Source organism: Xenopus laevis, chromosome 5L, assembly GCF_017654675.1.
Source record: "Xenopus laevis strain J_2021 chromosome 5L, Xenopus_laevis_v10.1, whole genome shotgun sequence".
Lineage (NCBI taxonomy): Eukaryota > Metazoa > Chordata > Amphibia > Anura > Pipidae > Xenopus > Xenopus laevis.
This window is the reverse complement of record NC_054379.1, coordinates 128,150,439-128,222,527: the sequence shown is the minus strand read 5'-3', so window position 1 is coordinate 128,222,527 and position 72,089 is coordinate 128,150,439. Positions and strand designations below refer to the sequence as shown.

General features: G+C 39.4%; 1 protein-coding gene across 5 annotated transcripts; it reads right to left on the bottom strand.

The window, feature by feature from the left end:
• Nucleotides 1–29,321: 29,321 nt before the first annotated feature.
• On the bottom strand, nucleotides 29,322–68,521 carry u2surp.L (U2 snRNP associated SURP domain containing L homeolog). Of its 5 annotated transcripts, none has more exons than XM_041563387.1 (26): nucleotides 68,386–68,521; nucleotides 63,053–63,157; nucleotides 62,643–62,757; nucleotides 62,405–62,538; nucleotides 60,608–60,678; nucleotides 59,723–59,817; nucleotides 58,976–59,014; nucleotides 58,807–58,889; nucleotides 57,086–57,251; nucleotides 55,454–55,665; nucleotides 54,186–54,229; nucleotides 52,408–52,512; nucleotides 51,997–52,063; nucleotides 50,119–50,282; nucleotides 49,522–49,684; nucleotides 48,749–48,828; nucleotides 43,669–43,756; nucleotides 42,757–42,876; nucleotides 42,146–42,302; nucleotides 41,770–41,865; nucleotides 40,942–41,002; nucleotides 39,993–40,152; nucleotides 39,646–39,756; nucleotides 38,288–38,400; nucleotides 36,213–36,389; nucleotides 29,322–29,988 (listed from the first exon to the last, which is right to left on the bottom strand). In XM_041563387.1, the coding sequence occupies exons 1-26, from the start codon at nucleotides 68,464–68,466 to the stop codon at nucleotides 29,850–29,852; spliced, it is 2,946 nt and encodes a 981-aa protein (XP_041419321.1). In that variant the 5' UTR covers nucleotides 68,467–68,521; the 3' UTR covers nucleotides 29,322–29,849. The 5 variants fall into 5 exon arrangements, with proteins under 5 accessions (XP_041419321.1, XP_018119311.1, XP_041419322.1 ...); XM_018263822.2 differs by having other exon boundaries at nucleotides 40,942–41,005; nucleotides 68,386–68,520; XM_041563388.1 differs by lacking the exon at nucleotides 68,386–68,521 and adding an exon at nucleotides 68,155–68,310 and having other exon boundaries at nucleotides 40,942–41,005.
• Nucleotides 68,522–72,089: the final 3,568 nt, after the last annotated feature.

Genomic DNA, 72,089 nt, shown 5'->3' with positions numbered 1-72,089 from the left:
CATAATCTGTTATCCACTATTTAACCTGTGCTATAGAGCCTTTGTTCAATTTCTGCCATTGCTACACAGCAGCTTGTTAATATGAACTATAGTAGTGTTTCTGAAGCAAACAGATCCGTTTTACCAGTGCAGGGCAACAGTACGTGATATTTTCATTACTTTAAAACACTTTTTGGTGTTATTGTTCCTTTAATGTTTACACGATTTAGTCGATTTAAGGAAGGAAGATCCAAATTACAGTAAGATCTGTTATTTGGAAAACCCCAGGTCCTGACCATTCTGGATAACAAGTCCCATACCTGTGCTGTCTTTTTTAAACTTAAGTCTCACATTATAGTGCCCCCATAGTGCCCCCCACTGTGACTGTCGCGCTCCTACTTAGAAAACATATTTTTTTCCCCAGTCAGATACATCATGAAATTTCTAAGTAAAAAAAACAAAAAACATGGAGGCTCATTTATAAACACTTGGCAAATTTGCACCTGGGCAGTTACCCATAGCAACCAATCAGATGATTGCTTTTAGTGTTCACCCTACAGCTGACTGTAAAAAGCTAATCACTGATTGGTTGCTATGGGTAACTGCCCAGGTGCAAATTTGCCCAGTGTTTATAAATGAGCCCCATTGAGTTTTGATATTGAGGACCAAGTTAATCGTTGAACTCACATTCGCTATAAAAAACCAATGAAGAGCTTCGATTAGGCAGGAGATATGGGGGGGGGTAATAAAAGTGATATTGTGAAAAAAACAAAAACTGTATTTCGCAATTAAATATTCTTCATTAGGCAGGAGAATGAAGTAAGGATGGTCTGTAGAGCAATTACATCATTAGGTTGGGTAAACCTTTGTCCCTTTGAGTTTTCCAGGTTATAGGCCTAAGGGAACCACTTCAGCGGTCCTTCATAAATTCTCTCAAAGAGGCAGTTTGCTGCCAAGAGTGAACTGGCAGCTGTGAGAATGTGAGTGGATAGTTTGCTGATTTTTGGGCCCTAAATTTACTTAAACTTTACAGGTGTATAGTACCAGCGAAATATAATGTGTGTGTTCTGTAGCTAGAGTTTTTTCCATGGCCAGAAATTTTAAATAAAGATAGTTGGCAGAGTATAGCGTGCCACGTGATGGGGTGAAATGAATGCCTAGTTATGCTAAAGAGTTCATACATTTTAGCAGGGAGGACCCTTTAAAGCCTATTTAAAGGCAGCGTACTCTTTTTTTTGTGCAAAACTGATTATTTTAGTAAATCTATTATATACACAGTGCACAAACTAGAAAATTACTTCTACAAAAGTTTCTTCCACTGACAGATACAGTCAATAAACAGTTTCCACATCCCCAGCAGCTTTATTAAATGCAAAGGAAAAATTGTTCATGCAAAGGAATACGTTTCACATTTTTCCATTAAATTGTATTACATTCCCTCCATAAAGTATTGTGGTTAGCATTACCCTTCTAAACCTGGCACATTCTCTGCACAGTCAAGAGGCACATATCTGGAGCATTATTGAATTTCTGACATTTATCCAAACTTAACTACCCCTTTGTGATGAGGAGGCCCTGGGCCATTGTTGACATTTGGACCCCACCCCATTTAAGGAACATTCTGTGGCAATAGGGAATAAAAAAGGATCAAGGTAGATCTGGATTGCAATTTCACACAAAAAGTTTGTTCCATTTTACATCTCTCTTTATACAAACCATAAAAAGCCCGCACAGTACGTGCAGTGTATACAGATGAAGAACAATTGGATAACAATACAGCTGGTGAACAGGTTTTGAGCCGTTTACAAGTCAATCAAAGCCACAATCCCCAGGGCAACATTTGCACTCATATGAACTGGGATTTTCCCTCTATCAGCTCAGTTACCATTCTTTAGTCGTACTGGAAACTTTAGAAGCAGGTGTGAAGCACCTTTGAGAATATTCACAAAACATGAAATTGATGTTAGGACATGCTTATTGATCCCCTAAAGCAGTGCTGTCCAACTGGCAGCTGCCCGTGACCCCCCTTCCTTGTGTGGCCCCCACATGAAAGCCTGCCTGCTGTGACCGCTTACCTTGTGTAAGATTTAAAGGGTATCAGTACTGAGATTAACTGGCCCCTGCATTGTTCACAATACATATTTAGTCTGTAATCTCATGCATTGTTCACACATCAGACCCAGACTAAAAGTTCCCACATTGTTCACTCCTCATACATGCTGGAGGGGCACCAGTGTATGAATGGATAGGTTTCCCTGTCTCCTGCTGTATTCTGCCTGTGTGTCATACTCTGCCTGCCCTATGCTCCCTGTGTGTTTCATACTCTGCCTTCCTTATGCTCAGTGTGTTCCATACCCTGCGTGCCCTATGCTCCCTGTGTGCCATACTCTGCCTGAGTGAACCGGGTAGCATTTGTACTTGTGGTTTGTTAGAATTTTGGGGCCCCAAAAGTGTTTGATCATGTTCTGGGGGGGGGGGCGCTGTGTTATCCACAGGGGAGGAGGAGGCATATGGATTTAAGGGTATGTATTAACATGACTTAAAATTTTCACTTATGAGTGATGAGTGCTATGCCTGAAGTGAGCACAAACCATCCCCATTAATGTGGACATGCTCTTAAAAGTTCTTGTGGTAACATGGGTGTGGTTTAATAACAGGGAGTGGCTAACACTGGCTTCCATTATCAGCCCTCCACCGCGTACGTCAGAAAAATTCCAGCCCTCGTACCACAGAAGTTGGACAGCACTGCCCTAGAGCAACATTGAACGTTTTGTTAAAAAAAAAAAAGGAAAGAAAGAAACTAAAGGACAGGTAAGAGATTTATGCTTTTTATAATAAACCACATGAGACTGTCAATGGCTTCCCAAGAGAGAAACTGAAAACCTTTCCAAGATGACGTTGTTGAGCCCTTGGGAATGGAGTTGATATGCACAGAGCTAAATAGATTGGTTTTATTTCTGTCATTTGAACCTCACATGACTTGACTGAAATTCTGTACAAGAAGTCACATGGAGAAGATCCAGCTTGCAAAGTTTATTGGCAGCAGCCAGTTTTCTTTTCTTATTATACAAACTCATTCTTACTGTAATGTTATACTTTATTTTCATATTGACTTAGATTGTAATTTCTATGGGACAGGGACCTCCTTTCTACAGTGTCTCTTACCAAATAACACTTAAAGGAGAAACAAACCCAAAAGTTTAAAAACCCTACCCCCCTACCCTACATAGACCTCACCCCCAGTCTAAGTCTTTACTTACTACTTATTGCAGATTCTGTTTAGTGGAGTTCACAGACGCCTCCTTCTCTTCGGTAATCTTTGGAATCAGACCGGCAGAGCGTGCAAATGCGTAGTTGAGAGCAATTTTCTGCTTCGTGATAACTGCGCACGCGCCAAAACTCACGAAAATTGCCGATGCGCCGGTCTCATTCCGAAGATTATCGAAGCGGCTGAAGAAAGTGCATGCCTGAATCTGCACCGAGGGGTAGGTAAAAAAGTTAGGGGCATTTGCCTGGGGTAACACTTAGGCTGGGGGTGGATTGAGGGGGTCTATGTAGGGTAAAGGTTTTTTAACTTTTGGGTTTGCTTCTCCTTTAAGCTTAGTGTCCTTATATTAGCTCTGTGTCCTGTGTATATTTATTGTATTTATTATGTGACTTGTCCCCCTTGTGTACTTTATATATTGTACTTTTATGTACTGTATTATATGGTGCTGCAGCTCTTAACACTCTACAAATAAAGTTAGACATACTGTACTTATCTTATTTTCATAGCTGTATAAGGGACATAGCACAAATCTCACAAAAATGCATGCAGTATGTATAATATGGATGACAGTGCCGGGGTAAGCTGGCTAGGAGCCCCAGACTTCCGAGCACGTTTAAAACTCAGTGAATGGAGGTAAACGACTAATCATCGAGGGCCCTAACTAGAGGCAGGCGACATACGATGAACTAGCCTATCGTTCCCCACCCCATCACTGCACTCTAGGCACACGCCTCTTATGCCTATCCCTAGTTACAGCCCTGATGGATATCCCTGAAAGTTAGTCCATGTGATCAGAGACTTTAAAGGAGAACTAAACCCCTTGCTAATAAAAACCACTATGCCCTACCCTCCATAGTTCCCCCTCTCTGCACTCCCCCACACAGGTGTTAATACCTGAGCCAGTAATTACCCCTCGTTGCAGAGTCAGTGCAGCGGCCATCTTCAGCACTTCAGTAAGTAAGCACCGTATTGGTGCATACGCAGTTGGAGCAGTTTTTCTGTTCATTACAACTGCGCATGGGCCGAAAGTGACAAAAGTTAACAAAGCGCCAGAAGAAGACCCGAATATTACCAAAGCGATGGGAGACGGCCCCCATGAGCTCCACTGCGCTGACTCTGCAACAAGGGGTAATTACTGGCTTAGGGACATTTACTGCTGTTAGAGTGAGCAGGGAGTGGGTGGGGACTATGGAGGGTAGGAGTTTTTATTAGCAAGGGGATTAAGTTCTCCTTTAAAAGAACAGTAACATAAAAAATAAGTGTTTAAAGTAATGAAAATATAATGCAGTGTTGCCCTGCAGTGGTAAAACTGCTGTGTTTGCTTCAGAAACACTACTATTTACATAAATAAGCTGTTGTGTAGCAATGGGGGCTCAAGTTACACAGATAGAGGGGGGCCTGGCAGGCCGGGCACCCTCATACCCGTCTGGCGTGTCAGTAGTGCTAGTGCGTGAATGCGATTCACCGACATTCGTGCATGTCGCGCCGCAGTGGCGTTAGTGAGCATGAGCCACAGCTGGATCCATGGGAGCAAGTCTAGTGCCAGGTCCGGTCTGGGGGAAGGCAGAAGAGGTAGCTGCCCGGCAGCGCCCCCCAATCATTGCGCCCTAGGAAGCTGCCTCTTCTGCCTACCCCTAGTTCCGGCCCTGGCAGATAAGTTCTGTAGAACATATGATCTATAGTCGTGTTTCTGAAGCAAACTGACCAGTTTTACCAGTGCAGGGCAACAGTACACTATATTTTTATTACTTTAAAACACTTTCATTTTTTGGTGTTACTGTTCCTTTAAGAAATCACTCTGTGAAGAAGTGTTATCAGTATATAAGCCTAGCTTTATCTAGTCCACGGCTGTTAAACTGGAAACCAGTGAGCCAAGACACTTGCATCACCTCCAAAGTTCCAATTTAAAGGACAAGGAAAGGGCAAATCACTGGAGGGGGGGTTGTCAGTGTCGGACTGGGCCACCTGGATACCAGGAAAAAGGTGGGCCAAGTTGTCAGTGGGTCCTCCTGCTTCTAACCATTTGTCCTGTTTAATGCTAAACCTCTATTAAATAGATGTAAATAGATGAAAAATAGATGAAAGTACAGTAGTTCCCCAATCTGGTTTTTTTTTTTTTTTCATATAAAAAGATCTGCAAGTGCGACATTTCTAGAAATAACTTCCACCAGTGATGCAAGACTTTTTGCACTTGCTTCTCTGGTAGATCTAATAGAGCATGTCGTTTAGGTTCACGTCTTGGTGTTATTTTTTTCTCTCCATTTGACTCTAGCTAGCTGGTCACACGGAAGTGCTTAGGGTTATGAGCTGTGACATTTTCAAATTGCACACCTGTAAGATATTCAGAAAACTTTTCAGTAACGGCTCAAACAACATCTAGCAAGTGGAGCTTGAAGGAATCGTAAGAAAGACTGAAAGGAAAGTCAGCATATTTGTGTATGAAATGATGCTCTCTCTTTGGGGTTCTATATCGGACACAAAACGGCAACAAGCTTTTTCAGACTAACTACTATAAACAATAAAAGGTTCATAAAATTCAGCAAAACCCTACAAGTGGGAACTTTGCCAATTAAGGTGGCCATACACGGGCATACTTTGATCGTTCTGCGTTCTAACGATTATTTTACCATACAATATGCCATCCATGGAGAACGATCATATGAACAGATATAATCATATCGTTTGCCAAAAGAAACAAAAGATTATACATCAATGCACGATGCGATAGAAAATCATGGCGGAAGCATACAGTAGGTGGATGGTTTGTGGCCAGCCGAAAGTTCCTTTGTGTACGGACAAACGTTGTTCACCAAACGAGGAGTGGTGCTAGCATTGTGTCACTGTCTGTAGTATATAGTCCGTTTCTCCTTCCCTGCTCCATGCAGACAAATGGATTTATGTCTTGCCTTGGCATAATAAAACTTCTTTCATATATGAGGTGATAGGGTGATATTCCTGCAGTCGGCACCAATTTATTTCTTTACATAGTTCATATAGTTCCAAATGAAGCTTTCAGCAAAGAACGTTCGGGTCCTTCCGTATATGTTCGTTGGCTTGTGCTACAATCCTGACATGCGCAATGAACGATCGTTCTACGGCAAATATCTGTAATTCACACCCACTGCCCGATTTTATCCCTGAACGACTAAAATTTTTAAACTCAACCGATCGATATGTCGAGACGATCATTCGTACATCAACCAACCGATAGGTTATCGATATTATGGAAACCTTCTGGAATTGGTAGTTTGGAAGTAACAAAATGTGCCTGTGTATGGCCACCTTTACTCCTTTATCTCATGGAAAGCTTTCCATTGTCTTTATTCCCAGTAGAAGGCAGCATACTCTTTTTATGCAAAAATAACTATTTTAGTAAATCTATTACATACACAGCACACAGGTGCAAACAACAACATTTTATATATTTCTTGCTCTGGCACTTATAGTCAATAAATAGTTTCCATGTCCGCAAAAGCTATATTAAATTCATGCAAAGAAATACATTTTCAAATTTTTCCATTAACTTTTATTACATTCTCCCCATACAGTATTGTGGTTAGCATATTACCCTACTAAGCCTAGCGTATTCTCAACTTCATGCTGTAGGTGATTTGCCCTACTTCTACAAGCACTGCTGGTCTCCCTGCCCAGTCAAGAGGCACATATCTGGTGCATTATTGAATTTCTGACATTTTTCTTACCCTACAGCTTCTCTTTGTGATGTCACTAAGAGGCCCTAGGCCATTTTTGACATTTGGACCCAAAGTAGAGTTACAAAGGGTCATAGAAAAACATAAAGGTAGATTTTGCTCTGCATTGTATTTTGACACAAAGTTTATTCCATTTTACATCTCTCTTTATACAAACCATAAAAAGCCCGCACAGTACGTGCAGTGTATACAGATGAAGAACAATTGGATAACAATACAGCTGGTGTACAGGTTTTGAGCTGTTAACAAGTCAATCAAAGCCACAATCCCCAGGGCAACATTTGCACATTTGGCAGATGAATCAGGGACTATACCAATTACTCCTGTATCTCATGGATAATTGTCTTTCTTCCCAGTAGAAGTGATCAGAATTCTTTTTAAACTTTCTAACACAACGTGTATGGGCTCAGTTATATGGGTTTACCTGCAGGTCGGGCAGGTTTGAGCCGGCTCCTGCACAAAATCTTCGAGAGGCAGCAGGTCCAGGTTGAGCTCTTCTCCTGCTCTCCCCGCCTGTTACCTAGCACTGCTGGCTTCGGGGCCTAAATAGGAATGGGACCCCTAATGGAAACATTGTTTATTGAATCTTTATTACAGACATTTGTCATCTAATCTGGTACTACCCTGTCACTAAAAACCACAAGGAAACTTCGGGCGACTTCGGTAAACAAAGTGCTCTGAGTGCCATCCCGCCGTCAATTTAGATTCTAGCCGGAGAAAGGCATTTCGGGAGGTTATAGTCGCCCGAAGAAGAGGTGATTTGTCGCTGGGCGACTAATATCCCCCAAATAGCATTGTGTGCCTCTACCCAAGTCTTTAAAGTTATTTTTTTGCATTGTTTATGGCCAATGGTTAAGCCCAGAGGGGTAGAGTGTCTGGAGTAGCAGTTATAACAATCCCAAAACTAGGGATGCACCAAATCCACTATTTTGGATACGGCCGAAAAGATTCACGAAAGATTCGGCTGAATACCGAACTGAATCCGAATCCTAATTTTCATATGCAAATTAGGGGTGGGAAGGGGAAACATTTTTTACTTCCTTGTGTTGTGACAAAAGGTCATGCGATTTCCCCTAATTTGCATATATTCGGTGCATCCCTACACAAAACTTCCTTTTGTTTGGCACAAATTAATCTTTCAGTAGAACGCACTTTTGCCTTTGAACACTGCATCTGCGACTAAATATCGTCTTCCTTGTGACTGAAAACAGACACAGAGCTTGTCACATGAGCATACAGATGCAACATATGTATTTATGCATGTAGTGCACAAGTGAGGTTTGAAGGGGAAAGCACTTCAGTTTATCATTTATAATCATCTGGTTAACCTTAAACAACAGGGTTTTTCTTGCATTCCTTTATCCGCAGATTGTAGATGCTATAAAATGTGATACTAAAACAAATTGCAGCACTTCCAGGTCTATAATTTCTAAACTGACTTGCACCGTGTTCCCCAGCCCCTAGGCAACAAGCAGAGTAGGGGACATGGGGCCCGTGAGTATGATCATCCCAGGGACCAAGGCTGGAAAAAATACATCTGTTATTTTCCTTGTAGGAGAACCCTCTAGCAATGCTCTACTACCATCTTTCTCAACCTAGCAACCTACAAGTGTGCCTAAAACAACTTCTTTATACCAGTGTACAGCAAGGACATTTTTGGGTGGGAGCTTGTGCTCATACGATACAAAGATACAGTTTGGTAAATGTATACACACACATGCACTTTTTCCGCTTGCTGTTTTTATGCCCTAAAATCTGCTTTATTACTCAGTGCTGTTAGGGTAGGATCTAATGACGCTACTTGCTTTATTTCAGTAATTTTAGCCTTTTTATTCAATTTTCAGTTCTGCGCCGATGTTGGCTTGTTTTTGCTAGCAAATTGTTCACTGCACTGTTTAAAGCACAGTGGACATATTACAGATTGGAAGCTCTTCGGGACAGGAATGTCATTCCAACTCTGCTCTTTAACGCATAGCACTTATGTAAATACTTTCTGATTATGTATATTTACACTCACAAATATTGTATTCTTGTAAAGCATAGAGTAGATTTGTGGGGCAAACAAAATGCAAATGTAGCAAATATTTGCAGTTTGGAGGCATTTACACATGTTGAAATGGTAATGAGTTTAAAAGTATATGTTTTATATATAGCATTCAAAGTTAAAGGGAAAGTCCCCACCCAGGAAATGTCACCATACTGAAAAAGCATAAAATGTTAAATCTTTCTTTGCTATTTTACCTGAGCCCTGTGTGTGTAAACGTCCCCTGCATTAAAGGAGAAATAAAACCTTTTTACAGTTCTGCCAACATGTTATAAAAAAAAAAAGGGTAATTCCTGCTAAATACATCATTTTTTTGTCTGCATGTGTGCACTGCTTTCCCAACATCAGTATTAGCAGCAGGAACATTTGCACCCAGAGAGCCCTAACTTGAATTTATAGAAAAGACATGTTTTGTCCAGCTTTATTTCCCCGGAACCACGTCATTAAAAATGTGGTCCAACAGAGAGGAAAACAGTCAGTGGTGAATTTAAAAAGATTTGGTTAGTTACTCTCAGTATTTTAGTTCGATTGTTGGCCACCTGCCAAGAGGGCCTGAATTTGTTGGTGGCCCTGTCTGTTAGAAATGCCTAAAAATGGAACTACTTCATCATAGCTGCAACGTAAGCAACCACATATGCTATGCACAGAAAAATACCATTATGTTAGCAAAGATGCCTCTTTGTAAGGATTGTAAACTCATTGTGGCCCTGTAAAGCGGCTCGGAATAAAGCCTGCTCTACAATCCTACCACAGACATATCATAGCCATTGCTTTAACCTTTAGAAAACACTGGAAACGCAGCAAAGGGGCAAATTAATTGTGTGTTTTACGGCTCATTAGCTGTTCTAACAGGAAGAAGTTATCACATCAGTTCCCACATGAACAATGCATCAATTGTCTAGAATATTCTAATGATCTGATCATTTTTTTCACTCCCTGAAGCATTGGTATGATTAAATTTCTTCCTCCTGGTACTTTTCATTTATCCTTAATGTACTCTTCTGCACTGTTTCACTTGGATTTGGCCTGCCGAGGCCCATAGACATCTGTAGTTTCCTGCAGTTTGTCCTCTATGCTGCAAATTACATGGCTAACTAGAGACATATTTATGTTTACACATCAAATGAAAGAGTCACAATAAACTAACCAGTTCATTCTAGAATCAAATAAGTATATAAAATCAGGGGGAAGAACACAAACCCACACTGGGCCCCAAGCTATATATAGTAATTATCAATTATCTACAAATGATAGAATTATCAAAACGATGTTTATTACAGCGAAGCTGGCAGGAAGAACTTTAAAATGTTTATTTTACACCATCACTACACATGCTGTTATAAACAGTTTTATGCACACTTTATAGAGTTTCTTGTCTACTCTCAAGGCTAAACTCCGCGGGAGATTTTGTAGGATAGTGCCGGATCAACAAAATGCATCCTGACATAGCTACAGTTATACAGAAACTCCTTTTATGCCGGCTAAACTCTTACTTAAACCCTCAGATTTTCTTTGAAGAAAAAATTATTAGTCTTAGTAAAAGATGTATTTGATCCACCCAATGAGACTCTTATCTTGGTCAAGACTCAAAAAAGACTACGGGCTTCTTGAATCTGATAGATATTATTACTTAGCTTGTCAATGTGGTCTTTCTTTGTTAAATAATAATAGAAACATTGTTTTGTCAGATCATAGGTTAGCTGAAGATTTGGGAGAGTTTTTGGAGATTCCTTCTTTGATTTCTATTAATTCTATATCTAAAAAATTCTGGAATGATTATGGGTCAGACCCACACCCATTACTTAAAGTGTCCAACATATGGGCTGAGTTTCTACAATGTCAAATATCCCCTTCAGATTTGGTGAAGTCTATTTGTAATTACAATAAATTCATTTTGGCAGAGAGTTGGAGGATACAACATTTTAAGTTAGTTCACTTAGGCTATGGGAAAATATTTTCTAAAGGTATCTTTTCTACTCCTGTATCATACTGTCCCAAGTGTGATGAGTATAATGTGTCCCTTTTTCACTTGTCCAAAGATCAGTATATTTTGGAAGGAAATTATCAGTTTTCTAAACTTTAATCTGAAAATAAAAATTAAATTATCTCCATTTGTTGCTTCTGGATGATAGTAGGCTCTCTTCAATTTTTAATATAGAATTTAAGTCCCAAGAAAATAAAATAATGACAATTTTATTTTTGGCTGCCTCCAGAAAGGCTTTATTTAATTAACTGTTGGCTACAAAATGAGTCTCCCTCATTGACAAGACACAATGGCTTATATGAACCAGCTTAGTTGGCAGGAAGCTTTATTAGTAAAAACTAAAAGGAAATAATTCCGAAGAATCATTTAGACTTATATGGTCTCCTTACTTTGAGTTCTGTGACTCCAATACCAGAAGTCAAATATCTCAGTTTCTTTAATTGTAAAATGTTCATAGGGGGGGGGGGGTTATCTGACATTCCCAAGACAATGGGCTTTTTCTTTCTTCTTTTTCTTTTAAGAATGTCTATGCGTCCACTGGCTTAGTTAGTTCTTGTTAGTTTCTATTTTATTTTACATATTTTTTTATATATTTTTTTCCCCATTGAAATACAGAAACTGTCAGTTGTAGATGCCTCAACAAACCACACCATCTGACTTTATCTGATTCAACTTTACATTCTGGCTATAGGGGATCCAGTTTTGTAGAATCCTACAAATCTTCTGCTGTTGCGTGGCAAAATCAATTAAAATCAGACCCAAAAAATGTGATCAAAATCTCCCCTGTAGTTTAAATGTATGACAAGCTTAATTGTTAAAGACTGTACAGCAAGGTCTCCAAATGAGTAGATCCTTGCTCAACCAAATCGACTGGACCAAATCAATGCACCCATACATTTCATTCCTGATGGGTTCTTATACTTGCCCAGTCAAATTATTAAGCCAAATATTGGTTGGACAGTCTTCCCATACACAGGCTGACAAGCTACTTACTTGGTCTGAAAGAGCCCCTTTGACTAGTATCTGAATTATATGAAATATTTGAATTTACTTATTATAACCCTTATCATTTGTTATAGTCATTGGAATTCCTGGACCCATAAATGTTCTAGTGAGCATTTTTGGGCTGAAAAACACAGAACCAAAACTGTCAATCATTCACCATCCAAATGAAACAGGGCAGCATTCTTGGGTTTGGGTGCTTCTTTATTATTATATATCATCAGAATTGCCTTGAAAGGGGTTGTTCACCTTTAAATTAACTTTAAGTATGATGTAGAGAGGGATATTCCGAGACAGTTTGCAATTTTCTTCATGGTTTTTGAACTATTTAGCCTTTTGTTCAGCAGCTTTCTATTTTAGAATTGCTATCTGCTATCTACTAGCCTCACAGAGAAATAGTTTAAGAGTCAAGGAAGGGAAGAGTCTGAAGAAAAAGGCAAATAATTAAAAAATGCAGACCAATTAAAAGGTTTCTAAGAACTGGTCATTCTATAACATATTGAAAGTTAACTTCAAGTTGAACCCCTCCTTTAAGATAAATGAGACTGATAAACGTCAGCCTTTTTATATTGAGGGATGACTTTCCCAGACCAAACACATTATGGCATAATTATGACACTGTGTAAAATAAAAGGCAAATTTATCAAGGTGTGTTTTATTTTACCCCAAGGGAATGCCCAATTTGCCGCCGTTATTTTACATTGCTTCCAGCGGAAGTCTAAGGAAAAATTCTTAGTTCAGGTTAATTTATGTTTTTTACACGGCAAAACCTGGTGATATGTGTTGTATTATCCCGCTCTTTTTCGCACCACATAATAAATATGCCCCATTGTGTGGCAGCAGCAAGTGTAAGTGTTAGCTGTGATCTAGCACTGCCCAAGGAATAGCAAGCAAGACAAATATTTTTAAAATATGAAAACCTTAATGATTTTCCGGATTGTAGAATCACAAAGGCAGAACAATGGTCTGTTACCAGCACATAAAAGCCATGTTTGCTGATCAATCATCATGGATTTTAAGCAGCCCTGCACTCAATGGAAATACATAATAAACTTTAGTACATACACAAACTTTACAGAAAACACCCTTATTTACTCTAACTACAAACCGACTCACCCACTGTACCTGTTGACTTCGATAATGCTGGAGGGAAGTTTCCCTTAAACCAAACTGGTTTGTGTCTGCTGGTTGAACACCTGAAATACTGAACAACTACTGGTGTAACTGTTTCTTAGCTTCTCTTTGGATCTGTGTGTTGGAAGGTGTAGTATTAATATTGCCTAAGGAACCAATTTCTCACACTGGGAGGCCAAAGCTTCATTCTCACTACCAATAGAATTCCTATTGTGGTTAAAATGTCATCACTGGGGGGGATGGTGACCAGTCAAACAAGTCCATAAATGCCAGCCTCCATAACAGGGACAACTTTCTAGGTCTCTGCTTATAAAGGGAGATAACATAACAGCAAATGCACACATCTGCAGGAATATTGAAGGAAACATATCCCTTTAAAGGAAATGTTAATTTTAATGCTAAAATGAGTTTCAGAAATTGCCCTAAAAAATGTTATGGCCCCCATATCAAACTCACATTCACTTATAACAACTGGGATGAGTACCAAAACACAGTGTTCATAATAACCTTATGCCCTTTGTGTAGTCCTGCACTACAGCAAGCAGCTTTTGCACCCAGAAAAACAGAGTTTTCCCCCCTATCATTTTACCTCTTTGCTAAAGGAGTTTCCGCTAAGCATATTTCAATGATACTGAAATCTCAGTAAACCTTTAAAAGCTTAGAAATATTGGAAACTCTTTCGATATTTATTAGTACATAAGGTTATTGCACATACAAACAGATCACCGCGAATGTATAATGTTCAGAGGTTTATACATATTTGGCAAAATGTCAAAACCACCCATGCTGCCTCCAGTTGACCACCTGACACTACTTGAGGCATCTTCAACCTGAAAAATAACTGTTCCAGCTGTGCCAGGGAGTTGCACCAGTGGTGGTCTTGGGTGTTCCTCCACTCTACGAAATTGACTGGGTGTTCCTCTACTCTCAAAAATCAACTGGGTGTTCCTCTACTCTCAGAAATCGACTGGATGTTCCTCCACTCTCAGAAATCGACTGCCCCATGTGACAATAGCCTTACATTCTAGCTTTTCACAGAGTTTGATGAGCCTAGATACAATATCCTGGTCACTCAGCCCGTTATCATGGGCCCCATACTAATTAGTAGCATCCTTCAGCCAGTTATGAGTTCACCACCACTTTAGCCCCCAGGCAGTGGGAAATGCCAACAAACCAGACTGTAGAAAGAATTTTAAAAATTGCCAACTAAGTTCCATACCTCCAACCTGCTTCACACACAACCCATTATACACAGAACATGTCCATGATTCTGGGGTTGATGCTGCCCACTTTCCTCCACTTCCCACTATATTTGTGCTCTCTGTCCTAAAAAAAAAAAAAAAAGTCTCATGCTTAGAGGGGTAGCTATTTGCCGTCCCTGGTAAAGTTCCACCTCCAAAGTCAATGTTCTAACCTACAAAGTCAAAAAAGGATTAGACCGCTCCAAACTCACCCCACATGTGTACTCCTCTAAAAAAAGCTCTACTAGGTATCCCGGGTACTCAACCACCAGCGATCCCGCTGTGAATTCACCATACTTGGAAAGATAGAGCAGATGGCACTCCGGATAAAAAAAGGGTATATTGCAACAGGTCACTGACCAACATCATCTGACGTGTTTCAGGAGCAACTCCCTTAATAGCCTATGATTAAGGGAGTTGCTCCCGAAACGCATCAGGTGATGTTGGTTTATGAACTGTTGCAATATACCCTTTTTTATCCGGAGTACCGCCTGCTCTATCTTTTAAGTACAATGTTCTAACCTAGCGAATAGCAAAAACTCCCCTCTCACCATCCATTTTCCTTGATGTTGTATGGCTGTGAATCTGGCTTATTTGACTCTGCTATATGCTATAAATTCTACGGTCCCATATTTTTTTATTACATAGCCCTAACAGAGTTGTGTGGTAGAGTTGCATATCTATAATATTAAGCATCAAGAAAGACCGTACTGTAAATTAAATAAGTGACATCTTGCAGCCTAAAATGCCTGCATGGAGGAAGTTCAGTGTTTGTAAGATGATATAGAAATCCCTTGGCTGACACATGACTAACAAAGCAAAACAGTGTAGTTCCTGAATACGATAAGTCAGTATATATGAGTTGACAAGTGACTTAGAAACAGACCATAACAAATAAACAGCAAAAGAAAAGTGACAGAAGAAAAAAGTAACACACAAGTGTGTACAGAAATCCACAAAGAGTAAGTGGCACAACTAGCAATATCATGTTTTATTTTGGTGCCTGGATATATATACACAATATTGCATAACCCAATGATTAAAAAGAGGATTTGAGCTTTTCCATCATTATGTATCACGGCATACTGAACAGGAACAAAATGTATTTATATAATTATTAAAGCTAAATTTTAGGTCTGGAATCCTATGCACATATCCATTCCGCTGCACAGTATTGAATACAAATGGTCAATATGAAATAAACCAGTGCTCAGTGAAAACTAGAATTCATGCAATGTCACTTCAAGAAAAGATTCTGATTTGATATTCCTATACTCATCAAAGTTACTACCTATTATATGCTTATTCTGGATTTACTATGTTCCTGGAGTATTATATCATGTCAATCACATACCCATATTATACAGATATGGGACCTGTTATCCAGAATGCTAAGGACCTAGGTTTTTTTGGATAAAAGACCGTTCTGTAATTTGTATCTTTAAACATTAAGTCTACTTAGTTTGGATCAAATACAAGCTACTGTATTATTATTACAGAAAAGAAGAAAATCATTTCTAAATATCTGGATTATTTGGATAAATGGGAGTCTATTGGAGACAGCCTTTCTGTAATTCGGAGCTCTCTGGATAATGGGTTTCCGGATAACTAATCCCATACCTGTATAAAAAAAATGAGATTTGCCTACCTGCACCCTCCTCAGAAGTAAGAAACAGGTGTTATGGTTCCATGGTATAAACAGAGGGGTCTCATGCAAGAAGTTAAGAGGTTGTCCTTTGTGCTTGGCACTTTTGCTGTCTAGATGATCCATTGTTTGAAGTGTTTGTGACATTTCCAAAAGGAGTGATAATGAATAAAACAGGTAATTTATTTTTCATCCTTGCAGAATGCATTTTCAGCTCAGTACTCCATGTGCAGGATGGTTTGGCTGATGGGTCTCCAGTTCTGGTTTTCTTCAGTCACATGGTGAGTGTATTGATTCCTAATAAGCCTCAGCTGCACCAAAAAGCCAATAATGTGGAACACTAAGTCCCACCCTGCTATGAGGGAGTTCTGGCTACAGGTGCTATCACTATCATTTAGGCGCTAGATCATTGAGCTTGTAGCAGCTTACACTTGATGGGTATTTTGCTGCAGTGTGTACAGTATGTGGGCTTGATCCATTTTTACTGTATAAGGGATAATATATTTCTTGGGTATATCATTTGTGATGCATGCTACTACTACCGGGGCCTTGCCTCTCCGTCTAGATGGGTATTATTTATCAAATTATCATCATGGAACAGTTTCTTTTTTTCAGCAGATTATTTTAAAGGACCAGTAATGGCAGAAAATGAAAATCTACAATATTTATTGATCCAGCATCTACAAATAAAGTGGTTTTTGGCAACATATGCCCCGTTTTTCTGTCCTGTAGAGTGCAGTGAATGGCATTCGAATCCTGTTTTTTAATACTGGATGCTAATGATCATTGGTATATTATGTTACTAGTGTTTAGTGTATGTATATTACTCTGATTTTACTGCATATACTGGACATATTGTTGCAAGCAGTAGCTCATTACTGCAATGATGTTTCCTACTTTAATGGGTTCAAGGTTATTGGTAGATGTATGTGCTACAGAAAGCAGTATATGTCTGTCAAAGTAGCAGATGAGGCATTGTTAGGAATGGAGTCTAGGCTAATATAAAGCTGATTTATGGTACATTGTTTCAAGACTCAAGCCAACTTTGCAGAATATACCAATAACTTTAAAACCACTGACATTTTTTTCACCACCCCACAGGGGTCGGATCCTTTATCCGGAAACCCATTAGCCAGAAAGCTCCGAATTACAGAAAGGCCGTCTCCAATAGACTCCATTTAACCAAATAATCCTGAATTTTAAAAATTATTTCCTTTTTCTCTGTAATAATAAAACAGTACCTTGTACGTGATCCAAACTAAGATATAATTAATCCTTTTTTTGGAGGCAAAACCAGCCTATTGGGTTTATTAATGTTTACAATATTTTCTTGTAGGCTTAAGGTATGGAGATCCAAATTACAGAAAGATCCATTATCTGGAAAGCCCCAGGTCCTGAGAATTCTGAATAATAGGTCTGTTACTGTATACACCTACATTAAATAATTATAATTAGAAACCACTGATGTCTTTAATCGCCATATACAGGTGTGGGATTCTTTATCCCATAACCCGTTATCCAGAAAGCTCTGAATTACAGGAAGGCTGTCTCCCATAGACTCCATTTTATCAAAATAATTGAAATTTTTAAAAATGATTTCCTTTTTTTTCTGTTATAATAGAACTATACCTTGTACTTGGTCCAAACTAAGATATAATGAATTCTTATTGGAAGCAAAACTCACCTATTGGGTTTATTTAACAGTTACATGATTATCTAGTAGACATAAGGTAAGATCCAAATTAAAGAAAGATCCGAAAAAAAAAACCCGGTCTCAATCATTCTGGAAATAGTTTAGGGATAAAAATGTTCCCTAATGAAATAATACTGTATTTATTAGTTTGCATCCCCTTAAATGCAAGTGTGAATAGTTGCAGCCGTCATTACTATATTATGGTTAAACCATTGATTCGGGAGTCCCTGTACTGAGGGGGTGTATTTTGTTTAAGTGCAGCTCATTATGGTAAATTTATGATATCATGGCTGTCTGAATTATTGTTGTGTGGGATTAAGTATAACCTGTGATAATTATGATGATTGGGTTTTTGTTAGCATTTTAATACCATATGACTTATTACTCATGTGTGAATATTATCATTCAGGATTTACCATAGGGTGTTACTGCGGCTGATAGATTTTTGTTCTCGCTTTTCAATGCTGGGATATTGGACTGCAGCTCTTATAAATTGCTACTGAGCTCATTGAGCTTCCTCATTCCAGAGATTAACCAATGAAGGATTGCCATGTTTGTGTTAATTAGGATTTCCAGCATGTGTAGTCAGTGCTAATGTTAATGTATTTACAGCACATTAATCATGTGCATTTCTGTAGTTAGTCTTTGTTTCACCGGGTTGTTTCTCTGGCTAGTGATTGGCCTTGGATTCCTGCTCCAGAGAGGTGTCTCAGGGTAGGACTACACGGACATTTTCAGAAATACGGTGAGTTAATGCATTGTCAGATAAAGTTGCAGCGTTGATCCGATGTGACATGACGCTGCGTCTGCATCCCACAGTCGTGTCGCGTCGGATCAACTCTGCAACTTCATCCAACATTTCTATCTCTTACCTTCTAGTGATGGGCGAATTTGCGCCGTTTCGCTTCTCCGAAAAATTCGCCCGTTTTTGACGCCGGCGCCCGTTTTTTCGGAAAGAAAAATTTTTGACGCCGGCGAATTTTTGACGCGAATTTTCGCGGGCGTTTCGCGAATTTATTAGCTGGCGGCGAAATGCGCAAATTCGCCGCGAATTCGCGCCTGCCGAATAAATACGCCCATCACTACTTATTTCCATCGCATGCGATTTGACGCTGGAGTTTTGTCGCAGCGTGTCGATCACACCAAAAACGTCCGTGTAGACCTACCCTTGGGGCAGGACTCCAAGTACTGATCTAACTGGAGTCCTGCCCTTATATTTGCACTCACACTGTCTTGGGACAAGACATCACAGTACTGCTTTGAAGGATTTTCATACTCATGTGGTTTTGGGTGATTCTGCTGGATAACAAACATACAAAAAAGAAAAAATTGATAAATGCACATTCCCTGGTCCCGTTTCACACCTGAATTTAGTATCTAAGATAATGCGTGTATTTTGCAAAACAGGAGTTTTTTAGTTACAAAATGATGATCATAAAATTGATAAGCCACCACATGTAAACCCCATATGGTGGTAATAACTATTTACCCCTGGTCAAGTTTATTCTGGGTTGGGCTCTCCTTGCATAACTGAATGACTGGGGGTCAGTGTCTCCAGACCAGGGCATTGGCTTAAATGGGCTTGATCCTCCCCCATGTCAGTAGCATTCTATAAGGAGAGAGGTTTGCCAATAATAAAGCATTGATTTTTTTAACACAGGCTTGTTCCTTCCTTCCTGCTTAAGGCTTGTAAAAGAGAGTGATTGCCCAGACCAACACCAAAGTACTGATCTAACTGGGCCCGATCATCTCCTATGCCACATTTAGGGCAGAAACACGCTCAGATTCGGGGAGATCTAGTCGCCCGGCGATAAATCGCCTCTTCTTCAGGGCGACTAATCTACCTGGGCTGCCTCCCGCCAGCTAGAATCTAAATCGCCGGCAGGATGGCACTCAGATTGCTTTGTTTTCCGAAGTCGCCAAAGTTTCTTTGTGAGGCAACTTCGGAAAAACGAAACGCACCAATTGCCATCCTGCCGGCGGGAGGCAGTTTGGGGAGAGGAGATTTGTCGCTTGTCATCCCGAATCTGAGTGTGCCTCTGCCCTTATAGGGGAGAGGTTGCCCTGATTGAAGCAAAGGTTTAATAGGCTTGTCTGTCCTCCGACCCTCCCGCCCCCCCCTGCGGCTTTTAAAAGAGAGTGATTGCACAAACCAACATTTTTAAAAGCATAAGACCCCCATTAAAGGACGGTTGTGGGGGTGCTAAAACCACATGGAAGTCTGGCCATCCTTCCTGCAGTAGAACTCTAGGCACTCTGCTGAAGTATACAAAAAAAGAGGCAGTTGTGGGAGCACTCCAAGGCCAAATAAAAGTACAAAGGAAGTACAGCTGATCTGGCCAGGATAGTTACAAAACTTCAAAAAAAAGAAAAATTGATGGGCTAGTGATGGGTGAATTTATTTGGCAGGCGCGAATTTGCGGCGAATTCCTGCGATTCGCCGCCGGCAGATAAATTTGCGAAACCGCTGTGAAAATTAGCCATTGAAAATTGGGCCGCGTAAAAAAAATGGCCGTCAGCTTAAAAAAAAACGGGACACCGGCGCTGTTTTGCTAATTTTTCATTGTTTCACGAATTTCACTGGATATTTGCGAATTTTCCGGCGAAGTGAACGCCACTTATTCGCCCATCACTAATAAATGCACATTCCCTGGTCCTGTTTCACACCTGAATTTAGGTTTTTTTTGTTGCAAATTTTTAATCATAAAATTGATGTCACCACACCACGTCAAGGTAAACCCCATATGGTGGTCCTAACTATTTACCTCTGGTCAAGTTTTTTCTCACTGCATAACCGCATGTCTTTGTGCATTAAGTCCTTTAAACAAAACAGGGATTGTTTGTTCATATATTTCAATATATTTAAGATGGCCAACTATGTGATTTGCCAGTGGGCCCTCCTGCTCACCCAACTATTTTGCCTTGTATGCCTATATCCGTGTCATTCCTTATTTCTTATGAGAACAAGGAGGAGAAACAGAGAGATGGCTAGATGGTACAACTTCACAATACAACCTCTCTATTCTAGTGGTGAACTTTTCATTTCTTTATCATTTGTTTGCATCCATTCCCATTTACCTTTTGCTTCTCACAACTTTACCTTTTTTATCCTCTATCTATCTATCTATCTATCTATCTATCTATCTATCTATCTATCTATCTATCTATTATCTGTCTGTCTATCTATCTATCTGTCTGTCATCTATCTATCTGTCTGTCTGTCTATCTATCTATCTATCTATCTATCTCTCTCTCTCTCTCTCTATCTATCTATCTATCTATCTGTCTGTCTGTCATCTATCTATCTATCTGTCTGTCTATCTATCTATCTATCTATCTATCATCTATCTATCTATCTATCTATTATCTGTCTGTCTATCGTCTATCAATCTATCTATCTGTCTGTCATCTATCTATCTGTCTGTCTATCTATCTATCTATCTGTCTGTCTGTCTGTCTGTCTATCATCTATCTATCTATCTATCTATCTATCTATCTATCTATCTATCTATCTATCTATCTATCTTATCTATCTATCTATCTATTATCTGTCTGTCTATCGTCTATCTATCTATCTGTCTGTCATCTATCTATCTATCTATCTATCTATTATCTGTCTGTCTATCGTCTATCTATCTATCTGTCTGTCATCTATCTATCTGTCTGTCTATCTATCTATCTATCTATCTATCTATCTCTCTATCTATCTATCTATCTGTCTGTCATCTATCTATCTATCTATCTATCTATCTATCTATCATCTATCTATCTATCTATCTATCTATCATCCATCTATCTATCTATCTATCTATCTATCTATCTATCTATCTTCTATCTATCTATCTATCTATCTGTCTGTCTATCTATCTATCTATCTATCTATCATCTATCTATCTATCTATCTATTATCTGTCTGTCTATCGTCTATCAATCTATCTATCTGTCTGTCATCTATCTATCTGTCTGTCTATCTATCTATCTATCTGTCTGTCTGTCTGTCTGTCTATCATCTATCTATCTATCTATCTATCTATCTATCTATCTATCTATCTATCTTATCTATCTATCTATCTATTATCTGTCTGTCTATCGTCTATCTATCTATCTGTCTGTCATCTATCTATCTATCTATCTATCTATCTATTATCTGTCTGTCTATCGTCTATCTATCTATCTGTCTGTCATCTATCTATCTGTCTGTCTATCTATCTATCTATCTATCTATCTATCTATCTATCTATCTCTCTATCTATCTATCTATCTGTCTGTCATCTATCTATCTATCTATCTATCTATCTATCTATCTATCTATCTATCATCTATCTATCTATCTATCTATCATCCATCTATCTATCTATCTATCTATCTATCTATCTATCTATCTATCTATCTATCTATCTTCTATCTATCTATCTATCTATCTATCTATCTATTATCTGTCTGTCTATCGTCTATCAATCAATCTATCTATCTATCTATCTATCTATCTATCTATCTATCTGTCTGTCTGTCTGTCTGTCTGTCTGTCTGTCTGTCTATCTATCTGTCTGTCTGTCTGTCTATCATCTATCTATCTATCTATCTATCTATCTATCTATCTATCTATCTATCTATCTATCTATCTATTATCTGTCTGTCTATCGTCTATCTATCTATCTGTCTGTCATCTATCTATCTATCTATCTATCTATCTATCTATCTATCTATCTATCTATCTATCTATCTATCTATCTATCTATACACACACACACACGCTAGCATAAATGTTGCCAACTGTGGTGTGGGGAATATAGTAGGAGCTAAATGAATAAAACCAAACCATTTATGAATCAAGCATTATAGCAACAGCTTATAACAGCAAAGCTATATAATACACAAAAGCTATAGAGGACCCAATGCAATATAAGGACAGTTTGGTGAAATTTAGAGGAATCACTTGTCTTGGAGAAGCCTTGAACTATAGCAGTGATTATTGAAATTACATTTTCAATTAAAATTTAACGGGTGCCAAGCAACTTTTTGAAATGTTGATTTTCTGTCTTCCATCCAATCATTCACTTCACAGGGCCATTTCTTGCATTTATGGACTGAATATTAAAGATGGCATTGATTCAGATTGCTCTTCCCCATTCTGCAGGCATCAGTGCTGATAAAGCCTTCTGCTGGGGTTTCTCATCCACCAGTAATTAAAAATCTGCATTTGCAGCCAATGAAGTAGACACTGGGGTATTGTGTTTAAACCTGTGATGCATTTGGACTATATGTATTTATAGGTTTTTCTGCACTGATACATAAAAAATGAATAGGGTGCCTAACCATAGTGTAAACCCATACGAAAATATTAAAAACCAAAGTTTAAAAGTGACATATAAGGCCATCTTGTGACCACACAGTCCCAGGGTATATCACATGCTCAGCTTGTCTGGACTGCAGGATCCTTTTTTGTCTTAGCAAAACAAATCTCTCCAGTCAAAGAGGAATCTCTGCTTTTGGATGGGCCAACACCAATGATTTTGTTGGTTCTGTACCAACATCCTCAGAATAGTGATCTAATGGCTTATAATAGTATAAAATATATTTTATGTTTCCGCAATGAAGGCAGATCAAACAAGCTTAACTAGAATCAAGCTTATCTGTCCAGCTGGAAACATGAGCTCTGGGAGTCTGATTCACAGGTGCAATTTACCACGGAACAGATGTCAAAATCGGTGTTTTTCTTAATAAACATCCTCTTCCTCCTGTCAGTCTTTCCAGTGGATGGATTTATGGTGGAGATGCAAGATGACAGTTAGAAATCAAATATGTTAATTATGTGGCATTCTGTTCAGGTTTCCCAGACCTTGCTTTTTGCGCAGGATTCTTGAGTCATATAGTGTACACTGAAAAATCTTGGGCCTCAGAAAAGAATTTTCCAATTGGGGCACCTGCTGTCTATATTGTTTTAACATACAACATCCTTCACTTAAAGGGGAGTTGCAAGGTGCTCAACCCCCTTTAGAATTTCCCTAACTCCTGTGAGATTTTGGGATTGGATTTTTATTTCCATCATGATTTGCTGTGTGCGGTAGGCACAAGGGCAGCACATAAAGGAAACAATGAGTAGTACCCAGGCCTGGACTGGCATAAATGTTGCAAAATGTGGTGAGGGAAAATAGTAAGAGCTTAATGCCATCACTATTTAGTGGGCTCGTGGGGGGCTGTTTGGGCTCCTGTGTACTTAAAATGGCAGGACCTATTTTCAATCCTACTCCAGACCCCTTGGTATCCCACTTTATATTTTAAGAGACATAGATATGAATTCTTTCATTTATACTAGATGCTCATTTTTGATACATTTGTACAGGCGATACTTGTAATAAAGTTAACGACAATGAAAAGGAAGCAGTAAAATAACCCAAATGAATCCCACCTAATATCCAACTAATCAAGTGGGTAAAAAAGTGCTTGGTGGCCAAACACATCAATCATTAAGGTGTATTGCCAAATAGAATTTAGTTAATAATTGCCTTAAAAAGTGACCTATATTACTTCTCCTTAATTAATTTACTTGATTCAAAATCTGTGTCTAAATTGACTGATACTAAAAGGCTAAGTCCATTCTCATTAATTCCCCAATAAAATTGTTAATTGCCAGTGCTGTTATAAATCATAGATACTAGTTAAAAATTAATGTGCTTACAGTTCATTTGAAAGAAAGTTGAGAAAAGGAAAATGTATAGATGTTGAGATGTCCCAAAAAGCTATCCTATGTATTTGTTCTAGTGGGACACGACAAAGAGAGAGAAGGCCGGACACTCATGACTGTGGTCACAATTATTACCTTCCCTATCTCTAATTGGTAGAGCTAAGCTTTCCTAAAAAACACACATCCTTGGCTCCTAGGAATTGTAGAAAGAATAGGAGTGAATTAAAGCACATCCAATGTATTGTTCAATTATTCCACCCACCCTATAAGTTATTGAGACTAAAAGTTTCATTAAAAAACAGAGAGAATCTACAAGCCACAAATTCTGGGCTCCTAGGAATTGTAGAAAGAATAGGAGAGAGAATTAAAGCACATCCATTTTATTGTTCAATTATTCCACCCACCCTATGTTATTGAGACTTAAGGTGGCCATACACGGGCCGATAAAAGCTGCCGACAGACCGTGTCGGCAGCTTATTGGCCCGTGTATGGGGGCCCCCGATGGGCTTCCCCGATCGAGATCTGGCCGAAAGTCGGCCAGATCTCGATCGGATGGGATTAAAAATCCCGTCGGATCGCGGCCGCATCTGTTCGTTGATGCGGTCCCGCGATCCGACCGCCCGTTTGGCGAACGCTAGGATCCGATCGTTGGGCCCTAGGGCCCACGATCGGATCAGCCCGATATTGCCCACCTCAAGGTGGGCATATCGGAGGGAGATCCGCTCGTTTGGCGACATCGCCAAACGAGCGGATCTATCCGTGTATGGCCACCTTAAGGGGCAGATTTACATAGGGTCGAATATCGATGGTTAATTAACCCTCGCTATTAGACTGTTGAATGTAAATCCTTTGACTTCGAATATCGAAGGATTTACCGCAAATAGTTCGATCAAACGAAAAATCGTTCGATGGAACGATTAAATCCTTTGATCGAACGATTTTTCTTCGACCTAAAAAACATTAGAAAGCTTGTGGAGACCTTCCCCATAGGCTAACATTGCACTTCGGTAGGTTTTAGGTGGCGAAGTAGGGGGTCGAAGTTTTTTTTAAAGAGACAGTACTTTGACTATCGAATGGTCGAAAGATTTTTAGTTTGAATTGTTCGATTAGAAGTCGTAGTCAAAGTAGCCAATTCGATGGTCGAAGTAGCCAAAAAAAATTTCGAAATTCAAAGTTTTTTTTTATTCTATGGGCCCCTAAAAGTTTTGTTCAAAACAAAGAGAATCTTGCCCATTTAATAAAGTTATTTAAAATAAAAAAATACAGTGTGCCCTCCGGGTAAGGTTGCCACCTGTCCGGTAAAAATTATGGTTGATCCCAATGTTATTAATAGGGAAAAAATAAAAATACATAGGAAGGCCGGTATTTTTTTCCAAAAAAGGTGGCAACCCTACCTCCGGGGTACTACTTTGTGGTAACTTGGAATTTATTGCATTCTTACATGGGGACTGCAGCCTGTTGAGAAGCACTATAATACAGATTTAAACTATAAGGACAATCCAGCATTCATTTGAAATTTGGCAAACCATTGTGGGTCAGACATGGGTGCAGGTCAGACTGGGGAAGCACACTCCTACACTGCTCCTGAAGATTCCGTCTTGGAACCAGGAGGGCTGCACAGAAGCAGCGTTAAGAGCAAGACGAAGTGGGTGTAGGTACTACAATGGCAGCATTTTGTGGGTTAGGGTCGAGTGCAGTTTTAGTTGTTCCTGATCCACACATACTAATGAATATCCAATTTTGGTCCAATTTCCTTTTGTAACTGCACCATATTAATATTTGTGAAGATAATGTGCTTTTATTTGGCTTTACTGATCCTAGCTATTGCTCTGGAAATAGAGCTTACATAATTCAAAATGCTCTTTCAGATGTTCTCCCAGCTCAGTTCCAACTACCAACCCTGGGGGCTGCATAGAAATAATGCTCTATTTAAACCTTTTCAATCACTTGGTAAAGTCCATCAAGTTCCAGAACCTTATTCAGATTTAGAATGCTTAAAAGCAAGAGCATGTCTCACTGAATATTTATTTGTGCTAACCCTTCCACAATTCAAGTGCTCAGACTTTATTGAAAAAGTCCCCAAACTGTGGGGCTCGCAATTGTCAGTTTTGGCATATACATCAGTAAATATTGCCTTCTCATCATTTTGAGAAGGCCTGGCAGGAAATAATGCAACTGTCAACTGTGAGAGTAAAAGACAAGATCTCTGTCCATTCATTGGCTGATGTACCACAGCTTGTATGTACACCCATGGTTTGTATGGGCACAGTAAATTGTAGGAGACGGGGGGGGGGGGTGAACCCCAGTACTTAAAATGGCAAGTTTATATTTGGGATTATCCAATAGCACATACTATAAGTAATATACTACTAAAAAAAAAAAGTATATTTTTAGGAAAACCGTTTATTTAGATGAAGCAGCCATTTTAATATGGGCTGTAAAAACAGTATGGAAAATCTCTCCAGTGTATACGTGTGGTTTGGGTGCATATGCCCCAGCTCCAGGTGGTGGTATCAGACCAAGGGAAATAAAACAGCAGGCACTCACAGATCCCACAGACAGGCAAAGTAGAAACTGCAGACTGTATTAGGCAAATAATAGACAAAGCCTTATTCGTTTAATGCACTTATCGTGGGATCTAAGTGCCTGCTGCTTCTTTCCTTGATCTGCACATGTTGTACACCTGAAAATGTTCTGCTGCAGTATTCTTTAGAGACTTTTCTCCCCACATGTCTGTCTTTTCTTCACACTGTCAGATACAATTGAATACATATATGTCCTGAAAGTAAGATACGGGTATGGCACCTGTTATCTAGAATGAGACCTGGAGTTTTCCGGATAAGGGATCTATCTGTAATTTGGATCTCCACACTTGGTCTACTAAAATCATTTAAATATCGATTAAACCCAACAGGACTGTTTTGCCTCCTATAAGGATTTATTATATCTGAGTTGGAAAGTACAAGCAACCTTTATTACAGGAAAAAAAGATTCATTTTTAAACATTTGAATTATTTCATTATAATGGAGTATATTGGAGATGTCCTTCCTGTAATTTGGAACTTTCTGGATGGCTGGTTTCCAGATAACGGATCATATACCTGTATTTGATGTGTACAATAATTACATTTTATTAATGCAAAGTATACAAAAAAATGAAAAAGGTTTGTAACAAAAAGCCTATAAATTAGTGCCTGGGAAGAATCCAAGTACGCAATATATGATTTGTTAAGATAAAGGCTATTAAAAGTCACCCAAAATGGGACTAGAGATCAATAATGTAAGGTTTATAAGTGCTTACTGTGACATTCACATGTGATGCAATAGGCCGGGTCTTGTCAGAGATAAGTGTACAGTTTAAAAATAATTTTGTAAGCCCATACTCAACATTCATGGTTTACCAAATCAGTTGCTTGGGAAACCATAATGCTTCTAGATCAAGAGTTCCATGAGCAGGCATGAGCCAAGACCTTGTTAATGCAGCACAGCAAGTGTTTATTGGAGAATTACGAGAAGCAACTTGAGCCTTCAGTGAACAGACCTTGTGCTAAACATACTTTTTGTCTTGGTTTTAATAAGGGCAACATCTGAAACAGAAAGTCAAATTTTACTTCTGCTTCTTCTAAGCACAATCAATACAAAGCAGCAGCCTGACATGCCTTCTGTATAATAAGCTGCCCTTTATTTCACTAATAGGGTTCAGAGGGCTGTCAGTGGACTGTTGATTAGTTAAAGAGAATTATTTTGATTTACCATAACAAAAACCTCTGCTAGACAACTAATTTTAAGCCGTTATAAAACCAAATTCTCTTTTGTAATGTAACTTTCTTCATTAGACAGTTATTGCATTTCAAATGGCGCACTTTTAAGGTGTACTTGAAGGTGGCGTATTCTTATGGCACAAAGATAACCTTTGGTAAAAAAATATTCCAAAACTGCAAACTGGGGTAAACTATAAAATTTGCAACTTTCCACTGGTGAATGTGGTTGCTAAACAGTTTCCAGGGTAGAAAAAAACCATTACCCAAATAAAGGTTGAAGGAGCTGTACGGTTGCCCTGCACTATAAAACTAGTGTGTTTGCAATAGAAGTTCTATTATAGTTTATATAAACAAGCTGCTGTGCAGCCATGGGATCAGCAATTCAAAGCTGAAAAAGGCACAAGATACACAGCAGATAACAGATAAGCTCTATAGTAAATAGTGGGGTTCTACAGAGCTAATCGGCTATCTATTGTGTATCCTGTACTTGAATGGCTGCCCCCGTGACTACACAGCAGCTTTTTATATAAACGATAGTAGAATTTCTGTTGCAAGCACACCAGTTTTACCAGTGCAGGACAACAGCACATTGCATTTTCATTCAGGGTTGGACCGGAGCCTTGGGGGTCCACCGGGGCTGCAAACGAAGGGCCCTCCTGGCAGTCCCCGGGGGCCCCTTCCAACCTCCAATTCCCTGGCACTCAGCGATTGTATGTGTTGACAAGGCGACGATGCGCACACATGCACTGACATGGTTGGCGATGCACTTACATACGCGGACATGTTGTGCCGGTTTATTTCTTTATGGGCCAGCCGGGGGGAGCAGGTCATGACAGCGCTGCATGCGTGAGCGTGTCACTCCAGTTTATTTCTTTAGGGGGCCAGCCGGGGAAACATGATTGCCAGGGCCCACCGGGTTTTTTCCTGGTGTTCCGCTGGCCCAGTCTGACACTGTTTTCATTACTTCAAAATATTTTAATGTGTTACTCTTCCTTTAAAGTCATTCCTCCTCCTACCCAGGGCTGAATCCCCCTGCCTACCTCCCTCAATCCCTATGTTTCTTATTAGTGAAGGAGGATGGGCAGCAGGTGACCCAGGAAGCAAGTGGGTCATGACTGCAGTCCAATCTACATAATCAAAAACATTTTCATAGAAAGGAAAAAAGGGCCAACTGGTCAAATTGTAGAACATTTTTAAATGGTCAAAACTGTCTTGAATGAGCAGCATGGTAACAGTACTCTAGCCTTAACAATAAATCCATATTTTATTTGAAATCTACTGCAAAATTTACAAAAAGAAAAACATGGAGCTGAAACGTTTTTCTTTTTCCATGATATGGGAAAAAAAAACCAAAAAAATAAAATACTCCTGCCAGCAGACCACAAACACGTGAGTTAACAGCCACAAAATGGTTCTTATAACAGGGTGATACATTGCCACGGCAAGAAAGTCTTTGTTACACTATGAAACAATTATTACAGATGCAAATACTATATATTCATATACACATGCATTCACAGAAAATGTAGGAATGCTTTTTGATGGTTTTGTTTTTTTTTTTGTTTTATTTATTTTGAAAACCCCCCTCCCTTTCAGTGACCCTCCTTGTTGAACAGTTCAGGCACAAAAACATAAAATATAAATCAGAGACAAATGCATTTTCAATTAAAGACACATTAAAAAAAAAAAAAAGTGAACTCTGGTCAGTGTTTGCTTTTCTTTGACTTCTTGTGAGACCTGTGAGGGGATCTAGACTGAGATCTGGATTTTTTTACAGACTTTTTGGGCGACCTTGACCTAGACCGCCGAGACCGTTTCGGTGTCCTAGATCCAGAAGGTGACCTGCAATATGAGACAGGACTTTGAATGTGGGAAAACATAGGCATTTCAAAACAGGCAAATGGATCACATAAATGCAAGAAATTTGTGCAGTTCAAACTGAAGCTTATCACAATATCAGTCGATCATTTGAAATCGTTAAGAATTTGCTGCTTAAAAACAAACTCCTGTGTGTTAAAAAAAAATAAAAATTGTAAGAAGAGAATTTTGAGCAATTATACATTAAGTTGTTTAGGTAGGTATCATTCCCCGTTAAGACTCCTTTTATAAATCCACTGAAATCCACAAAAATGTTTATGGTAAAGACGAGTGGAAAGGCTTGGCCTGAAATAACTGAACATGGCCAGAACATTTATCTAGAGATGCTTTGGGTACAGAACATGAAACAATCTAAGCATCTAGACATCTGTATGTCCAACATTTCATGCCAAACCAAGATTATTGATAAAACGTTGGTGCTACATCTGCTGCTATGACAGTCTCTACTCTTTTGAGAAGGTTTTCTACAAGATGTTGGAACACTGTAGGAGGGATTTGCTTGCCTTCAGCTAAAAAAACATGGGCAATCAAGCTTGGCTTACATGTAGCATTCGAGTTCATACCATATGTTTCATTGGCTAAAGTTCTTTTATTCCCATCTCAGCAAAATAATTGTAAGGATTTTGATTCATGCAAAAAAAAAAAAAAGTTATATTGATATCTGAAAGGACCGATGGACCCCCAGTAGAAACCATGAACATAAGCATCAACTCATTTTTACTCAACCAACGTAACAAGAGTTTGTGTAGTCTTCTACCTTACAGTTAAACTCATTACTTCTAGTTATAAATAGCTTTGTTTACAATGGACCATGGCAGCTCTAGCATACTTCTTTATAAATAGCTGTGTGAGCAACAGGTACGGCTGAAAGGAACAGTAACATCAAAAAAATTAAAGCACTTTAAAATAATTAAATTGTAGTGTTGCCCTGCATGTGTTTGCTTTAGAAAGACTACTATAGTTGCTGTGTAGCCATGGGGGCAGCCATTAAAGCTGGTTATATAAACTATAGTAGTTTCTGAAGCAAATGAAACAATTTTACGAGGGCAGGCAACAGTATTATATTGGTGCTACGGACAGAAATCAAAGGCCTCGTCATTGGGCATGTTTTACTACACAGTTATGACTTCAGCATTGATCAATGGGAAAGAAATGCTTAGTTGCTTAAAGGGATACTGTCATGGGAAAAAAAAATTTTTTCAAAATGAATCAGTTAATAGTGCTGCTCCAGCAGAATTCTGCACTGAAATCCATTTCTCAAAAGAGCAAACAGATTTTTTTATATTCAATTTTGAAATCTGACATGGGGCTAGACATTTTGTCAATTTCCCAGCTGCCCCATGTCATGTGACTTGTACTCTGATAAACTTCAATCACTCTTTACTGCTGTACTGCAAGTTGGAGGGATATCACCCCCCTCCCTTTTTCCCCCCAGCAGCCAAACAAAAGAACAATGGGAAGGTAACCAGATAACAGCTCCCTACCACAAGATAACAGCTGCCTGGTAGATCTAAGAACAACACTCAATCGTAAAAACCCATGTCCCACTGAGACTCCTTCAGTTACATTGAGAAGGAGAAACAGCAGCCTGCCAAAAAGCATTACTCTCCTAAAGTGCAGGCACAAGTCACATGACATGGGGCAGCTGGGAAATTGACAAAATGTCTAGCCCCGTGTCAGATTTCAAAATTGAATATAAAAAAATCTGTTTGCTCTTTTGAGAAATGGATTTCAGTGCAGAATTCTGCTGGAGCAGCACTATTAACTGATTCATTTTGAAAAAAAATTTTTTTCCCATGACAGTATCCCTTTAATGCTTCAAAATAGTTTTTTTTTAATATGTCAATTTTTTTTTCATAGTACTTTGGCTACTTGGCAGCAGCTTATTTGGATTCGTCTGGGAAAGTGTGACAGATATAAAAAATACAAAAACTCTTATGTAAAAAAAAAAATATATATTACTCCCGGCTCAGAATAAGCCATACTAATATATTTTATTAAACGGCTAAAAAAATATATATATCAACTGGAAAGAAAAGAAGGAAATTAGAAGGAAGGACAGTCTAATCTGCTGAATTTTAAAGATATGCTAAGCCTTTTATGCAAAGGTTTAGAACAGCAATGTGAAAAGTGAAATGGTAGAATTAAAGGTTTAAGTTTTAGAGGTGGAGGATTAGAGTATAATAGTAAACCTTTCACAAGGGAAAAACATACCTACAGAAAATTGTTTAAAAAGGATAGTAACCTAATTAGAACAGTAAGGTTAATGAATATGAATTTATGTATTTGCTATAATGTGAGAAGTCTGGAAATCTGTATCAGTACTCATTGGCCTACAATTTTGAGGAATATTCAGGTTTTAAAACAATAAAATATCCTCTCAAGATATTTACAAGTGACCAAGTGCAAACATTCCTATGCACCAAATACCATAAGGTGACCTCTCATTAAGTGAATAAGTGCAATAAAATGACAATATATCGTCTTGACATGCTTTTATTGTATTTGTTCACTTTATGAGATGGGCAATACCTCTATACGCGATACACTGTTCAGATACAATGTGCTGCTGATGTATTTTGTATTATGTATATTTACAACACTTGGTCACTTTGATGCACTATACAATTTTACCTATGATGTCAATTCCTATTGAGATGCATTTTTATCGGCTGTTCATGCTTCAATAAATGAGATACGTTTTTTAATCAAAATCCCAGTTGTCCTGGTTTTACTAACAGTATGTATACAATTTTAACATGCAGCTGGGGCAGGTTTTTGAAGCAGTCTGCATCCTGAATGAGAGATTATAACAGGATTTTTTGATACTCACCGTTTAATCCGTTTCTCCATAGTTGATAGAGGGACACAGGGAACGATTGGGGTTAAGCTCGACCCTCCAGGAGGCAGGACACTTGGAATAATTAGTTAAGGGGCATGCCAGGTGCTCCGGCTTAACACCCACAGCACCAATCCATTCAGTTGAGACTGCTACACAAAATAAATAACTTGCAGAACTGGTAAAAAAAGGGAAATATTCCCTTAAAGGGGAAGGAAACCTAGTCGGCGCAAACCCCCCACCCCCCCTCCAGTTTGTTGCCCACCCTCCCTCCTCGCCCCTGGCCTACCCGTACCGCTGGGCAAATGCCCCTAACTTGTTACTTACCCTTCTGCGCAGGTCCAGTCCAGGGAGTTCACCGACGACATCTTCTTCCACGCGATCTTCTTCCTGCTGTGAACGGCGTTTTGGCGCATGCGCAGTAGGATCATTTCGCCGGTACGGATCTACTGCGCATGCGCCAAAAGTCACGCGCATGCGCAGTAGATCGTACCGGCGAAATGATCCTACTGCGCATGCGCCGTTCAAAGCAGGAAGAAGATCGCGTGGAAGAAGATGTCGTCGGTGAACTCCCTGGACTGGACCTGCACAGAAGGGTAAGTAACAAGTTAGGGGCATTTGCCCAGCAGGACGGGTAGGCCAGGGGGGAGGAGGGAGGGTGGGCAACAAACGGGAGGGGGGGTGGGGGGTTTGCGCCGACTAGGTTTCCTTCCCCTTTAAGGACCAACGTGGTCAACATCTCTATATAGGGACAGGAAGCCCTGTGTCCCCCTATCGACTACAGAAAAGGGGATTTAATGGGGAGTATCAAAAATATCCTGTTTTCTCTTGTCGTTTAAAGGACAAGGAAAGTAAGTTAGAAATGTTGTACATTATGTTTTGTGCTTCTGAACAAGCCCCAGGCAACCACAGTCCTTTAGCAGTAAAGATCTGTGTCTCCAAAGATGCCCCAGTAGCTCCCCATCTTTTCTGCTGATTCACTGCACATGCTCTGTGCTGGTGTCAGTTACTGAGCTCAGGGACCGACTCAAAATATGCAGTACACATAGAATATAAATGGGGAACGAATGGGGACTTAAAGCAGCCCAAAGACAGCAGGGTGGGAACAAGAGATTAAGACACATTATTGCACTACTGAGTGCAATACCTTACGACCAAAGGAGGCCTCTGCTTAGGAAGGGCTCAAAGGGAGGGTCCAGTAGAGCCTCAAATACCAGATTGAGGTCCCATCCTGGGATCGGAGGATGGAATGGTGGAACAACGTGAGCTACTCCTTGTAGGAAGGTACGAACAGAATCATCCAGAGCTAGGCATAGCTGTAAAAGAACTGACAAGCTGAATTCCTTGAAGGTACAGGTATGAGCTCTGAAGCCCATTTGAAGGCCTCGCTGGAGAAAGGAAAGGACTCTTGGAATGTTGCACTCCAGAAAAGGTGAGTGTGCCTCTTTGCTCCAGTTCAAATAGCTGCACCAGACCCTGTGGTAAGCTTTAGATGCGCGTTTGCGCAACTTTAACATTGTGGTTATGGCCTCTTCCACTATGCCTCATCGTCTCCAGATGTCTGCCTCAACAGCCATCCCTATAGGCCCGCCGCAGAATGTTGTTCCTGAGAACTGGTTGTGCTATTAACATTTCCTGCAGATTCGTGAACCATGTCATTCTGGGCCAATAAGGAGCTATTACCATCACTGTGGCGTGTGATTGTCTGATCTTCTTCAGAACCCGAGGCAACATGCGAAGGGGAGGAAATATGTAGGCTAGGTTGAACTGCCAACACTGAGTCATGGCATCCACCCCCACTGCAATCGGATCCTGATAACGGATGAAGAAACTTGGCACCTTGCGAATGGATCTGAAAGCCATTAGATCGATCTGGGGCTGACCCCAGTGTCTCACAAAATGTGCAAATACTTCCGGATTAAGTTCCCACTTTCCTGGATCTAGCTGGCTTCGCTGAGAAAATTCAACTTAAAATCTGCTGGGCCTCCGCTAGAACTGCCTTGCTGTGGGTTCCTCCTTGTCTGTTTATGTATGCAACTGTGGTGGAGTTGTCGCTTTGTATTTGTACTAACTTTGTTTGGAGCTGTTGCGACCAGCGATCGAGGGCTAATCTTACTGCTCGGAGGAGCATTATTGGCAGTTTGGCCTCGGCTGGGGACCAAGGACCTTGTACCGGTAGGTTGTTCCACATTGCCCCCCCCAACCTTGTAGGCTGGCGTTTGCCGTTATTACGGTCCAGTTCGGGGTCGCCAAGATTGGCCGCCGTATAGGTTGCCTTGTCGTAGCCACCACTGAAGAGATTCCCTTGTCGAGTGTAGTTGGGTGAATCTTTGAGAGAGAGGTGCTCCTTGCCATCTGGACAGGATGTTGGCTTGGAGACCCTATCAGTTGTTGTGGCTCCGGAGGGAGTGCCCAGTCAACCTGAGGTGGTTTTGTTGGCTGAGGGCTTATTGTGGAATTTACTGGTTTTCCATGCTGGCCTGAAAGCTTTGGACCGAAAGTGAGAACTGTTTCGTCTAGTATATCGTCCACTTTGGCCATGAAAAAAATTAGAATTTGCTCACTGGAGAATTCCACTCCTCTTGTATTATGCTGAGGAGATGTTCATGTGATGGGAAATATACAGAGCATTTGTGCTCTCTCTTGAATAGAGCCACAGTTTGTGTTTGCTGATCCGCTGACGGAGTGATTTTGAGAACCTCCTATACTCCTTTAATGATAATGTCAACATCATGCTGCACATCGTGGCCCTTGGTCTCATCATCATTCTGCTCCTCTTCTCCTGAAGAAATGTCGGATTTAGGGAGCTCTCCCTCTAAGTGTGACGAGTCTGCTCTTGCTGATGAGCCGTCAGAGGGAGTATGGTTGACAGTATCCCCCTTTGAGCTTTCTGGTCTCTTGCACTTTCCTCGCATTTTTTGCTCAGCTTGGCCAGAGCTTTGCCCAAGTTATCGACAATGGAGGGTAAGCTCTGCAAGCCAGGGCCTGCGAGAGCTGGACTGCCCAGAGAAGAGCTGGTCGCTCTGAAGAGGTGCCAGTGACACCTTACTGCAAAGTACCCTCCTGAGTGGAATTCCCAGACAGAGCTGTCGTGGGCGTACCCCCTGGGGTTAGTACATCTCCAGAGGGGTTCCCCCATACCCCCTGGGATTTTATACTGGCATTTGGTACATATAAAATATGTGACCTGAACTGCTGTTGCTCTCACCCCCCCTGTAGCGTCCGCGCCTCCAACAGGGCGCATGGTAATGGAAGGAGCCGGGGCACCTTACCGCTGAAGAAATATTTTTTTTATACAAGTGTCTCTCAAATGAATCTTAATGAATTTGACAGAATGAGAGAAATGTACCTTTTGGCCTTTTTAGTGACATCCCTGGGTGAGTCTTTATGAGAAGACCTAGATCGAGAACCGTCTTTATGGGATCTCTCCGATCTTTCTGACCGCTCTGATTTTGGTGAAGGGGACTTCCCTCGCCTGCTGCTACTACTTCGTGTTGGACTTACAGACCCACTGTGGCGTCTTTTCCTAAAACAATGGGAAAAACTGAATGTAAACAAAAAAACATCTGTAAAATTTCAGAAAATGTACAATTTTTATATGCTGGCAGATTTCTCATTCTCGCTCCTGTAGAAGAATAAGATGTAATGCCTCAATGAGGGGGGAAAAGGGCAGATTTACTTACTGATTAATCGTTTAGGGGTACACATCACCAATAACATAACTCCACATCTTATAAGACAGTACACTCATTAAAACACTAATCATACCCTTTTTCTCAGCGTCAGAATGGGGCACCAATGCTGCGATACCAAAAGCCCTCTGATGTCCACTGCTTAGCTCCCCTCCCCCAAGAGGAACTGGCTAACAGTTTGCATATCATATATAAATATTGCGTTCCATATATATGGAGAGCAATCTGTGAAATTTTCTGCTAAATCTTTTGATGTTTCCCCATGTCATTTCTCAATAGCTTTGCTAGTGAACAACACCAAAAGATGGAAAATGCTATGCACCTATGCTGGAAAATACTTAATTCTTATGATGGAAGGGAACTAGTCATCTTTAGATACTGTAAGTCTGTTTGGAATGTAAGAGGTCTACTGTACAGATTACGTACACTTCAAGGTCCACAAATTCAAGTTAAGGTATTATGACACTGAAAAATAGCAAGTAAATTAACCGTTCTGAAGTGGAATATTGCATTATAGCTTACTTTGGTGCCTTATGAGCACCACTTGAACCAGGACTCACCATAGAAACATTCTTCGTTAGCCAATAAAGGTTTTGCGCCTTTAAGAGAGCTGCATGTTTGCTTTTTTCCCATATAATGTCATGTCTATTTCGTAATTATTTGGAACTAGCTGGACTATGCTGGGGTACTGTATTATACACAGGGGAAGAGGAGGCATATGGATTTATGGGTATGTCTTAATATGACTTAGCTTTTTTCACACGAGTGACATACCTGCCAGGGCAGGCACAAGGTAGTTTGGCACCCTAGGCAAGAGCTTCAATCAGTGCCCCCCTGTCCTGCATTACCATTTCCCTCCTTACCATGATGGTTTTTAAATAAAGAGAGCAATTAAGTGTGAAACACTTTTTCATTTATATTACTGCCCCCTGTACCTGTGCAAGAAAGCTGAGCAGCCATCCATCATACAGCCCTCCTGCAGTTATCACACTGCCCCCAATCTTTACCTGCGCCAGCAGCAGCCAAAAATAAATCTGATCACATCATATTGCCCCCAAGTATTTATGTACCTGTGTCAGTGCCCAGCAGCAACAGCAAACATATGGGACCCAAATCTGTACCTGGCTGTGCTAGCAGGAAGCTTCACACCTTACAGTAATAGAAAGAATGTCTTCAGTTCAGTGCAACTGTGCAAGGCTGAGAGCAGCGAGAGTCACACCAAGAAGGCCGCCAGCTCTCTGCCTCTCTCTGTCATCCAATATATCAGTGATATCATTGATGCGTGTATGCACATCGCGGTGCACTGCACAGAAGGAGATATTACTTGCCGGCAAGAGGGAGAAGGGGAAGGAGATGGATTCCACCCAACTGGGTGACCATGATTACTGAGACAAATGATTAAATAAACGCTTGAAAAAAGTGCACCCCTCAATGATGGTGCCCCAGACAGCCGCCTACTCTGCCTACCCCTAGTTCCTGCCCTGATCCCTGCAGTGAGCACCAACCATTTGGTTTTTTGGTGTGCTATTAATGTGGACATGGTCTTGCGGTAACATGAGTGTGGTTTAAAGTGGGTGTGGTCTAAAAACACGGAGTGGTTAACACTGGCTTCCGTTATCGGCCCTCCACCGTGTAGATTGGAAAAATTCCTGCCCTCGGTACCATCGAAGTTGGACAGCACTGTGTTATGTCATTGTTTTGCTTCTAGCATAAAAGGTAAGCCACTACTGACCTCTCTTTTCTGGTAGGAGTTGATTCATCTTTGTCCTTCTTTTCTTTTGACCGATACTCAGCCTTGTCTTTATCTTTTTTGTCCCTCTCTCTTTCAAGCTCCTTTTCTCTTTCCTGTGAAAATCAAGTCTCAATTTAATATATCCACATAGTGTGTGTGTGTGTATATATTATGGAGCCCTCAAAAGAAAATAATGTAAACATGTGCCCTGAATAGGTTAAATTTGAGATACATTAAGGAAATGAAAAAGCTGCAACTATGTATTAATATTTCTCAGAATTTCATATTTAACATAATGTTATGGTCTACAGTAAATAGCAATTATGAGCAAAGACATAGCAGGAAATTCCATCTTTCTGTAAAGTGAACGTGTATAAACACATTGTGGACCTACAATGCCCAAATACTTGTGGAGTGCAAATTCTTGACTAAAATTGCCATAATTTATGCCTAAACCGGGGGAAGAGTTTACCATTTGCTCTCTTGGAACATCCAATGTTGTTACTTAATACCAGGCAATTTATTCCAAGGATGAAAATCCTAAGAACTTTACTGACCCAATACCCATGCTGTAACAGAGGTTCACTATCTTGAGTAATCAGTTTGGCTTCCACAGAAAAGGTTTCCAGTTTCACACAGAAGATCAGTGGTATTGTAAGTTTTTGTAAGATGAAAGACACGAGGAACCCAGAGCCAGGTGGTTATCTGATAAGTGGCAGACTACAGGTGTGCTTTTGTTACAGACATCCAACACCTTCCCTGTCCCTTGAACCTTTCATGTAGCTACTAATCTGATGCTCTTACGAACCCAAGGACTATTTACTTCTGCTACTCATGTTCACTTGCAGATTCTCCTTCTGGAAAGGAATATACTGCAGAGTGCAGCAATTCAAGACCACACAACATTTTAAGCCATATGAACTATTGACTATATAGATGCAATATTTACACTATGATTGTTATGATACACAAAGAAGTGGAAACACAAGGCAAGGAAACACCACAACCCCATGCAGTCTGATAAAACATTTTGTTTTGTCTTAATTGCAGAAACTGATTAGGACAAAGTAAGAAAATTCGATAGGGCATATCTTCCAACTTGTCAATATAAAGGTTACAAAGCTTAAACCTCTTCATCCATTGGTGGCAGCTAGGAATTCAATATTTACCAGTCTAAATGGCTACCAAGCCATTAAAAGGGGTAAATTAGGCCAGGTCTAAGCTATGGTGGATCTCGCTGTTCTTCCTCTCTTGGTCTGCCTGCACAGGCAGATGCAGCGGATTTCGGAGCAGAAACGTGACATTTTGCATTTCGCCCCAAAATCTTAAGTACAGATGAAAATGTTCTAAATAAATACCCTCTGAAGAAGCTTGTCCCGATAGTGTTCAACTTGTTCTTGAATACTCTGTCCAGGTTTCTTTGGCCTTTTTCCAGACTCAATTTCATCTTGAAATTTCATTACTTTCAGCTTAAAAGAAAAAAAGATACAGTTGACTATCTAGCATAGCATTCGACCAGATGCAAGCACTGTATAATAAGCATGTTTGCATCAGTTTATGGCGAACCAAAACATGGCATGCACAATGCAAGGGATGGGGGGGGTTTGAATTAAAAAAGTCAAAAATCCTGAGATAGTTAAATACCTAAAAAATGTAATACTGTCATTATTAATACTTTCAAATAAATATAATTAATAGTGCTAACCTCAATTTCCCTGAGTTTGGCACGTTTCTCTTCACTCATTTCAGAGTATTTCATAGATTTAGAATCGGACATTTCATCTCTGATGGGGTTTGAGTAATAATGCTGATCCTCGGATTTGGAACTCTGTGTATCATCTTCATCTTCGCTCTCTTCCTCTTGGCTGCAATATAAAATAATTTGACCTATGCGTAGCCATCTAACATGGAATTATACATTTATGTAAAATGTAATTACTTTTTGCTGAACCCTAAATGAGAAGGAAAGCAAAATCATTGGGGGTGCCAAGTTGTTAGACACCCCCAGCTCCTAGGGATGGTGATATAATTTTTTTTTTTAAAGAGGAGGAGCGCCAGCCTGGGGTAAGAGGTAAGTTATTTGAATTTGGATTTAATCAGAAATAATACTTTTTCCCCAAATTACTTTCTGTGACTCAAAGTTTAAGTTTCTTTCCTTTCTGATGCAGCCCGGGGGGGGGGGGGGGGTGGTTACCAACTTTGCAAATTGCTCTATGATACATTTCTTATCTTTGGACCTGCTGATCATAACGTCGGAGTTTCATTAAAGACAGCTGTTATAGTAAATACAATAGTTTATAATCTGCACCTGGATTACTGAACCCCCCGACAAACTTTAGACTTAAATTTTGGAAAACTGGTAAAAAAAAATAAAACATTGAAAGAAATTTTAAAAACTGTTTGGAAGTGGATAAAAGTAATTTATAAATAGAGAATTTATCATCTAAGGTTACATGTTTTACTAGAAGCAAGAACATGGGGTTTTAAAGGTATACTAACAGAAGAACCTTCAAGTGTACTTTTCAGATATAATTAACCTGTTAAATATAATCAATCTAAAAAACATGCATTTCAAGATACATATGTACTCTATTAGAAATTAAACAATATTTTTTTTAACACATTTTAAGGAGTCTGCTCAAAAACATTCTTACTTGAGATTTTCTTCTTCAGACTCTTCATGCTGGTCAAATAATTCCCATTTTGATGTTGTAACTGCTATATGAAGAGAATATTAACAAATGTCTACATTCCTTTGTAAAGCAAATGTGCAAATAGCAAGAGCCACTATACCTTAATTTACCGTCTCTCAGACTTCAAAATGAAAATATTATGTACTCTTTTTCTAGCATTTACTGTCTGATGTGGTTAAGCCAAAAACAGTGGGAAATTATTTCTACACAAGCATCGCTAATTTTGGACATTGCCTCTACACACACACAAGCAATAAAACAGGGCCTGTAAAAGTAAGATTATTTAGAGTAAATCTGATGATGTACAAATTCAGCATTGGGGATCAAAAAGTTCTGCATCTGTGTGAAGCTGTTTATATCTGAAGGGGGGTGGTAAAAACAAAAACAAGCTGAAATTTGAACTGTGTGGCCTTATGTCCAACTGAACTATGACCCAAAAGTGCAAAGTTATGCATGTATAGCTTCCAGAATTTAGCTGCACTACCGCAGTGAAGTGCAGTAAGGGTCTAAAGTAGTCTCTCTGCACTTATTAAAAAAAAAAAAAATGTTAAGACGCTATCAGAAAGGGTAATTTCAATTACCTTAATTAATTTTAGGCAACAATCTCTGTCAATTATACAATTCAAAGAATGTCAAGATTAATTGTAAAAAATAAAGCTCTGCGTGAATAGCTTTTACAAATGCTGAAAATTTACTGGATGCCAGCTAAAATCTAGGAACCACTTTTTGTCACACTTTTTCTATTGTTAGTGGGGCTTCATATTAACAAAAGAATATAGTTTTGCAAACCTTGAGATTCAAGCTCGGATTCATCCACAGCTTCCCATTTGGAAGGCGCAACTTTAAAAATGGGTTCGTCCTTCTTAGAATCATCATTAATGTCCACTAAGAAAGAGGAATACATACATAATTAAATGCAAAACTACGTTGGAAAATATTTGCCATGTACTATGGGCTCCCTGTCACACTGTTAGAAAAGAACTCATACTTTCAGCTTTAATTTCTTGTAGGATTCTAATTAGATGGTTGTTGATTTATGACTGAAATAATTAACTATGACTCTCCCCACCTTAGTAGTGTAGATATGGCACAATTGAAGTGGTTTCCTTAAACCCTTCTTACAACGGATAAACCATAAAGCAACAATTTAAAGGTAGAACCTTACATGGTACTCCATCCAAGTCATCTTCTATAGACTTTATGGGAACACCATCTAAGTCATCAAGTGGAGCACCATCAATTGGAATTCCATCAACATCTTCAATAAGTGCTCCATCCAGCTCTTCCTCAATTGGAGCACCATCCAAATCATCTGGTACTTCCTATAGTCAAAATAAAAACAAAGTCCCTGCTGTCAATCTATATTATATATGTATTATTTTTTTTTTTTTTAGAATTGTTTCTACAAATCAGTCATTTGTAAAACACAAAGCATTGTCTAAGAACTGCAGATTTTAATGGTAGTTCACATATTCTCTAAACTAGTTTGTGTAAAAAAATGTAAAAAAAAGTTCACTAATTTACCAAAAACATTACAATATGGGATATTTTGTATAAATCACCACTATAAATGGTTATGACAAACAAAGCCAATGATAGCAAACCAAAAAAAAAATATTCTGTACTGTGTACTGCCCCTTTGTTATTACAAAAACACTTTAGTAAAGACTGGTAGTGTTTTCACCAATATTCCCATAAAACTTCCACCGGTGATGAGTAAAACATTGTATAGTTAAGCTAGAGAAAAGAAAAAAGAAAAAGTCATGTTTATAGTACCTCTGGTTCTTTATCTTCAATATTTACAAGTCCTAGGAAAATGTTTTGTAATTTGATTAAGTAAGGCTCGGGATAGATTGCCCAGTCTTCCCATGCACGAAAGCAAGCCATGACTCTTTGCTAAAAAGAGAAAGAATTTATAACCATTGCATTTATAGGCAAGTAAAGTACAATTTTTATATTAAGAGCAATAATACCTAAAAAAACAAACCGCTATTAAGTTCTGCACCAGATGAGATTAGTAGAAGTGGATTGGGCTGAAAGCTAGGTGTGGAATGCAAGGCAGAATGTGTAGCTACATTGTTGAAAAAAAAATAAAAAAAGGTTTATGTTGTCTACATATAATATCCACATATTCTGGATTTCTAATTATGCAAAATAGAATTTCTGATGTGTACTGGTAGAGGATGCTAGCTTTGAACTATAACAGTATACTACGAGTTGGCACGCTCTCACAGCCTTCCCACTTGGAACACATTGAAATTCATTTGTCATTTTTAAAGCAATGAGACTGTTTTGGAGCCAGAACAGGACAATCCACATAAAATATTAATAAACACAATGCAAGCAGTTATAGTTTGCCATTGCTATTAAAAATAAAATTAAAAATAAATAGCTGTCTGTATATATACTAAGTTGTGAGAGAGAGAGAGAGAGAGAGAGAGAGAGAGAGAGAGAGAGAGAGAGAGAGAGAGAGAGAGAGAGAGAGAGAGAGAGAGAGAGAGAGAGAGAGAGAGAGAGAGAGAGAGAGAGAGAGAGAAAATTTATATAAATATTGTGTATGCCACAATTTTATTCTGTTTATATTCTGTGGACTGCCACAGTCCTCACCCAAAAAAGGGTAAATACCAGTCAATAGAGATATTAATCAATACTTATCTAGCACAACAAAAAATGAATGATATTACTTACCTTAAAATTTTCTGACTGCAAATGACCTTGTATGGCTCTGTATGCAGCATTGAGATCAGCAAAGACTTGGCATAACTTTGCTTCAAAGCTAGAGACACAAGATTGGAGCATTAAAAATGTTCTTGTAACTCATACTTTGATGTGCTTTTACCAACAAAATCTACAACCCCATTTAAAAGTTGAAATTGATTGATTGATTGAAAGTAGAAATCACGAGGAGTGTCAAATGTTAGGCACTACCCGGTGATAGTAATCTCTTGCCTGATACCCAGGACGTTGCTCCTGTCAGCAGAAGTCTGCAAAAGGCCCAGGCTTACACTCGGGAGCACCAATGTTGTAATCCACTTCCTGCATCTTCTTTCATTGTGCAGGTGCGCATGGACAGAAGAGTGAAAAGTTGAACAAAAACGCTAGCTTTTTCACTCCACTGTGCATGCATCTACCCTGACAGTGAAGAAACAAGATCGCTACGTGGTGCTCCCTAAGAAAACCCTGGCATGGTATAGTTTTCTGATAAGTGAAACACCGGCCTGCATATCAGTAAAATAATTACAATAATAACAAATGTGCCTAACATTTGCGCCCCGCCCCCCTCTCCTTAGAAAAGCTGGGACACATAAGAGAAGTGGATTATTTGCAAATCACATAAACCTTATTTCTTATCTTCTCAGGGGAACACAGGGAAGAGCTGGGTTTAAACTCCACCCTCCAGAAGCCAGGACACTTGGAATAATTAATTAAGGGGCGTGACAGAGGGTCTGGCTTAACCCCGCACGAACCAACCTGTTATGTTACACACAACTCATCTTTTATTATTGTTTTCATTGTGCAATGCATCTTGTTATATTTGTGCTTCTCCTCCCCCCTGTAGTCCAGGAAGATGCTGCGACCCTTAACCTCCCTCCCCTCTTCAACTGTTCCCAGCAGGCCGGACCGGCAATCTGTGGGTTTTGGCAAATGCTAGAGGGGCTGCTATAAGGTCCCATAGAAAGTCAGTATTTAGTGGGCTGGTGGGGGCTGTTTGGGCCTCTGTGGACCTGAAATGTCAGGGTCTATTTTAATGCTCAGTCCGGACCTGGTTCCCAGTTTACAGTTAGCAGCCATATTATGTCCTCTCTAACTGACTAACCAACCCTGGTGAAAGAAATATTCTCTGACCTACTGGTTTGATCATTGTATGGAAGGTTTTCATCAGTTTTGGAATAAACTACAGCAAAATCTGTGGAGATCTGCCAATAACAGTGAGTAGTGTCCTGTAAAGGTCCTGGCCCAGATCTAAGGGAACTATCACTAAGGACAGTGGGTTGAAACAGAACACAACCTATTCAGTTTTTGGATGGACATCCATTCAGCAAGAAGATAGCAGGTAATGTGCTGGCACAAGGGGGTTCCCCAGGAGCAGGGATACCTGTATTCCATTGGGGAACTCCCCCTTCATGGAAAATCCTACCGCTGTTCTCTCTAGACATATTTATAACGACCACTCAGATATTCCTCCTCCCAGTTACGGACAGCAGAGGTCTTGGCCGGTAAGGAAGAGAAGTGAGTAGTCTTATCCATGACTTACTCATAGTCTTAGTGGTGGCCTCTCCCCCTCCCTTGTCATGTCCTAGTTTTTGCTCTGCTGCCTCCACCTCCCTCCCCCCTGCCCTCTTCAGCGGTTGCCCCAGCTCTCTCTCTCCCTTCTGAGCACAGCCACGCTCCCTTTCCCTGCGCCCCTCTAGCTGTCTCCAGGCTACCCTTTCCCTGCCGCCTGCAGCTTACACCACATAGGGGCTCGGAGGACGGATGCGGTTGGACGTAGGCAGAGCCGGATGTCCCAAACGACATTCTCCTTTGCGCCCGAGGTGGAACGCATCGTTTTTCTCAGGCGCCATTTTGGTTTTCACAAGAAGGGCAGAGACTGAGGGAACACAGCACAGGCAGGCGCTGGAGATTTTTTTTGTCAGACGACAACTACTCACTGGAGTGCCCACACAGTTACATCCCGCAGGAGGCTTACCTGGGGCATAAATAAATTTAACAGCGCATCAGAAGGGCACTTGATACAGAATCCAACCTGTTCAGCTAATACCCCAGAGCTCATGGCAGAGGGCAAGTCAGGGTGATTATTACCCGGGGGGGGGGAAGAGCACCAACAACAGCGCCGGCACAAGTCACATAATTTGTGTGTACTAAATTCCATTCTAAGATATCATCAAGGGAGTTTTAGAGGTCCTCAAAATCACTCCGTGGATCAGCAAACACAAGCTGCGGGCCTATACAAAACATAACACAAGTTCTGTACAGTATTCCCATCACATAAACAACCCCTCAACATAATAGAGGAGAAATGGAATTCGCCAGAATGGAAGTTTCAGGCAACATGAAAATTTTCAAAGTCCTATCCCTTTCCCAGGGGACAAGGGGCATCCAGCATGGAAGACCAACAAGTTCCAGCCGATAAGTCCACCTAAGGTTGATGGGGCACTCCCTCTGGGGTCACAGCAACCAATAGGGGGCAGGTTGCTTCAATTACGGGAAGTGAGGAACAGACATTCGTTGGATACTTGGGTCGACAAAATCGTTTCAGAAGGCTATCACTTGGATTTCTCTTCCCATCCCCCCAGAAAATTCCTTATATCCAGAGCCCAGCCAGTTTCACCAAAGCTCAAGCGTTACTGGATTGCATCATCAAGATGTATTTAACAGAACTTGTGAGACACTGGGGGCAGCCTTAGATAGACCTCATGGCATCCAGAACTAATCGCAAGGTGACAAGATTCTTCGTTCGCCCGCGAGATTGAATGGCAGTGGGGGTGGATGCCATGAAACGGAGTTGGAGTTTCGACCTTGCATACATTTTTCCTCCCTCCCCATGTTGACTCAGGTTCTGAAGAAGACCAAACAATCACACACCACAGTGATTGTTATAGCTCCGTATTGGTCCAGGAGAACTTGGTTCTCAGATGTGCAGGTTGTTGAAGGTTGTTGAAGCATCCATATGGAGACGGCAAGGCATAGCCGAAGAAGTCATTGTCACAATGTTAAAGTTGCGCAAACACACATCATCTAAGGCCTATCACAGAATCTGGCTCATTTACTGGAACTGGTGCAAAGATGCAGATTTTCCCTTTCTTGAGTGCAACATTCCAAGAATTCTGTCCTTTCTACAGCGGGGCCTTCGGTTGGGCCTCAAATTGAGTTCATTGAAGGTACAGGTGTCGGTACTATTGGGTTTTTTTCAGTCACGACTTGCTCTGGATAGTTCTGTTCGTACCTTTCTGCAGGGAGTAACTTGTGCCATACCACCATTTCGTCCTCAATTTCATTGGCCAGAAGAGTTTCGGAGTGATCCAGCATTCCATAAGTACAAAGTGGTGTTACACACAGTCCCATACATTCTAACTAAGGTGGTGTCCTCATTCCATATGAGTCAGGAAGCTGAAGAACCGTCCTTGTGTCCGGAACCAAAGAACAACGAAAATAAGGAAAAATAACTTCATAACCTGGATGTGGTCAGAGCTCTTCATTGCTTCATTGGTACCTGGAAAAATCCAAGTTGGTTCCTGGAAAAATCCAAGTTGGTTCGACGTTCTCAAAGGCTGGATCAAAGAGACCTTCAGTCAGGCATACATTTTTAAAGGAAGAACACCATCAGAGGGTGTATGAGCACACTCCACAAGATGTATGGGACCTTCCTGGGCATAGTGAAACTCGGCTTCCCTGGATTAGATCTGCAGAGGAGCCACCTGGTCGTCTGTATATATACGTTTGCCAAATTCTACAGTCTGGACACGGTTTCCTCAGCAGAGGCTTCTTTTGTTGTTGCACTGGGTGGTGCAATAACGTGTCACAATCTCTCAATCCCACCCGGCTGGTTTTAGGACTGCTTTAAGTCCCCAGCTGTTCCCTGTGTACCCCTGAGATGACAGAGAAAACAGGATTTTTATACTCCCTGTTAAATCCGTTTCTCTGTAGTCAATAGGGGGACACTGGGCTTCCTGCCCTTCTGCGAGACGTCAACCATGTTGGTCCATGAGGGAATAATTCCCTGAGTTACCAGTTCTGCAAGTTGAGTTGTATTCTAATCCTTATTCTGGTCAGCAGTCTCTTTGGTACAAACTGAATAGGTTAAGCCAAACCCTCTGGCAGGCCCCTTAATGAATTATTCCAAGTGTCCTGTCTACTGGAGGGTGGAGCATAACCCCATCTGGTCCCTGTGTCCCCGACTACAGAGAAACGGATTTAACAGTGAGTATCAAAAATCCTGTTATTTAAATTTTGAAAATGACTGGAAAAGTTGGTAATACTAAGAGCACTGTGCAGGCAAATATTGCAACATTTAAGAATACTGTTGCTCATCGTTGCAAAGAATTTGTATACGTCTTCATCTATAGTATAGAATATCATTAAAAGATGTGGCGAATCTGGAAAAATCTCTGTACATAAGGGACAAGGCCAAAAGCTATTACCGATAGCTGCATCCACAAATACTCTAACATGCAAAGCAGAAAAATGTATATAAACATAATACAAAAACATAAAACTCATTTAAGTTGTACTGAAGCAGTGGTGAAGAAACTGCCATGTAACCAAATATAATATTATAAAAATAATATATTTGTGTTACAAAAATCACAATTTCCATTAACTAATACTGTAGATTATTTTTGCTATTACTGCAGGTTAAACATTCACATCATTGCTTAACAGAAAACATTTTGTTCATGGTTTGGAAATTTTCTAGGGATGCACCAAATCCACTTTTCAGATTCGTCTGAATACCGAACCCGAACCCTAATTTACATATGCAAATCAGGGCACGTAAGGGTGAAAAAAACATTTTTACTGCCCTTGTTTGTGTGACAAAAAGTCATGTGATTTTAAGGATTCTGATTCGGTTTGGCCAGGAAAACGGATTTGGCTGAATCAGAATCCAGCTAAAAAAGGCCAAATCCTGTCTGAAAACTGAACCTGGATTTATTGCATCCCTAGTCTTTTTCCTACTTAAATATTAATTACTATGTAGAATTTCGATTACTTAGACTAAAAACACCAATATTTTAAGCCAATGATATTAAACAATGTGAATACTTACTATTTTCTGTAGTATGAAGCATTGGCAACTTTAGCAGAAGAATTATATAGAACATCTGACACAAGATAAAGTCTGGCAATCTAAACATAACACAATAAAACATTAAATAAAGTAAAACAGTACTATAGTACTAAAATGCTGTTAAGTCATATATAAATCAAAAGCGTACAGCACTGCATATCTACAAAAACTCTAGGAAAAATATCTACGAAAGGCATTGGTGAACAAAACCCCGTGTTCCACAGGCCTAAGTCTTTTATTAATAAGAGGGAGTGCAGCCAAATCCAGTGATCAGTGGTCTTATTCGGTCCCCTCAGTAGCTTTTTGCAGGTGGCAACATCCCTCTAGTGGTTTGTGACAAATTCTTGGGGTACTACTTCTACAAGCAGACCGGCAAATACAATGTCATAGGCATGAATCCAACTTAAATAACAATAAATAATAAAGTCTAAGGCACACGAGTAGTTTTGCTCTTCCAAGGGAAAGCAATTGCAGGCAGGAATTTTTAGAGATGGTGCACAAATGCAAAAACCAACCACATCCAATTGACAGCCAGGAATGTGCATTGATCAAACCCCTCTCTTTTGTATGTTTGTAGCCAACTTGGCCAGATGACTCACTTCCATTGTACATGTGAATTTTATTTCGCCTTGGAGTGCTACTTACTTTTACAATACTATTTTGAAGAGTCAGGTTAGTGATTATATTACTATGGTGACAATGGAGAAATATACATGTAATTGTGGATATTCTTTTTCTTGCACAGTTGTTACCTTTTTAGGCAGTGGGGTTTTTAAGATAGACAAAGACTCTGTTATACAGTCTACAATCTCTTCAGCAGCCTCAGCATGATTCAAGCAGAACGCCATCGCCTCCCCAATGTCATTCTTTCTTGGAGTTAGCCCTCGTAAGAGCTCCTCCAGTTTATCCCTTTGTCTAAAACAGAAATTGCCATTAATTAATGTACCTGCCCTTCCATCAGCGGAAATGCAAGCCACATTTAGATAAAAAAGGTCTCTGTGAATGCGCTTCTGTGATGAGAAACAGAGCATCTGATGATGTTTTTGCAGTACCTAAAAATGTTAGTAAATACACATATATTTTCATGTGTTAGCAATTGTTACCTTATGTAGCAGGTTTAAAGCAAAAATTATTTTCTCAAATCGCTGCAAAAACATTCCAGCATAACTATCCACATTTTCACATGATCCCTAGTCTATGTTCCAGGATAAGTTAACGAAGGATAGCTACACTGGGGGAAATAATACATTTACCTCTTAAATTCTCCATTAGGCAAAGTTAAAATACTGAAGGCAAAGTGACCCTACAAAAACCGCAAGATAAATCCCATCAACCTAGCAAGCACTTACTCTTCCTTAAGGGAGCCTTTTTTGATTGGTTCTTCAACAAAAGGCTCAGCTTCCTGCTCCTCAGCCATTCCATGTAAGTATGGATTCAAGGGTGGAGGCCTCCAGAATGAGCCATTTTTGAACATTCTGAAGTCTTCTGTTTTCCATTTTGTTGGGGAGTCACCCTAGGAGCAGGACCATGTTTTAACAACTGATATCATGACATACATTTAAACAATCGTTCAGTAATGTTAGTTATTTAGTCTTATTAATTTTTTCATCTTTTTTAGGGAAAAGGACTATGGCATAAAGTGGTAACTATTAGAAGTCATAGTCCCCAAGCACTTTGCCACCCACCATGCTGGAGGAAAATTCTGACAAAAGGAAAAATACCACATTTATACAAGCTCCAGTAATAGCCTTTTTAAATATTTTTGAAGTTTTGTCAGGGGAGTACGTAAAGGACTGTAAAAGATTTAAGGCAGGAATTTAGACTGAAAAGACTAAGGATAATACCAAACTAAAATCGGTGTTATTTTCTACTGAAGAAGCTATATAAATTGGAGTTTATATTCTCTACAATATTGTCATGCTGGAGGACTACCTACCAACACCTTTTTAATTTGATTATGTCCGAGGGTCAATTGAGCTTGAAGGATGGAAGACAATGGAAAAATGGAATGAAAAAAATAAGCACATTCAAAAGTGAATGTGTGGCTTTGAAATGCTCCATGTTTAAAGGAAGAGTTCATTGAATAGGGCTTGGGCTGAACATACATTTTCTGAAATTTGCACACAAAAAAAACCCTATAATTTTGTTATTTCTTGAGATAAACAGTTAAAATGGGGAAATTGGAGCTACTGCACATTTGGTAGATTACCAGATACTTTATAACCCCCCCGCATAATGGAATTCAGTTTACCTGTGCCCTACAATCTGAACCAATACCTTGCAAGGAATATGTATTAAACATGGAATATTCATCATATTTCAGACAGTATATTAATCCTAAATGTATGTATTGTAGGTCATCTGCTATATATCGTGCAGTCTATTCTTGGGGACCGAAGATGAACAATTAGTAAAATTTTACAAAACCCCAATACAGACTAAAGATTAATTGCAAATTATCTTAAAGGGATTGTCCAGATTTTTTTTTTATTACTAAATACTAAATACTAAATACTGTATATTGCACATCATTTGTTCTAGTATTTAAAATATGACTCTTTAACCAATGTTTAATGTAATTCAATGTAATTTTTTTTAGTTGTAATATTGGTGTGTAGGCAGCCTTTTCAAGTCATTGTGCCTGGTACTATGCTTTCAAGAAGAGCCAGCACTTCACTATGGAACTACTTTCAGATAAGCCATTTTTTTTCTCCTTCTCAATGTAATGTAGGTTTAGCTGGATTTTGACTATTTTGTGCTGTTCTCGTATCTACCACTAAGCATATTTAGCAACGCAGGTGTCTGGGAACAGTTACCTTACCATTGTTCTGCTGATGGCCTTCAAATTCCAAGACAACAGCCCTGTGCCATTTGATGCCTCTGATTACATCGGGATTTATTATTGTAATCTCAGCTGACAACCAAACCCCTTAATCCAATAATTATTTGGACCTATAATCATTGTTTATTGTTGTGTTTACAGCCATATGTACACGAGGTTTAATAAAGAGTTCGGTTGGAAGTACTGGCCATTCAGTAATGTGGCTGACTAGCTGCTTACTTCCTGCCCAACAAAATACCTTGTTTGCGAGACCAGACTGACAACACAGCACCATATGGTTATACAACTTTAAGGTCTTTTTAATATTTTGCGAATATCCTCAAAGTAAGAGAACATGAAAGCATGTTATATGAACTGCAAAACAATTGTATTTCTGAATGTGTACCTGTAATATTGTATATAGTTTCCATCTGTAATAAACGTGAGCTGGAGCCTGATTTTCAAACAGAAACCTGACAAAAATAATGAGAGAATTCACAACAAAATAGAGAGCACTTACAGAAAACAGCAATTATAAATAATGGTTGTAGCTATCATTGTGGAATAAAAGATAAAGATTGCACAGGTCATTCAACGGCTAAAACTAAACACTCCTTATGGATTATAGTAGAGTTAGCTTGTACAAAAGACTAGATGCATCTGGAATGCTTTTCCATATTAAAAAGGTCAGTGGTAATAATTTCTGAAAAAAGTATTTAAAGTTTTTAAGTGGAACATACACACGAAATTCTGGCCCACGGTATCATGGCGTAGGTATTTCTTTGAACACCTGATGTTAAGAAGCAAAAACACTTACCTAAACATTGGATTGTTTATTTCTCTGTTCATGATCATTGCTTCAAACATTGGCCCTTCACGCACCACAAACTCGATCATCCGATGTATCAAAGCGAGTAAATTCCTACAACGACAGTACAGTTAAAAAAAAATGTATTTAGACCTACCCACATTGTGTTCAATACTTAAGTATAATTAAAGACTTCTTTATTAGAGTTCCTCTAATATATAGGAAATGCAATCATATTCCACTTGTAAATGGCACAGGCAGTCTTTAACAGAGAAGGATTAATATTTTCTGTACTAAACACAATCATTTAATTCTTAGCCACAGTGTGTGACATCGGCTAAAAAATTCAGCAATGTGATTTTTAATAAGCACAACTTATATTGCAAATACAATATGCAGTATTAACAATAATAAATCCCTACTCTGTGGTCATCACTTCAAAAGACAACATTCTTCTATCAAATTAAATGGGCAAGATCCAAACTCTTCATGAACAATGGTTGGTAATTTGTGTTCTGGCATTGTAGGGAATAAACAAATTTTAAAATGTGTAAAAATGCATCATTTTGTAAAGCTTACTTCATACTCTGAAAACTAAGTGGTGGAGGGGTGATACAATGTGTCCATGATAGGAGGATTTTGCCTCAGTATTCATATAAATTATAGTTAACACCCATTCCATCTTACACACATACACACAACAAAACATGGGGTGTTTTGCAAACATCCCAGAAAGCATCAAAAGACTTTTTTAAAAAGGGCTATCCATAGTCTGGTGTACAAAGGGTTTCCATAAAAAATGATTTTCCTAAATAAATTACAATTTCTAAATTAAGTTGGTGCATTTTAATTTTTCCATCAAATTACAAATTAAGCACCGGTTTGCTAGTTTTGTCTCTATCGAATAAGAAATATATATTGCAAACTAGAAAAATAGACTAAAGAAATATCTTCCTATACCTGGTAAAACAGGCATGAATACTTAAAAACTAGTGTGAGCAGAAAGAGAGATACACTAAGGCTATACATTTGGCCAAACATTATGTATAGTGTTTCATTTATTACAACAACCACATTTATTGGAGCTGATCGTACCAATGTCTGGTCAAAATACTTTCCCAATGCATCCCTTGATGTTTTCCTTGTCCCCCGCTGCCGCAGACAGTTCAGCTGTGGTGTTTCTCACCAAGGCCAATGTCAAAGGTCATTTGGAATTAAATATTTGTGTCTGATTTACTTTTAAGCATGGTTGTACTTTTCATCTTGAATAAGAGACTAAGCTTTACTGAGCAAGAGTATAAATCACCTAAGCTAGCCTATCGCTGTTAAATATGGCTATGTTTGTGTAAAATATTTCTGCGGACTGCAACTAAGGCAATGTCTGTTGCCATTTCACAAAACTTTAAACATAGCCTCATTTATCCAAGGTAAATAAATAAAAAAAGTTCAGTGCATTAGGTGACATTCTGTTTTCAGGGCAAGGGGCCACACAATATTTTGATACTTTACGTAAATAAGCAGCAACCATAAGGAATTATATTTAATCGATCATATCTTTTCAATTCAAGAAGGCGGGGAGGAAGAAAACAAAAACAAACATTTGCAGGAAAAAAAGGGAAATTGTGTAAAAAAAAACAACAAAAAAAATATGAAAAAAAAATCCTGCATCCATGAACTTTTGCTCAGTGAAGCAACAATCACCTCCTCAAGACCACCAACCAGCTTGCAATTCAGTAGGGGGTATTTTCTAAATTCATATCAGTAATAATAAAAGAAAAAAAATGTACCTTTCTGTTGGGATAACCACTTTGACTATGGCTTGCGACAGAGTCTGTATATGAAGTCACATCAGATAATAAACATAGAATATGTGAGTATTGTTAACAAGTAACAAGCACAATTATAAATACATATGCATTAAAATCGATACATCTAGCACTGAACACGATCTGCAGTTACTTTTGAAAGTTTATAGTACATTGGATATTAAACTTTTGTGTTGCTTACAATTACTTGGTGAGAACCATTTAAAATAATGCACATTAAAGGAGCCTAATAGGTACTACACTGATATTATGCTGAAGTACTGCTCTGTGTAAGTGATACAGTCCTATTACTGTGACCCAAATTACCATACATGAATGCTAGACTACAGTATATCGATATTTAGTCTAATTATGACGTGTCCCATCTCAAAATATTTGGGAGATGCCATTATATAAATGTATGTATAAAAACAAACAAAAAAATTAAACAAAGGTTAATTAAAGGAGGCTTAAAACGGCTTTAAAGAATAGCTCTTCATGCATTGGATGCATAGCATGGATATACACTATATAATAGCAAAAGGTAAAAAAAAATCTGCTTCTGTGGAGGTGACTATAGCAGTCTGACATCTATGAAATGAATGACCACCCAACACTACAGAACAAACATATCTGTGTTAATCTAATTGCTAACAACCCAAAGGACTAAAACGTAATCAGTCATCTAGGACTTCTGTGGTAAAATTTATGAACATGCAAATTTTTAAATGAAGAAAATTATCCCCTACATCTAACAGGGAATACATGGATTTAACTGGGTATTTAGTGTTTCCTATAATTTATGTAGAAACATGTACTGCTAACAGTTAAATAGCTAGTTAATGCAAATGTAAGGGTATTTCTCTAGTATTAACCAATCAAAATACTCATTCTTCTCTCCTGCATACATCCATTCACAGTATCATTTCTGCAGTTTGGTTTTTAAAACTCCCAAACCAATCTTCTGCCTTGAATGACCATTTGAAATTACTTATTGCTATTCAGCTGAAACTTCGATTTCAGTAATGGAAGCACACTATTCGGCACAACACAAATTAACTCAATACACCATAATTTTAAATGACACCATTGCTCTAAAAACTCCTGAGACCTACAGCCTAACTAAACACAGGTAAAAAAAAAAACTAACTTGGAAGCATTGTGAATAAACTGGCTGTCTACAAAGGCATAGAGTCACACCACTTCAACAGCAATGATTAACAACCAATACATTATATTGCGTTAATTACCTTATCAAAATCATCCTTATTTTTTGGAAGTGGCATCAAAGGAGCATTGGGGTTCTTCAGTCTCTCTCTAGGTTGGGCATTAAACGGAAGACCAGAAGGAGGGGGTGGAAGGGTGTGTTCCATCATGGACGGAGGAATATATATTGGATGGGGAGGGATAGGAACAGCCTTACCCCATCCCAGTTTCATCTCAAAATTCATAACCATCTTCCCTACAAATACAAAAGGGCAGTGAATCACAATCACAAATTCCAAGTATATATAAACATATATATACATATATATATACATACATATATATACACATATACATACATATATATATACATACATATATATATACACATATACATATATATATATATATATATATACGTGTGTGTGTGTGTGTGTGTGTGTGTGTGTGTGCGTGCGTGCGTGCGTGCGTGCGTGCGCGCGCGCACACACACACACAGATAGATAGAAAGATCCGTACCAGGGATGGTCTTTCCCACAGAGTCCATTTTAAATAAATAATTCAAATTAATCTAAATTTTACCCACTGTAATAAGAATAAAACAATACCTTAAACGTGATGGTCGCTAAAGTAGTATAAATCCATGTTGATTGCAAAACTAATTTATTGGGTTATTTAATATTAAAGGATTTTTAAGAGGCTTAAGGGACCAGTTACCCAGAGTGCTCAGGACCAGGGGTTTTCCAGATTAGGGGTCTTTCCATATTTTGGATCTCCATTAGGGATGCATTGAATCCACTATTTTGGATTCAGCCTAACTCCCGAATCCTTTGTGAAAGATTCTGGGAACAGGCCCGGACTGTGGGTTCTGGCAAATGCCAGAGGGGCTGCTGTAAGATGCCATAAAAAGTGACTATAAGTGGGCTGGTGGGGGCTGTTTGGGCCTCTGTGTACTAGGAATGCCAGGGCCTATTTTGAATCGCAGTCCAGTCCTGGTTGGGAACAAATACAATGTACGGTTTCAATACTACAGAGAAAAAGGAATTTGTTTTTAGAAATGTATATCAATGCACTGGTGTTTATTAAACACAACAAATACCCAGCTTTTATACTACATAGGTTGTTTTCTACTGTACATTCCAGCAAGTGAATATATGATATTCAAAGGTCCCTATATTAGAAGGTTGTCATACTTGTTATATAACTTTTGTCTAACAAGGCTGTATAAACAATCGTGTTTCTTACTAGAAATTGGAGGCAAATGGTACAAGTATGGGACCTGTCATACAGAATGCTTGGGACCTTTGGTTTTCTGGATAACAGATCTTTCCATAATTTGGATCACTTAAGTCTACTAGAAAATCATGTAAACATCAAATAAACCCAAAAGGCTAGTTTTGCTTCCAATAAGGATTAATTATACCTTTGTTTGGATCAAATACAAGTTACTGATTTATTATTACAGAGGAAAAGGAAATCATTTTTAAAAATTTGGATTATTTCACTCTAATGGAGTCTATGGGAGATTGGCATTCCGTAATTCTGAGCTTTCTGGATAGTGGGGTTTCTGGATAACTGATCCCATACCTGTACTTGATTAATCAGAGACAACTGAAATACCTATACAGAGCAGAAGTTAAGTTATGTTGCAGCTCTAATAACACCATACAACCTACCATTCAAGTTTTTTAAAGCTCTTTCAGCATCCCTTCTGTTCATGAATGCTACAAAGCCGCAATTTCTCTCACGTGCCCTCTCCTCATCTGTCCGTGGCCACATAATTTTGACACTAGCCAATGGCCCAAAACGCCCAAATTCCTGACATAACAGTTCTTCATTCATCTGGTGGTACGTAGAAACAAAAAAATAAAGACACCAGGGCTAATTAAATGTAATAAAGAAGGTTGTAAAATTAATACTGAATTTGTCTGTACTTCGGCAAGAATCACAAAATACTTTTGAGGAGAAGACATGCAATTGTGAACACAGCTGGAAGCTCCCCTGCGGCACCTGGTAAGAGTTCTAAAATTTCAGTCAGCTATGTTAGGCTCTGTATGCACAGAGGAATTCTTATATTAGCCCAGTGCTATGCTACATTGTGTTTTCAGGTTCCTACAGTTGACTAGCTAGATGACTAGCAGCAGGAACATAAGGCAATACTTCTGCTACAACAGGACTCTAAAATAAAAGTATGCAGCATTAAGCCATATGCTACAACCTGCAGGTGTAATTTAAAGTATACACAGTCTGGATCTGCTGTCTGCCAAAATAAAAAATATTTTCAATATAGTTAGTCAGGCAAAAATGTATAAAGGCTGGAGTGACTGGATGTGTATCATAATAGCCAGAACACTTCTTGCTTTGCAGCTCTCTTGGTTTCCACCGATTGGTTACCAGGCAGTAACCAATCTGTGACTTGAGGGGAGAGCACATGCGTCATATCGGTTTGCTTCTGAATCTGACCTACATACTGAGGATGTACTGAACAGTTTATGTCCCATGTGGCCCCTATGAAGTCACTGACTAACTCAGCGTTACATTGGGAGTATTGAACATTTATGCACCCCCTGGTAATATACACTTCCCTTTTCCTTTAATAATTATATTTGCTTTTAGAAAGCAACATTTAATTTTTGGGGGTTTATATACTGCTCTTCAGTAAAAATTAAACTTACAGTATACATGCTGTTTATGCAACCAAAACTTGCATATAATTCTGGATAACTTATCAATGCAAGCAGATACAACATATACTGATAAATACAGGTTCAGCTTTGTTTAACTTCCAAAAAGCAATATTATATATGAGAGTATGCAGATCTTAAGTGCACTAAAGTTAAAGGAAAATGAAAGGTTAAAATTAATTAAGCTTTATTAGAATGGTGGTCTATATAAATACACCAGTAAACCCTCAAAGTAATGCTGCTCAGAGTCCTCTGTCAAAAGAACCACCACATTCCTTTCCCTCAATTGTGTACACATGGGTTTCTGTTTCAGACTTCCTGTTTTCAGCTTAAACCTCCAGGACTTGGGCTTGAGCATGCTCAGTTTGCTCCTCTCTCCCTCCTGCTGTAATCTGAGCTATAAGTGAGCAGGGAGAGACTCAGGCAGGAAGTGATATCACAGCAAGCCAATATGACAGCTGCTATCCTAAACAAACAGTGACAGTGTCTAGAACGGTTTACTCAGGTATGGAAAAGCATTCTAACGAATAACAATTGCATTCTAGCTTGCACTGTTGTGGTTAATCTATTGGCAATAAACTGGCTTGGTATCATTCCTTTTCCTTTAAACTTTACCAACAGCAGAATTACCAGCAAAATTAAAAAAAATGCATATTAATATAATAAAGTGCTAAACCAATCACTATTAAGCACTCTTGCAGCACATTTCTTACCTGAGGATTGATATTCCCAAGATATATGTTAGTGGTGCTTGGATCTCCAACATCATGTGACCCAGGAGCATAATCATCAAGGGCTGAAATTAATAGAAATAAGCATTTTTTTCAGGGCTAAAATAAAATCATATCATTAAGTAAATTTTAAGTTAAGTAAACAGGTTACCACTAGAAGATCTGCTTCTTCTTGAAGATGGTGTGTCCGCTGTAAAAGAAAAAATAATTTACTGCAACAGCAAAACGACATCGTTTTGTAGTAACTAGTTTTACCCAATACCTTAGAAGGGTAAAAATAAATAGTAAATTGCTTTAGAATATGCTGCCACTTGTTAATAATCAGGGCTTATTCTCAAGTGCGGGTGATTATGCAGTTGTGCGTTTCACAGCACAACAATGCAAGTGGGAACTCATACTAACCTTAGGTTTGTACTCACAGGAACATAGTTTAACAATGAACTTGGAAAAAATAATTTATAGGAAAACATTTGTTTTGCATTGGCAAACAGTTATATAAATAATTTGTCCCTGGCATTAAACAGCTGAAGAAGCATCATCTCCCCCCATTCACTTATACAACGATTTCCACATGTTTTCAAAATAAAAAGAATTGACGCACTTCCAATTCAAGAGAAAAGGAATTGACATGGGCATTTTCAGTCATCCCTCATGGAGATGGAGAATAATCTGTGAGCACCACAGCTATTAAGCTATTGGCCCACAAGATATTCTTCGTTGGTATTTTTCAGCTGCTCTAGATCATCATCATAAGTTTTAGCACAGAATCTATATGCATATTATCTGCTGAGAAGCCCCATGCAGTAAAAGGGGAAAAGATTTTTTTGTTTTTAAGTACAAGTGTACAGATGAGAAAAATATACAGAAAGCAATGTAAAAGGTAATAGGAATAACGTACTTAATCTCCGTTGCGTGTCTGTGTCAGTTTGAGGGGGTTCAAACCTGCTTGTTCTACCTTTAGTTTTGTGACGTTCATCCCTCTCCTCCTGGATTCTGACAGGAATAAACAACGAGTTAAAATAAATACTAACGAAATTAAATGTTATTAAGCATATTAAATACTAGTGTCCCAACTTTAAATATTTTACAGATACAAAGCATATAAAGTTATTTAACACCAATATACAGGTATGGGATCTGTTATCCAGAAACCCATTATCCAAAAAGCTCAGATTATGCAAAATCCATCTCCCATAGATTCCATTTTAAACAAATCAAATTTTTTTTAAAAAATGATTTCCTTTCTCGCTGTAAAAATAAAACAGTAGTGTGTACTTGATCCCAACTAAGATTTCATTGATCCTTATTGGAAGTAAAACCAGCCTATTGAGTTTAATGTTTACATGATTTTCTAGTAGACTTAAGGTATGAAAATCCAAATTACAGAAAGATCCGTTATCTGGAAAACACCTGGTTCCTAGCATTTTGGATAATGGGTCCCATAAATATTACATAAAATTAATACAAACAACATCTATTTGGGCCTGGAATTGGCACCACATCAAAGCTGCTGTTAAAACATTAAGAGAACAGCAATTACTATACTATTAACAGCAGAATATACCAGCACAATTCCCATACCCAGATGAAATTTACAAAATGAAAAGATGGGCAGGCAAATTTCAGTGATTCCAGAACCACAACTACCATCATCATACCAATATTTCAGCTGAAGAGGAGATACTAAGAGTTGCTGTTCCGCAAAAGCTGTGGTTTTGGAATCTGCCCATCTCTTGGTGTCATTGCTTCCTTAAATACCTGATGAATGAATAAATACACTTACTGCTTCAGTTCTTCTTTGAAAAGTTCCAAATTACTTTTTTTCTTTTCTTTTTCCCCTTTAGCCTTTATAGGCTGAAAGCACAACAGAAAGACATTTAGTAAACAAAACGTCAAGAAAAATGCAAAACTACAATAGAGCCAGGCCTAATATAAGGGCAGCCAAGTTTGGGAGTTTTACTTTGAAAGCAGCTAGTAAGTTGTGGGTAAAACTTAGTCCCTTTGTAAAATGTATAATTAAGCAATAGAATTCTTAATGAATCAGATGAAAATTGAGCATAGGACTGGCCAGATATGGTATGACTGACGTAGTAGGCCAACTTAAATATATTGCAATATATGGACAAACAATCCCTGTTTTGTTTAAAGGGTAAGGCATTTTTCAGTAGCAGTATGCACAAAATGTCTCTGTCTTAAATATATTGATAATAGGTTGAGTGCAGAGGACTCTTGTATTTGTCAATAGAGCCAGGTTGCTGTTTCCTCATGGGTTATTTTGTAGACACAACAAAAAAACCTTTGGAGCAGGCACTCGAAGGCAAACTTCCACCAGACAGCCTATGATTAAGTATTAATGTCACGAAACGCGTAAGGCTGTGGACACAAACTCTTCACTCTGAATTTATCTGCCTGGTGGAAGTTTGCCTTCATTGAGTGCCTGCTCCAAAGGTTTTTTCGGTTTGTCTGCTCCCTGTGCTGAGGGCTCAGGGCGGTGCACCTGGGCCCCTTCCCTTATGTGGTATGAAATCACTCTCTACTTAAAGAGACCCTATACAACATCCTAACGACAATGCCCAGTGGATTGAAATGTGTAATGAGCATGGTGCAATAGAGACTAGAGATTTTCTCATGTACTGGCCGTGAGTACTTTCTATGGTGCATATATCTATTTTTGGTCAGCATCCATCTTGTGCTCTTCATTTTGTGAGTGCTGTGTAACTTTTTTCACCTTGCAAAGAAATGTGAATGCAGTTTAATATGATGTGATAGTTTATTAAATTCTGGCAACCAGACAATAAGCTTATACAAAAGGATTGCAAACTACATGATGGTAAATATATAACCAAAGCAACGCTGACGTGCAGTTGCATTAACCCCTTTGATTAAAGGCAAAATAAATCCACTGTTTTAGGGGAGCCAAACTTCTAGGCCAGTTAGAGCAATATTTGGGGTAAATGTTAATTTGCCGTCAACCTTGAACAAAAAAGTCCCAGAGCCATTGATGTTATGGGACAATACCGAACCCGTGTTTAACATAAGTCAAGAAATAGGGATTCTTCTGAAAAGGGCTGGAAAGCACTGTAATTACTATTTAGAAATTATACATAATAAAAAAGAAAAACATTTTAACAACAATAACCTGGCATTCTTATGTCAGAACCCTTTCAGAAGTGGGGGCAGTGACCATGGCAGCCCAAAAGCTATCACTCTATGAGGCTGTTTAATGGTTACTTTTTATTGCCTATCTTTTTTATCGAGGTTCTCTGCTATTCACTCTGTCTATTATTCATACCACTGCCAAGTTGCTAGGATTAACTGGACCCTAGCAACTAGATAGCTTCTAAAATTTCAAACTGAAGAGCAAATGAACAAAAAGCGAAAATTCATAAACTACAAAAAATAAAACGTGAAGACCAATTGCAGAATTTCACTGTCTACATCATATAAAAAGGTAATATAACAGTGAACTACCCCTTTAAAAGGTCACTAATGCTTTATTCTCAGTTTATGTTTAATGGAAAAAGCATCATATATTACACAGGTGAGGGCGGAAAAACAGCTCAATAAATCTATGGCTTACAGTTTTTTTGGGTTCACCAAGTATAACTGGAGGTGGGGGGAGCCTCTCACTGCTAGACTGCTGGCTTTTGGGTTCTGAAAACCGGGAAGATGGCTTATATAGTTTTCCTCGCTTCTCATCTGTTTCATGCTCCTCTGTATAAATATTAAAAAAAATAGTGATAAAGTAAACAATTAACCAAAAAGTTTTCAGAATTCATTTTAAACAATTACATAAATGCAGTGGCATGATAATTTACCTTTTGTTGCATTAACAATCCCTCCTCTTACAAATGTTTTCACTTTGCTGGCATCGCCTCCTTCAAATGCAGCAAGAAATTCTTCATATATCTCTGCAGCTGCTTTTTCATCTTCCTGTGGGCACCAAGAGTTTAATTAGTTTGATCTTAACATAAGAACAAGCCTGATTAAGCTCCTAAGACTGGTGCTTCAGATTCTCTGAATACGTATTTGGATGCAACCAAATCCAACTTAACTTACAATTTTCTTTCTTCCTATAATGCTTTTTTAAAACATTTAACTAAATATATATTTTGGCTAGGGTTGAAATTTGCATTCAACTATATCTACAGGATATATCAATCAATTTAAAAAAAACGAAATAGGCTTCTATTGACAGGGGCATAGGAAACATTTAACCAACGGTTACCTTTTTCTTAAGCTCATCTTGCTCCTTCTTGCTTAGTGTTCTCTTAGCAGCAGTGCTCATTTTCCCAATACTGAAGGATTTAAGTTTACTTTCCAAAAACGATTGCTGAAAAAAAAAAAAAACATGATTATATTTTCTTTTTAAGAAAAAATGTGGCATTAATGTTGGCACTCGCAATATTTTGCTCTACAATCAACAAAATATAAAATATCAGAAACGTTATGTCCCGTAAGAGTATTCTGTTTTTGTGCTAATCTGTGCATATACAAGTTCTTGCAAAACACACAAAGCATAGTTCTGGTATAATAAATAAGAACACTAAACTTTCCAGGCTTCCAAAATGGGGCCCTTATAGACCACACAAAAGCAACAAAAATAGGGGTTCTTCTACAACACCCACTAGTAAAAAAAGAAGAAGTCCCATTACAAAGTGCGCCAAGAAAGAATAAAGATTACTGGTTCACTTGTGGTAAATCCTGAAAGCCCTCTATTTAATAGATTTCAGATATCTTATTTGGAGCTGTTACAAAGAGGATTTTTTTAATGTGCTTACAAATGCATGCTGTGTTTTTATACAGACAACTAAGTGCAATTTTGCGTTTCAAACACAACCCTCTATCCCATTGCCTTCTGAATTTATGCCAAGTGTGAAAAAAAGTATGTTGTGCTTAAAAATAAAACATTTAATAAAACACAACCCTCATGAAATCAAATAGGTGACGCATTGAGGTGCAGTGAAACCTGCATCACAACCGCAAAAAATGCCTGTGTGTAACAGTCCTTGAGTTAAAATTAGGAACAAGCTTAGAGGAAATCTTGGAAGATAGGGGAGATTTTTAGCTTTTTGTGCCCAATAAAAGTGCTCAAAAGGAAAGGGAACAAAAAGGGTGTGTTCTATCCATTCACTGGGAATGTGAATCACTGCAATCACACCTTGCACTGCTTAGCGACTTTTTTAGGGACTAAGCAGGACATGACATCAGTGATTCACATTCATATTGTCTGGTGGGGTCAGATTTGTAACATTTTGTTGGTCTTGTACAGAATGTAAAATCAGCAGACAATCTGCATAAAAGAACTTAGCCATAAAACCTTGGAATGCTAAGCAAGTGAAGAATGACATAGAGTGAACATGTACTGGGAGAATCTAATCCGTTACTCCAAAAATTCACAAAAGGGCCAAAAAAAAAAAAATTCAAACGCATTTTTCAACTACTAACTATAAATTAGTCTATGGGTGTTTTTTCGGGGGAAAATATTTTACTCATCCCTAGTGAACACCCAACCACACATGCTCATGCATCTATTGCTTTTTTCTGAAATGTCTTTCATTGTTTTCAGTTCGATCCTCTACAACACACCCCTCTTCAAAAACAACTAGAATGATAGCATGTAAGATGAATTGAATAGCAACAAAGAAACATTCAACCATCACAATTTTCTTTTTTAAATAGATAAATATTTTGGGATAAAAATTATTTTGAATTTATAAAAGAAATGCACACTGTTAAATCTCTCCTGTATTATGTTTCACCTGTATCACTAAGACAATGCCAAGGAATTGCTACCAACTGTCAAACATGAACAGGATTTTATTTACACCTCTGCAAAATAACCCCACACAACTTTGCCTGGCTGCATATTTCTCAATTTGCTTCATGGCAAAAACACCCTTGAGGATGCCTCCAGGACAAGCAATTAACAGGATGGGTGTGTTCTTTCTGAACAAGAGTGCAAAACCTTGGTCACAGCAAAAGTTCCCAAAGGCAGACAATCAGGTAACTTGGAATGACAAAAACTGGCACAGAGTAGGCTTTTTTTCCCCTTAGTAACCTGGGGGTGCTGTTGCCTGGGGTAAGTTTATTTGCTTGCCTCGTGGCTAGCCAAGCCAAATATTAGTTCTATCAGACTGTCAATCCAAATAAGAAAACCTGAACTAAAGGTACAAGAACGATTCAGGTGTGCCCGATTTCTGCCCCCCCCCCCACATCTAAGATAAAGTATCAGTGAATAAAAGTTTGAACACATGACTGACTGTCATCGAATAGAATAGCCTTTCAAAATGAACTCCTTAGTGCATGTACATTGCAAATCTTGTTTCCAGAATTTTATATTTTTTTTTTTTAAGCTAAACTGTCCAATAAATTCTAATAGCAGTACTTGCCCCAACTGAAAGCACCGGTGAAAACTTTCCCCACTACAATAAACTTTAAAGAGAAAGATGGCACAGTCAATTAACCCCCTTCTCTCACCATGTTGTTTTTGATAGATTATGGGATTTAATATTCAACAGCATTCCAGATAATGTGCATGCTGCTCATATTTCCTTTACCTTACAGCAGGGATCCCCAACCTTTTGAACCCGTGAGCAACATTCAGAAGTAAAAGGAGTTGGGGAGCAACGCTAGCATAAAAAATGTTCTTGGGGTGACAAATAAGGGCTGTGATTGGCCATTTAGTAGCCCCTATGTGGATTGTCAACCTACATTGAGGCTCTGTTTGGCAGTAAACCTGGTTTTTATACAGCCAAAACTTTCCTCCAAGCCAGGAATTCAAAAAGAAGCACCTCCTTTGAGGACACTGAGAGCAACATCCAAGGGGTTGGAGAGCAACATGTTGCTCGCGAGCTACTGGTTGGGGATCACTGCCTTACAGCAAGTAGGATATACATTCTCAGACAGTAAAAAGGCACCTATATAAGAAAATGTCTTCATCCACTGCTAATACAGCCCCAACTCTGGTTAGGGGAACCAAAACAAGTTTTTTAAAGAAAAAAAAAAATGCCCCCTTCCAGCACCTTGCTGCACTGGTAGGGAACTCCCATTCATCTTGCACATATAATGATAGTATCCAACCTTTAGAGAGAAATGTAAACTGAAGAAAACATAATGGACAATGCAGAGATTATCTGAAAGTTGTTGGACTTCACGACCCAAAATCCATCATTTCAGCATGGAACAAGGTGTGAGAGGGCTGAATGACTGCCAGACTAAGGGGAGTGGGGTAATGGTCTGTCTAAAATGCAAGGCAGACCATCATGGTTTTCTCTAAGGAGTCTATGTAAAAAGATGGCAACTAGACAGTGTTTTAAATAATATTAAAAAAACAAACATAAAAATAGCCCAAAACATCACAAATACATGTTACGTTCAAATAGGTTTTCCATTTTCAACCACTAAAGAATCCTATACAGCTCAGCAGTAGCAGAGAAAGGTGCACAACAAACACCGTTCCACAAAAACACTATTTAAAAACAAAGTATCAAAATGCTTCTTTGTAACAAAGTACATTTTGATGATAAACCAAGTTACCTACAATGTTTCAATAATGGATATGCAACGGTCTGCCCCTAACAAGTGTTAGTTTACTCTGTACAAGCACAAAATAAATTTACATACAAGGTAAAATTCTAATTACTACTTTGCACACAACAACATATACTAACCAGTTGAGATTCTGGCCTGACCAAACAAGCCCTGTTACACATACAGACAATAACCTCGGCTGTGAAGCAGGAGCTTTCCTGAAACAAATAGCCCCCTACAATAAATATTGTGATATCAGTTCTTTCCAATCAGAAAATAGGTGCTGAATAATTATATTTTATCTATAAGCATGTATGCACAAAGTACTGTGACAGATTTATACCATTGAGCGCCCCAATCTGTCCGCAAACATACAACTTTAGATACAAACAGAGATTCAAAATAGGCCCTGGCATTTCAAACACAGAGGCCCAAACAATCCCCAAGTGGCTGATAAATAACTGTCTACAGTACCTTACAGCAACCCTTCTGGCATTTGCCAGAATCTACAGATTGCCAGCCAAGTCTGGGCCCACCTAGAGGGTCCCTAGAACTTCTGGGCTTCAATGTCAATACTTCGGCTCCAGGATAATGTGTTTATGAATAAAGGTATATGCAAAAAAAAAAAAAGAATAAAATTCAGTTTGTAGCGTACTTCAGTGTGAACATCTATGCCCTGCATAAAAAAAGCTAACAGGGAAGCACCCATTAGAAATACTTGCAGTTTCTATAGTCCCTGGCTTTCCAATAATTGATCTAGTTATTGCCATGCAGTTAAAGGCACCCCTTTTATACTCTGTGGGACAGCTGTATAAATGAAGGTGGTCATACATGAACTAAACCCACTTTTCTAGTGAGGTCACCAAACAAGTGTACTTTAGCCCAACATGGATACTCATGTGCAGCACCAAATCTGGCAGATATGTAACACTCAGGATTGAATACCTTGTCAGACCATGGCTGAATCAGAGTGTACATGTGCTTCCCTCCTGATGGATGTACATAATACACAGGTCAGCATTATGATTAGTTCAGTTTGGTCTGGCATATGTGTAATCACACTGGGCAAAGATCATTAGGGGAGGCAGCATGTTGGAAGGGCCCTCATATGGGTCAATAGTATGAAGGGGCGAAGTTCACAGATTTTATTGGCCCTTTACAGTCTTTAGAATACACCACACACTCACTGCCACTTTCATGTTCTGCAGAAATAGAAATGAGGCGAAGCATCATTGGTAGCACTTTTCATTTTCCATTACAAGGTTCTTTTTGGTATTAACTCTTCACACGCCTCTAATTAGATCCTATGCAGGGCCCTGTATGCTTTAGGGCTAGACCCCTCGGAAAGTAGCAGTTAGTTGTGCTTCCTGCATAGAGCTGGGCCTTCCTGAGACTAGTGAAGCAAGAAGTCACGCTGGTACTCCATACACCGCAAATACTACAACTCTCACTTCTCTGCCTAAACAGCCTGGGAAAGAACACCGCGGCGCCAAATGATAGTACACAATGCGCGGCACAACTTCCAAACAGCCAGAGCATCCCCAGCACTAGGCCGGTTAGCTGCACGCTAGGGTGACACATATCATGATACCATTCGCCACAACTGCAGGCCCGAAACACCCCCGAGAGACTCCATGAGCTTCCCCAAGAGACCAGGCCTCGACTCCTGCGCACATCACCCTGAGGCTGCTCTGTGGCTTTCACCCTAAGCCGGAGCCTAAACCCGTCTCGTTCCTTTGCTGTACGCCAGTAATATACAAACAACACGGCCCCCAAACCATCACACTGAACCCTAACCTTCTGCCCCGCTCGTTGCGAGCCGCCGGACATCTTCTCCGCCATCTTGCGTGTCTCCTCCTCCTTCAGGCTGAACAATCAAGAGCCGATAGATGTGAGTGGGAGAAGGCGAAAGCGCGTTCACTGGGAAGGCTGGGTTAATAGATCGCCGAACCACTCACTAAAGGAATTGTTAGCTGCGTCACGATTTCTGTGACGACTGACGTGCTGCGGAATTTCTAGTGCGGTTACCTGATTGTCGCAGTGATAATAGCAGTATAACACCGCGTGTAATTCTGGCATCTTAATATCCATTGGTTGCTGTAATTTCATGCGTGTGGACTGATTAATAAAGTAATGCTCTCCTGAGTCATCTGCCTATGTTTTACCTGTCCCCATATTACACATATCTCCTCTCTGTGGTAAAAATATGTCTCAGGTGCTGTTAGTCAGTGACTGCTCCTTTGTCAGAAGTGGCGTTAATACTATTCAACTAGTGATGTGCAGGTCAGGTAAAACTCCACCAGCACAAGCAGGGCCGCCATAACAAATCACGGGGCCTGTACAACAACATTTTTGGGGCGCCCTGGGCCCTGCCCACACTGGAGCCCAAGCCCCACCCCAGATCCCGCCCACTCCACATCACAGTTAGGGCTATTCCACACGGGGAGATAGCGACGCGTTTGCGGTCGCCGCGACCGGCGCAGGCGACAGTTTTGTATGGGCGCCTATGTAAAAACGCCTGTGCTAACCACACGAGGCGATGCGCTTTTCAACAGTCGCCTGAAAATGCCTCACCAGGCTTTTTCAGGCGACTGTTGAAAAGCGCATCGCCTCGTGTGGTTAGCACAGGCGTTTTTACATAGGCGCCCATACAAAACTGTCGCCTGCGCCGGTCGCGGCGACTGTCGCGGCGCTTTGTCGCCGCGTCCGCAAACGCGTCGCTATCTCCCCGTGTGGACTAGCCCTTAAAAGACCTCACAGACAGCAGAGATAAAAAAAGGAAACCCCCCCCCACACACAAGTTATAAAAAGCTATTGATGGTCAGGGCCCCCTTATAAGTTAAAAAAAAAAAACATTGGTGCCAAGGGCCCCCTTACAAGTTAAAAAAAATTGGGGCCCCAAAAAATATTTTTTATAAAAACATTGGTGGCAGGGGCATACAGAATACTAAAATAATACATTGGTGGCCAGGGGGATTAAAAAAAAAACACATTGGTGTTCAGTAGAATTGAACTCGTGGCTTCAGGACTTTAACCTCGCCTCCTTTCATGACTTTGGGTCTTTTTGCCACTTCGGGACTTTAATTTTGGCTGTTTTCGTGACTTCGGGTCTTTTCGCCGCTTCGGGACTTTGCCTTCGGCTATTTTCGTAGCTTTGGGAGTTCGGCTGTTTTCATGGCTTCGGGTCCTTTGGCTATTTGGCTTTTCGGCACTTCCACATTTCGGCTGTTCGGGACTTCAAAAATGGCCGCAGGCTTCGGCACTCGCAAAGGGGGCCTGGCTCTTTCAAAACTGCAGCACTGCCGGGGCCCCCCTTCATGCCCGGACCCGGGAAACTTGTCCCCCCCTGATGGCAGCCCTGAGCACAAGACTCTAACCCACAAACCTTAAAGGAGACATTTTGTGTAAAAAATAAGAATGTACCAGTGCATTGTACTCATTTAGATATAGAAGATTGGTGCTTTATAAAGTTGTGTTTCAGGCTGATTTATTGAATATTTATGCAAAACTCCTAATAATCTCTCCCTTCCACTTCCTGCTCCCTGAATTCCCAGGCTGTGCAGGGGAGCCGGTGGCACTCAGCTCTCTGTACTATAGGACAGGAACCAATCAGCAGCTAGCAGGACCTGATAGGGAACTGAAGATCTTTTATGTTCACCAAATCTTACCCTGACTTCTCTCTTATGCACAGGCCTGAATTTTGGGCAAGGTCACCAAGGCCCGGGCCTAGGGCGGTAAGATTTTTTGGGGCGGCAAGCAGGCGCCCCTAACATCTATATGACTGACAGTGCAAGCCAAACTCAGACCAACCGCTCCTGCACTGTACATCTATTTTCAAACAGGCAATGGCATTCCCGCATAGCCACCCTGCCATGGCAGCCATGCTTTATAAAACCATTCAATACATAACTTATCTTTTCCGATTTTAGGCAGAGAACTAGTGTATGTTCTGGCTGCGCATAGAGTGACGTCATCACATGACCGTGCAAAGTCGTGACGTCACTCTGCGCACGGCCGGAAAATACACTAGTTCTATATCAGATGAGAAGAAAGCTTACAGCAGTACAGTCCATCGACAGCGATTCAATAGTGCAGGCAGGCAACAGAATTATATTGGAAATTGCCTTCAAGTTGAAAAAAATGTGCTTCGTTACTGTCATCTTGGTAGATTAATTATACAAAATGTTTCTGATTACAAAATAATGTTGCTGAGGTATAAATAAAATGAATTTTCTATAAATGTTGCTGTACAGTAACTAGATTTTAAAAAATTATGAGACAGAGGCAAAAGTATCCTATTTAACAGCATAGCACTAGATGTTCACAGAGAGACTTACCTGCTGAATATTAAAAAGGTATTGCTGAACTTGAACAATAGAGTCCATTGCCAGTAAATGGTATTGGTAAATGGTGAGCTAGTGATAGCAGGCAGTCAGTCCCTCTTTTTGAACATGCTAGAAGGTGAAAATTAATGAGGTATAAATACAATTAATTTGATATAAAGACATACAGTATGTGGACCGTGGATGTATTGTGGGACAAACACTTGACTCTCTGCTCTCTGACTGTGAGGCACTTTATGCTGGTTGGCTTTGTAAGAATCAATATTGTTCAGGAATTCAGGTAGGACTTAATGGTTAAAGACATTTATTACACTGAAGGAGAGTTGTGAATTTATCCTCAGAGATATATTACATCTACACAGTAAGTTAGGTTGAAAAAAAGACACACGTTCATCAAGTTCAACCTTTTATACATATAACCTGCCTAACTGCTAGTTGATCCAGAGGAAGGCAAAATAAAACCCATTTGAAGCCTCTCCAATTTGCCTCAGAGGGGGAAAAAATTCCTCCCTGACTCCAAGATGCTATGGGACCAATTCCTGGATCAACTTGTACTATGAGCTATCTTCCATTTCCCTGTATTCCCTCACTTGCTAAACACCATCCAACCCCTTCTTAAAGCTATCTAATGTATCAGCCTGTACCGCTGATTCAGGGAGAGTAGTGCTGTAACTAGAGGGGAGCAGCCCTGGTGCGTGACGTGCAGCCGGGCCCCGCCCCCTCTCCGTACGTGCCGGATTTCAGTGGCGAGTGGGGGGCCCTGAAGGGGTGCGGGCCCTGGTCCACTCACACCACCTGTTCCCCCGGTAGTTCCGCCACTGAGGGAGAGAATTCCACATCTTCACAGCTCTCACTGTAACAAACCCCTTCCCAATATTTAGTTGTAATCTTTTTTCTTCTAATTGAAATGGGTGACCTTGTGTCAGCTGCAAGGACCTACTCATATGAGTGAAGACTACAGAAACTGGTAATAACACTATTCTGTTGATGCATACTGTATATTGATAGATAGGTGAGTTATAAAGAATTAGTGGCAGGGAATGGGGTTATTACACTATAGTGTAATAGCCCAAATTATAAATATATTTTTTTATTATGGAGGAAAAAAGAAACTCACTTCACACGGCACTCTGAGCCTCTCATTTTACCCAGTGCCACTGGGTTTGGAGTGCCCTGTAAAGTACCTCTCATATTTGTATTTCATTGCATCCCCACACCAACCCAAACTTAATCTTACAAGCAGAGAAATATTGTATTCATCTGACTGCACACAATTATGTCTGAATGTTATGCGCTGTCATGTTTCCAAAATTCTAATATCAACACTTTTTACTGATTTTTGGTTGCTGCTTTTACTGGTATATACATTGGTTATGTTTTAATACAAAA

Excerpts from the sequence above, each read along its gene's own strand:
- u2surp.L (XM_018263822.2), bottom strand. The coding sequence starts at position 68,466 with ATGAAATTACAGCAACCAATGGATATTAAGATGCCAGAATTACACGCG. Across the intron at positions 42,877-43,668 it reads TGCAGTCAGAAAATTTTAAG|CAAAGAGTCATGGCTTGCTT; the intron begins GTAAGTAATATC and ends TTCTCTTTTTAG. Across the intron at positions 41,866-42,145 it reads TGACTTGGATGGAGTACCAT|TGGACATTAATGATGATTCT; the intron begins GTAAGGTTCTAC and ends CCTCTTTCTTAG.